This window comes from Microcebus murinus, chromosome 11, assembly GCF_040939455.1.
Source record: "Microcebus murinus isolate Inina chromosome 11, M.murinus_Inina_mat1.0, whole genome shotgun sequence".
Classification (NCBI taxonomy): Eukaryota; Metazoa; Chordata; class Mammalia; order Primates; family Cheirogaleidae; genus Microcebus; species Microcebus murinus.
Window position 1 is genome coordinate 73096682 of NC_134114.1, and position 72089 is coordinate 73168770.

The 72089-nt window shown below is 35.9% G+C and overlaps 1 long non-coding RNA gene across 1 annotated transcript; it reads right to left on the bottom strand.

Moving 5' to 3' along the window:
- Positions 1-29525: 29525 nt before the first annotated feature.
- Positions 29526-51278, bottom strand: LOC142873685 (uncharacterized). The gene is made up of 3 exons (XR_012921641.1): positions 51142-51278; positions 38706-38823; positions 29526-30026 (listed from the first exon to the last, which is right to left on the bottom strand). It is a non-coding gene; the product is annotated as an uncharacterized LOC142873685 (long non-coding RNA).
- Between the last annotated feature and the right edge of the window lie 20811 nt (positions 51279-72089).

Below are 72089 nucleotides of genomic sequence, written 5' to 3' on the forward strand. Positions count from 1 at the left end.
CTAGAGCCACTCATCTACTCATTTATCCCAAGACTAGGGGACAGAAAAAAAGATACATATGAGAAAACATTCAAGAGCCAGATAGATCATGGAAGTAATTTTGGATCATGTTGAGTTTAGGCTTTATTCAGTGGGCAATAGGAAGTCACTGAAGCATTTTGATTAGAGGAGAATTATGATCATAATTAGTTCATAGATTCCATATGGTTTAGATTATAAACTCTGAAGAGTTTGTGATAATGTGTATGAATGCATTTTGCTGAAAACAAAAGGGATGTATACTAGGCATGTATTGATGTGATAAAATTATAATTTATTAATCAATTTATTAATTATAATATAATTATCCAAACATCAATATATTTCTTCCTAATCTAAAGCAAAGAAAAAAACCAGACTCTAGCCCTTCTCATTAGCCTTAAGAGTAAATTCCTAAGAATGATGTTCATTCAATAAATACTTATTGCATCCTCATGTTATGTTAGGCACTGTGCTAGGTGCCAGGGGCAAAACAGGGAGGGTCTCCACTCTCCAGGTGTTTACAGTCTGCAGAGACAGACATTGAACAAATAATCAAACAAGCTGTGGGTTTTCCACATGGGTCTTTGCTATTCCTGCTATTTCTAGCAATGCTGTGCTTTGATTTCTTTCAAAATGTGAGTCCTTTCTTTATTCCACCTTTAAATACTCCTAAGCAATCAGCAGAGGTCTCAAACCAACCGCCTGCAGACCTATTTTGTTTGGCCCACACAATGCTGAGGTCCACTATTTTGTTAAAATTTTAATTCATTGCCAACATAAAATATAAACTTCCAGTTTCTCTTGAATATTTGGCCACACTGGGCCTCAATTTTCACAAGGCAACAAATGGCTGGAGCTACATAGCAGCTGCCCTCTTCAGAAGTAATGTGTTTCCTCCAGTTGGCCACATTTAAACCCAGTCCCAATCACTTTGCTGGTCTGTGGGTACTGATCATCTTCCTTGAGTCACTATTTTTCCTATACCTGGCTCAGTTCACTTACTGACATTACTTGCCAGACCCTCTTAGACAGACAGTTTAGTTTGCAACTCCCACACTACAGAGAAAGACTAGGCAATCCTTTTACCAAATCCTCTTCAGCATGTTCCCTCCCCTTGTTCCACTGCTCCTCCAGTTTCTAGACTAAGTAATCAATTCATTTATTGAAATATCTCCTTAACTTCCCCTTCCAACTGTGCCTTTTCTTACGTCCTTTTGGCTCAAGCAAACCAGATTACCCATTGTTCAGCCTCAAATATGACCTGCCACTTTCCATGCCATTGTCTTCAATCTTGCTAGACTCTCTCCAACTAGAATTCACACCAGCTCCCCAAACCCTGATCATCCAGTTCCATCTATCCTCAGGTCCAGCTTGAATTCCACATCTGTTTCACCAAGCCATTCCTAACTTTCCTAGCTGGATGTGACATAACCTTCTCCCACCACTTTATCTGAACCTCCAGAACCTCACAGCATGGCTCTCTACATTTGCGCTCCTGGAAGGTTGAATTCTGTCTAATTTAGCTTTCATGTCCCATTAGTACAGTGCCTAACAGAGAATACTGAGCATTTGCACAATAAATCAAGAGAGATTCTACTTAAAACTAATTGTAAAGAGAATAGAAGGTGCTGAATGTATTTAACCTCCTCTAGGATACCATTAGCTGTTTTCATGCCCAAGCCACACCAATGTGCACTTATTTTGGGGATTGCTTTGTGTTTGCTTGAACTATTCCTTCATTTGCTATTCCCATGCATGTGTCTATGGGAACTTGCTCACTCATTCCATGTGTTTTGACAATTCCTCACTTATAGTCTAGTCTGAGATATTTTCTCTTCTCTCCTATTCAGAATGTTGCACCAAACAACTTTAATTCTTGTTCCTAGACTCTAGAGCTACAACAAGGTTTGGGGTCTATCTTATTTTTACTTGACTGCAAACCCTTGAGGGCAGGAACTCTTAACCATCATGCCTTATACTACAAAATGAATGTTCTATTAACAAATGTCTTTGGTTTATAATGAGAGTTTATTTGAACATTGATTTCTAGAGCTAGAATGTATTCCTGTGATTTCTGGTATGGACATGTTCATTTCTACCCATTATAAAGGCAATGTGATTTTCTCTAAAATGAGAAAAGAAAAGCAAAAGGATATGCAGAGAAGTCAAATTTCTTATCTAATTTCACATAGCTAGTTACTGAAATCATCTGCAATATTTAAGTTGTGAATGGAATGAGCAGAAAATATAAGTACATTTTGAAAAATGATCATGTATCCCCACCCATTGCTTCTAGGCAAGAGTGTGCTGAAGTCATCAGTCATCCATTCAGATGCTTAATTATCACTTCTTGAGAGCTATGTGCTGAACCACCTGAGGCACACACACAGAATTTCCCTGTTCAAGACTTATCAGTGTCACTCACAAGGTCAAAAAAGATTTTTTTCTTCCTTTTTATAAGGCAATCTTTCAACCATAGTCTCACCTCCATGCACCTGCTCCTTACCTTCTTCTGCGTCAGCCACCAATTAAGATAAAATAAAATAAGGTAAAATAAAAACAGTTCTCTTCTAGAAAGTAAAAGATTTCAAAGCCTGATGTGTGCACAGTGGATCACTTAAAACCACCCAGCTTAGTCACAGAGTCCAACTTGGCAAATTACAGCACACAGCCTGTTTTTTAGTTCCAACTTGTTTCATGCTCAGGCTAGCCCAGCCATTTCCCTTATTTCCAATTCCTTGCTGATGCCAGATCCCTTCTGGCTAAATTCCAGACACAATGCCCTAAACTTAAGGAACAGCTTCACTCCTTGGTATCCACCTGAAGCCCCTAAGCTGGTGGTTTCTCTTGTCCTTGCATCTGTCGCTAGACCTCCTGATTGCCTGTCTTACACACCCAGACTCGGTCTGTTTCCACGAGTCCTATTCCCTTCTGCTCTTAATTCAAGTCTCATTTCTTCTCTCTTTGCTGTTTCCAGGCAGATCCACCAGTTCTCTTTCTCTCCTAAACCTAGACAATCACACTGTGTCCTGGTCCCATTTCCTGATATCAGTCAACTCCAACTCTTAATCTTCTGCTGATGAATGGTAAGTTCGTTTTATAATTGGCAGCCAAACCATTATGTTTCTAAACTAAAGAATAAAGAAGTCTAAAATGTCTCCCATTAATATACTATTAGTGAGGAAAGTTAGCACAAGTGGAAAAAAGTCACTGAGTTCAAAATATTAGTTATTCAGTACATATAAATAAAAAGTAGATGCTAAAGTAGTGTTTCTCCAAGTGTGGGTTAAGAGCCTGCCTGCCCCACAATCAACTGTGAGAAGGTGGGTGGGAGCCAGCGTGGGAGCTTCTAAATCAAATGCAAACCTCTGGGTTATACCAGAATTGACAGCCAAAACCTCTGAAGATCTAAGTAACTGAGTTTCTGACAAACCCCCAGTTTTTATTCATGTGCATTCAAATTTAAGAACCGTTGTACAAGTGTCTCTATTGTCCTTCGAAAGAAGTTATTCTTTATCCCATGCTTATTGAGTGTCTAAAATCTAGGTTTTCTCCATATTTGATACAGTATTGAATATATGTTCTTGTATGCCCTGGAAAGATAGCACAAATGATTAGACACGTTCCTTACTTGTGAATCTTACATTCTGATAAGGGAAAGAGATATGTGGTCATCATAACCAGAAAATAAAGTGAAAATTCATGAAGCGTCCTAGCCACTTCTTGGAGAGCAAAGATTCATACACACATGCACCTGTGCATTTACATATATACATATACATATATATATATATATATATTCTGAGTGTATTTCAACATTCACATTAAAAAACATGAAAAAGTAATAACTAAACATTAGATTTTTGTTCTTTTAATTTCCAGAAATCACTTTAGAATATTATTTTATATTCTTCTATTAATGGAATCTTCTTAGGATATTACTTTAAAGACTTATACCTAGACTATTAAAATATATCTGTTCTTCCTGAGACAAAAATTTTAAATACTGAGAGTGAGAGTTAAATTTTTAGTAAAGAATGCAAATCTTAACCCACCCTATCAAAAAGGGGTAGTACCAAGAGGAAGCATGTGAGTCAGTGAACAGGCAGCGGGGCATGTACCCTGAATATACACAGGCTGATGTGTGCACATCCCTGCTCCCCTGGCCTTCAAGCCAAAGAGTCACTACCAAGTTTCCTCCAAATTCCCTCAAAATTGCTGGGTCCACACTCAGCCTTTCACTACCAATATGTAGGGAGAGTTGCTAGACTTAAATCAAAGTTAAAGGGGTGGGGGGAGGGATGAAAAACATAAAAGCATCTGTGAGCCAAGCTGCCAGCTCCATTCACCCTCTCTGCTCTTGCACAAAGACATATTTCATTTGAGAGTGTGAATAGATGTGTGACCAACAGGAAAGCTGAGGATTTTAAAATCAGCCAGCAATCCCGGGCCATTCCAGCTGTGTTTCTACCCCGCAGGGCCTCTTGGGGATGGCTGGGAGCAGGTGTGAAGTTCCAGTTTATTAACAAGTTAAGTCAGTGTTGCTGTGCATTTTGAGAGGCCTAATAGACTGGCCAATCTCCATGAATATAGAGTAGCACTGCACAGGGAAGACACAGAGAAAATAAAAAAGCTACCATTATTACTATTAGAAACAGCACCTTATTGGGTGTGCACTATATTCCAGGCATTGTGCTAAGTAATTCAGATGCATTATGATATTCATTGAAATTTTGAGATAAATTTATAAAGCTTTTTTTTCTGGATAAAGAACATTGAAGTTACAACTGACACTAAGAATCCAACCTGTATCGAAGAGAAGCACTAGCTTGTCTTCTCCACATATTGACTTTAAATTTCTTGCTTTGCCTCACCAAGAGAACTTAAAATTTGGGCCATGACTGTCTACTGAGTACAGTGTGAACCACAAGGTTTGATTATCCATCCACAAAAAGATTTCAGAAGGCTATAATTTCTGCCATGGCAGGTGAAATGTTAACATTTATGTTTAATAGGCTTTGAGAGGGCACATAAAGGAAGAAAATAAAATATAATGTGTTAGTGCCATACAAAATTTTAAGAAACCATTTAGTCCAGCATCCATTTTTAACTTAAAAAAAAGTGAGGACCAAAGACATAGACTGATTTTGTATGATCAGGAGATCATATATTTCCTTTTGTATTCAGGCTTTTGCTCCAACCACTGGGCTTTCAGCACATGGTTCTCAATCCAAATAAAGTTCATCTGATGTTCCTTTTTGGGATTTTTTACCTACATATCCAGTCTATCGGACTGGGAGGCCAGTCAGGCCAGAGCAGCCACCACCAGCCTTTTTGTAATTGACAGTCATTAGGGATCACATCAGTATACTCAGAACCACGAGTAATCCCAACTGTGGCTAGCTGGGATTGGTTTTATAAGTTGGAGGTGTTAAAGATTAATTCCCCAAAAGTTGCATTATGGCACTAGGATATGATAAAGGATTATTGGCGAAAAGGCTTCCCATTATCCTGGCTCATGTTTGTTTCAAACTCACATGACCAAGTCAAAATTAAAGCTTCTTCACAATTGTTATTGGGGGGAGTGAGGGAGGAAATGCAGGCAGCTCACATATGGATATCTGATTTTTTAGCCCACTATCGGAAAATGTATAAAGTCCTTTCTTAACCTTTATTCATTCCTTACATAAACCAGTGAAGCGGTGCAAACATAAATGTACAAGGAGAGTCACAAAAGCTAGCTGGCCTCCACCAGACGAGACTATGAAAACCATTCTGAGAGGACTCAGAGGAAACCTTTGAACTACCTTCAAATATCTGAAGGCCTATCAACACTTGTTCTTTTGTTCCCAAGGAGCAGTAGTGATAAGAGTTCTATTTGTTATTGAGTACCCAGTAATATCAGGCACCATGCAAGTTTTATCTTTAGTTCTTATATCAAATACAAAGTAAACAAGTTTATCCCATTTCATAAGTGAATAAAAAGGGTACACAGAGTGGTTAAGCTGCTTACCCAAAGTCACACTCTTAGTAAATGACAGACAGGGATCCAGTCCAGGTCTTTCTCCACCTCGGTAAGCAACAATTCCATCTTGCATTTGCTCACATCACCTTTGAGTCCTTTCACAGCCTGCATCTAATCCTTCAGATGATTACATCTACTCTACCTTCAAAATATATTCAAAATCTGAATAATCCTTGCAACCTCTGCTGTCGCTAGCCTGCTCTAAACCTATCTGTGTTACTTATTTATTGCACAGCAAATCCCATCCATGTTATCTATTACATAGCTTCCTCCCAATTGCCTGCCAGCTTCTGCCTCCAGCCCCTGGTGGTCTAAATTTAACACAGCAGCTAGAGTCATCCTTGAAAAGGCCAGTTAGACTTTGTCTCCTCTGTTCAAAAGTATCCAATGACATCCTAGCTTAATATGAATAAAAACCAAAGCTATTGTTACAGTTGCCTATCCAAGACCCTACCCAATCTGGTGATTGTTATTTACCACTACTTCCTTGCTGCTCCTCAAATACTCTGGCTCAGGGTCTTTGCACTTGCTGCACCCTCTTTCTAGAATCCTCTTCCCTGAAATATTCACATAGCTTACCTCACTTCCACCTCCTTCCAGACATTACTGAAGTGTCACCATCTCAGCGAAGCATTCCAGATCACCCGATTTTAAGGTGCAACCTGCCTACCCAGCGCTAATTTTTTTTCCATAACACTTATTACAATCTAACAGACCATACTTTTGTTTTTCAATTTTTGCTTTTTAGCTGTCTTTTCTTCCCCTAGTACAGTATAACTTCTATGAAAGCAGAGGGTTTTTTTTCTATTTTTTTACTTTTGTCTGTATAGCACCTAAAGCAGTGTCTTGTACTCACTTGACATTCTATAAATGTCTGTTAAATAAATGACTATGTCCCAAGACTGTAGGGTTCCACTGGCTTGAAGAGATACCACTAAGCTAGGACACTCAGTATTATGGAAACACAGAATACCAAAGCTAAAAAGCACCTCAGGATCATCTACTTCTCCAAATAGGACCAATAGGGAGTCACTCAAGGTAGACACAGAGATTTTTTTTTTATAGTGGCTTAAAAAATCTAACAGAGCTATGTGAAGTCAAAATAGACTGCACAACTGCACAGAGAAAGTAAGGTAGGGGAGAGGGGAAATGTTAAATTCCTAAATTTAAAAGAAATTCCCAATCTGGGAATTCTGTGATTCTCAGACCTATTCTACCTTGGGCTGGCCTCACATCCAAAGACCATGAAGCCTTCTTTGGCTGGATGCTCTGAGCTATGCTCCAGCAGATATAGGGTGTAGCACCATCTGTTTATAAGGAACAGGGAGCAACTTCTCCTAGCATCAGACCTAAGGCTGGAGAATGAATGGATAAATATCCCATTGTGCCCTGGGTCCCAAGGAGTGGGGAAAGGCAGAAGCCAAAGGAGTCTTTTGGGAGGGTCTTAAGCAAGAAATCCAGGTCAGTGAAATTGCTTTTAATGACAGACATGACTGCATTTCCTCATCTCTGCAGGAACATGAGCAGACCTTCCTAGGAGACACTTAAGGGACCTATGCAATCTCTAGAAATTTCTAGAAGATTTTATGACTGAGACCTCTTCCCCATATCTAGTACCCTATAAATGATCTCAAATTTTCTGTACATGTTTAATATAATCAAGTAAAATGGTACTTTAATCTATAATATATTTTCTTTTACCCAAGGTTTAGAAATCACTGAAATTTTTCTTAATTAAGAAGGAAGAATTCAGGAGATCACAACCTTTGCCCAAGAAACTCTATACAGTTTCTACTGCCAATTAAACTTTCTCATTTTTAACAGTCATGGCTATCTAAATTCAAAGACTTTTTCCAATGCAGAGAATATTAAGTACAACTGCCCTCTGGTCCTGAACTGAAACAGAATTAAAATTCTTAAAATTATATTTCATCCCACACTGCAGAAGTTTCCTTTTGAAGCCAACATAACTCACACATCAAAACCTCCACCAAAAGACTTTATTGGCTGTGAGATACAACTAATTGATTTCAGAAGCCTTACCAGGATGGCATTTTTATTTTTATAGACTTGAGAAAAATTGTTCTTAAAACAACTGCAGGGTTTTTAGAGTCACCAATTTAATTACACTGTTTATTGCACCCAAAGGATTCACGAAGCTGCAAAGTGTTTCCTATTTTCTTTTTCTTGTCTTTAAACCAAAGATAAATTATCTCAAAGGCATTTGGAACCTTGGGTGAAAGATAAAGAATACACGCAGAACTTAATTTCACAAGGAGCTATAGGAATCACTGGATTATTATTACAAAATTATGCAATATCATAAGCTTGTTGTCATAAATAAACAAGCATTAAAATATGAACGAAATAAACATTCAAAAAGCCTATAGTAAGCTGAAACATAGAAACATTTTGGATCCTCCACTATCTTATTGTTTAAATTTGTTAAAGGTTAAATTGAAGGCCCAGCCTACAGGGGCAAAAACATTCTTCCATCTTTATTTATAGACTTAATTGTTCTAAAGAGTCGTGATCTGTAAATAAGACAATTGGTAGAAAATAGATTCCATATTTGATTGTTTAACAGAGCTATTCCTGCAAGATACCTAGTAAATATTTAGTATTTGTAGATTATGAAATGATGTTATCTATACTATTTCGTTTATAAGATGCTATTTTCTCTCAACTCTCCACATTGATAAACCTTATGTGTCCAGAAAGTTCATCATAGAAAATTCTCAATATGTTTTTTTTTTTGAGACAGAGTCTCACTCTGTTGCCCAAGCTAGAGTGCCATGCTAGCCTAGCTCACAGCAACCTCAAACTCCTGAACTCAAGCAATCCTCCTGCCTCGGCATCCTAAGTAGCTAGGACTATAGGCACGCACCACCACATCTGGATAATTTTTCTAATTTTAGTTGCCAGACTAATTTTGTTTTCTATTTTTTAGTAGGGCCAGGGTCTTGCTCTTGCTCAGGTTGGTCTTGAACTACTGACCTCAAGAGATCTTCCTGCCTCAGCCTCTCAGAGTACTAGGATTACAGGTTTGAGCCACCACACCCAGCCTGAATATGTTACCATTGCACATATTTCTAGAAACAAGAAACTCATTTCAGAACTCCAGAATGGACATGAGAATACGAGCAGAGATGAACAATGTCAGCATGGCTTGGGTTTGAAGTCAATACAACAGGAGGAGCTCAGGAACAAAGATCCTAGGAAAAGTGCATATGGTCCAAGCTGATGGCATTTGCTATTGAAATCTTATCTTGTCCAGAATTTTATGTGACTTTTAAGGAAGTAGTACCTGGCTCTCCAGCAAAGCAGGTAGGATGGAAGGAGGACTCTATCCTTCACATTATTAAATCCACCATACAAACATTCTTCAGATAATCAGAGCATGAAAATGAAAGACATTGCAATTCCCTTTAGCTGAGACTTGTACAGAGGAATGGTTGGTGACATCTGAGAGATGAATCTAAAACATCTGCTAGAAGTTCAACTACTTGGACCTACACAGTTAAAACCTATGACTCTTAACTGTCACCAGCAACCTCACCAAAGTAATCTGGCACTTAACTCTTACTTCAACCTGAGGTAACAGGAAATGGTTTCTAAATTTCCAGTACGAGATTTTTGTTTTGTTTTATCTTGTTTTTCTCAAATAAACTCCAGGAAAGAGAAAAAATGCTGCCGACATTCATATAAATCATTTTCCTTATGTTTACATTTAACTGCTTTGCTACATTCATCTAATGACTTTAGTCTGTTTTCTTTTTGCAAGCTCAGCATGGTTAAAAATACAATAAAGAACAGCATTTCTTCCATCATCAGTCTCAAAATAGCAAGCTAAACACATTGCAAAGATTATATCCCCCTTAAAGCTGTCTTACTATCCCCACATATACGTACTTTTTTTTTACTCTTTCTATTAATAAAAATTAGTGGCCATCCTTCCTCAGTCTGGGTTGGCTTTATTAAGCAATCTTAGAATGACGCTGCAAACAGTGTGCATCTTCTCTTTTGTCAGGACTTCATTTGCTGGGAGTGTCTTCCTTGAATGCTTTATCCAGAAATTGCAAGAAGAAAATCTGAGGCCTTGAGTTTTTTAGAAGTGTAATAACCTGTTCCCTGATAATGATTTTTTTTTTTTGGTCTTCAGTTCACTGGTTCTTGACAGTTTATTACTGTCATGTGCATACATTTTCAGAACGATGATGGTAGACAATTGACCCACTTTGAATCTGTAAAAATCAATGTGTCTTTAATAATAATTCCAATAATAAATCCACAGAGAAAGCTAGAATATCTTATTTGTTAACATGTGAGATGGCACTGACTTTGAATACTGGTAACTGATGGCAAAGGTAGAGCTTTCCAGTAGAAAACAAATCTTAAGGTGACCAAGTAGCCTCAGAGGTGAGCAAACACTCTAATTTTCAAAAGAATGTCAGCTGATATATGTAGAGGGAATGACAAAATCAGTAAATTATCACTTTGTAAACCTTAATAAAATTATTGATTTAGGCAAGAATTATCAGCCGTATATTAAACCATAGGCAAAAAGTTATGGAGGACCAGACATTTGTGTAAGTGCCAAGATAAAACCACACAGATTACTTTCTGGTAGCAAAGGGAAAATGTAACATTGTAGTGGACAATCAGGAATTCATTATCATCTGCAGGTCATAATGACATGAATGGTGGGAAACCCAGATTTTAATGTGTTCCCTCCTGATATAATGCAGCATGGATTACATGAGATCACCTGGCATGTACTCTTACCAAAATATGTATCATAATATAATCAAGATTTTTCACAAGGAACATGACAAATCCAGAAAATAAGATATTCTACAGGATGGCCCTCTATTTTTAACAAGTCAGAATTATTCTAAACTAAAAATGGTGTAAATGACACAACATCCAAATGCAACTGGTTGTTGTGGATTAAATCCTGGTATGGACAAGCCAGCTGAAAGGGATATTTTAGGGAAGATTTTTAAAAATGTAAACATGGAATTAGTATTAGATGATATTAAGTATTAATAGTTATTGTTAATTTTGTTAGGTATAACAATTCTATTCTAGTCAGAGGAAAATATTCTCATTTTTTACAGATATATACTAAGATATTTATGAGGTAGAATATCATTGTTTATCATTTTCCTTAAAATACATTAGTATAGTAAAAAATGAGTTGAAAAGAAGAAAAATAAAAATGAAACACTTTCTTCAAAATAAGTAAATGCAAACAACAGATTTCATCCTCAGATGAAATAGTTCTGGCCTATGACTCGCTGCTAAAACTTCTAAGTCTCCTCTGCACTGTTAATATTGCCTTAAAAGGGTGAGAAATTCTTTTCATAAATTGGACATTTAATCTCTCTTATTTATTCACTTTTTTCTGGAAAGAAGTCAGGAGAACACTCCAGTATGAAAGCATTGTTTCCATTTTCTTTCTTTCTGTATATCAAGAGTGGTTCTCAAAGTGTAGTCCCTGGAGAAGCAGTGTTAGCATTGCCTGGGAACTTGCAAATTATGGGTCCTATTCCAGGCCCAATGAATCAGAAGTTCTGGGGGAGAGTCCATTGGGCTTGTTGTGTCCCAACCACCAGGTGATGCTGACGCACACTGAAGTTTGGCCATTGCTCTAGAGTTCCCATTTCTCCTGTGTAATTCACTTTGTCACTGCTAAGTTGCCTCCACTCTAGTGATAACATGAAGCAAAACCCAGACCTGTAGAATTGATGTGTAGTTTTTATTCTTCTCTGTCAATGCCTTTAACCATGAAATGAGTGAGACAACAATATTTGTTATATGGAGTGTTGCATTATGTTTACAGCACAACACTTTAGAGCATTTATTAAAAATAAGGAACTTGTTCTGTATAGTCAATAGTGTACTTCCCAGACTCCAAGAAAGCCCTTTACTACAAGATGAAATGGAATCTATTTTATGGGCTAGAGTTTGTGACACAGTATGAATGATGTCTGCTCACAAAAACTTCACAGGATCCCAACTAATGGGAACTTCTAGAATGCCTAATTACAGTGTTCCAATTCTCTAGTGGTTTGCCTTATCTCCCCACTAAACAGTAGTGTTTGAAGACTAGTGACCGCGTCTAAAGACTGTAAAACCCACTGCATCCCGTATATGGCTCTGGGCACTCAGTAAATGTGAGATTCTGCAGTGCTGATGCTTTCTTATTTTAGTGGGAAGTCGGAGTCCTAAGAGATTCCATAACACCATAATTTTCTAGGCACCAAGCTAGAAACATAAACCTGATGTTCCATACGACGCTTTGGCCCCTGAACTTACCACCAACTAAAGAGAATGTGGTATACAGAATTAGAATCCCATCTTCATGCCAGAGTTTTAAGGCCACATTTGGCTATTTGAAGTTCATGTACGAGGCGTCCGAGACTAACTGGAGTCAGATACTATTCATCATTCCAAATGGTGTTATATAAGGTTTGTGTTAAAGCATGACCAGGCAGGCTCCCTATTCTGCTCTTCCAGGAATGAGGGTCTCTCAGGCTGCCTGTAAACCACAGGCACCAGTCCTCACTGCCTGGGAGTTTTGTGATACTCTGCACAAACTCTTCCTGAGAACACCTATGAAACAATGTTCAGTTTCCTGCCCATGTCCTTCTGTTTGAGCACAATCCACTGATGCCATGTTGTACTAGTTAATGATTAGGACATTTAACTTTGAAAGCAGATGTCAAGAGAACCAAAAGGAAAAGGGAAAGTAGAGTGCTGAGGTCTCCAACTATAATCATAGTGGGGTCAATCTCTCTCTTTAGCTCTGATAATGTTTGTTTGCTTTATATATCTGGGTGCTCCAGTGTCAGGTGCATATATATTTAGAATTGTTATATCTTCTTGTTGAATTTACCCCTTTATAATTATATAATGACCTCCTTTGTCTGTTTTTACAGTTTTTGTCTTGAAATGTATTTTGTATGAAAAATTTATAGCTCTACATTTCTGCTTTTTATTGCTCCCCATCTGCATGGAATATTTTTTTTTCTATCCCTTTATTTTTCAGGCTCTGCGTGTTTTTATAGGTGAAGTGTGTTTCTTGCAGACAACATATGGTTGGATCTTGTTTTTTATCAATTTAGCCACTCTGTTTTTTTATTGGAGAGATTTTCCCATTCACATTCGATATTATTATTGACAGATAAGGACTTACTACTGCCATGTTGTTATTTGGTTTCTGGTTGTTCTGTGGTTCTTTCTTTCTTTCTTCCTTTCTTCCTTTGTTGAAAGTAATTTTCTCTGTTACTGTGTTTTAATTTCCTGCTTTTTATTTTTTGTGTATCTGTTGTAGGTTTTTTTATTTAAAGTTACAAAATTTGAGGCTTGCAAAAAACATTTTATAACCAATTATTTTAAACATATGACAACTCTACTTACAAACAAAATAAACAAGCAAATAAAAATCTAAAAGAAAGTCAACCCTTTAACTCTATCCCCCTAGCTTTTTAACTTTTTGATCTTTCCATTCATATCTTTTTATACTATATCTTTTAAAAAGTTGTTGTAGTTATTTTTGATAGGTTTGCTTTTTAATCCTCCTACTTAAGAGATAGTGTTTTATGCTACCTCTTGCTGCAATTACAGCAATAGAGTATTCTGTATTTGTGTACTTACTGTTACCAGCTTATTGTACACCTTCAGATGATTTCTTATTGTTCATTAACATCCTTTTCTTTCAGATTGAAGAACTCCTTTTAGCATTTCTTTTAAGACAGATCCAGTGTTCATGAGATCTCTCAGCTTTTGTTTGTCTGGGAAAGTCTTTACTTCTTCATGTTTGAAGGCTATTTTTACAGGGTATAATATTCCGGTGTTAAGATTTCTTTCCTTCAGACTTTGAATACATCATATAACTCTCTCCTGTAAGGTTTCCACTGAGAAATCTACTGTCAGATTTATCAGAGCTTCTTTATGTGTTATTCTTTCTTTTTCTTTCTTCCCTTATGACCTTTTCTTTATTCAAGCCATTTGGGAGTTTGATTATTAAAATGCGTTGGGGTAGTCTTATTTGGATTAAATCTGCTTGGTGTTCCATGACCTTCTCATACCTGAACATTGATATTTTTCTCTAGGTTTGGAAAATTCTCTGTTATTATTTCTTTGAATAAACTTTCTACCCTAATCTCTCTCTCTCTATTGGCCTCTCCTCTTTAAGGCCAATAACTCTTAGATTTGTTTTTTTGAGGCTATTTTATAGATCTTTTAGGCAGGCTTCATTTTTTTTTTATTCTTTTTTCTTTTTGACTGTGTATTTTCAAATAGCCTGTCTTCAAACTCATTGTTTGCTTGAAAACTGATTGTTTTGCTTGGTCAATTCTTCTACTGAGAAACTCTGATGCATTTCTGAGTTTGTCAATTGAATTTTTAAGCTCCAGAATTTCTGGTTGATTTTTACTATTATTATTTCAATCTCTTTGTGAAATTTCTCAGATAAGCTTCTGAATTCCTTCTCTGTGTTGTCTTAAAGTTCATTGAGCTTCTTCAGGACAGATATTTTGAATTCTTTGTCTGAATGGTCACATATCTTCATCATTCTAGGATTGGTCACTGGTAACTTATTTGGTTAATTTGGTGAGGTCATGTTTTCCTGGGTGTTCTTGATGCTTGTGGATGTTCCTCAACCTCTGGGCATTGAAGAGTTAAGTATTTGTTCTAATATTTGTAGTCTGGCTTGTTTGAACCTGTCCTTCTTAAAAAGGCTTTCCAGGTATTCAAAGGGAATTGAGTGTTGTGATCTAAGTCTTTGGTCACTGCAACCATATCAGCACTGGGAGCACCCCAAGCCCAGTTATGACTCGTTCAGACTCCTGGTGGTACCACCTTGGTGGACTTGGGTAAGATATGGGAGAATTCCCTGGATTACCAGGCAAAGTCTATTACTCTCTCCTTTCACTCTCTATACTGGGCTGCTGGTATTGGAGGAAGAGAGATGTGGGCACTCTCTCATGGCCACCAGTGCCAGGTCACATCTGAAGCCAGCCCAGTCTCACCCAAAGCCTATGGTGGCTGTTTCCTGCCTACTTCTGATGTTTGTTCAAACCCAAAGGGCTCTTTAGTCAGCATTTCCAGGGCTGGGTCCTTCCCTTTAAGGCAGCATATTTCCTTTGGCCCAGAGTGCATCTAAGAACTAAGACCTGGACTGAGGAGCTCCAGGAGTCTGCTTTATTTATTGGTACTTTATTTTACTATAGCTTAGCTGGTACCCAAGTTGCAAAAAAAAGTTCTCTGAACTTTTCCCTTTCTGTTCCCAAAGTGGATGAAGACTCTCTGAGCCACATTGTCTATAGTTTGGAGTTAGGGGACGTGGCAAAGGCCACCACCACTGCTGTCTCACTGGTCATGTGCACCCCAAGTCCTCTGGTTCTGAGCCAGCTTAGCCCAAGGAACAGCCCAAGGACAGTGGCTTTTGTAGTCTAACTGCCTCACAAATGTAGGCCAAGCCCCCCAGTGCTTTTTGTTAGCCTGTAATGGAGCTATCCAGAACTTGGGTTTCAGGACAGAGTATTTCTCTCTGGCTGGGTGCCCTAAATGTCCCCTCCATGGACAATTGGTAGAATTATGCCCTGTGCTGTGCTCCCTTGTGCCAGGGTGGCCTGGGTTTCAATGCAAAGTCCCATAATTACTTTATTCTCCCTTCCCTGGGCACACAGATTCTCTCTCCACTCTGTGTACTGGGCTGGCACTGCTAGGGGATGGGGGAGGGGTGGCATAGACAATGCAGGATTGTCTTTTCTGCCCTCTTCAGAGCCTCTTTTCTTGATATAATGTTAAAACTAGGTAGTATGATCATTCACTTGATGTTTGGTTCTCCTGAGGTGCTTGCTTGCATAGATAGTTGTTGAATTTATTGTATATATGGAGGGACGATTGCCGGAGGTTTCTATTTGGCCATCTCGCTCTAAACAAGTTTCTATTTTTACTCTTTAGTCTTGTATTTTTTCCAATCTTCAAATACACAGTTATGTGACTAATTGTACCATGGCCATCTACCCAGGCTATAAATCCTTGACAAAAGATGTCCTCACCTCCTAAATATTTTCCCCTTATCTGAAATCACAAACTATGTATGGAGGCAATTTCTATGTATATCTGTATATACATAAACATGTATGTGTGTAATATACATATATACACACATGTGTATTTATCACAAGTTTAGTGGATAGCATTAGATCAGGTAGTGACAGAACTGAATCCCAGTTGTGCAATGTATAAATTCTGTGAAAGATGATAGGCAGATGCTTAATTGACATAAACCTCAGGTCCTCCATGTATAAATGGAGATAACAATATCTCTATCAGTATTGGTGCAAGGGTTAACTTAGATGGTGTATACTTAAAGTTTTTCATAATTTCTAGCAGAAAGTCAGAACCTAATAGTCATTAATGTTAATAATATTATTAATGTTTTATAATCCTCTGTCCATCAAAATTTCTCACTTGCTTTCCTTGTTTTCCACATCAAAAACATTAAATCCTTATTTTACTTTACTAGTATCAAGATTTTTATTACTTCTAAGGCATAGAAAACCAAATTCTTGGTCATATTGCACATGCTTTTCCCAAGGTATCACTAAAGATGAAACTATAAAAAATACATAATTATAAATGCCATGTCTACCCATCTTGCCAAATCTCAGCTTCATTTGGTAATCTGACACTATTATTCGGACAACGGCATGTCCGTGGATGAAAGATCGGGAAATCATTTGCCTGCACTCACCAGTGCAAAATGAATTGGGTACATTTGTTAGCTTCAAATGTAAATGTAAACCAGAGGAGAACTGTGTGTGTATGTGTGTGTGTGTGTGTGTGTGTGTGTGTGTGTGTGTGTGTGTGTTTGCATGCGCACACGTGAGAAAGAGACAGAGAGAGAGATGTTAGGAAAAAGAATCAGCATCATAAATCCCTCAAACTTTGGTAGATTCAATGAACGCATCAATTATAAAATGGGTAAATATAAATTGTATTTACTTCATTTCTATAATGATGCTTAAAATTGTTTTTCTTTATATGTATCTTCAAAGTGCTTCAAATGTGACAGCAGAAGAAGAAAAAGAAAGAAAAAATTAGTACTTGAATGTCACTAGCCTTTCTTCCTTTCTCTTCCCCAAGAGGGCCCTCATTTTGCCTGCACAGTTTCTCACCCCCTCTGTCCTCTGAGGACTGGAGACAATGGAGATGATTGGTGCTGTACAGAATCTGGAGGGTGGGTAGAGAGAGACTAAAGAATAGAAGCTACAGACAAGTGGGAGGAAAGAAGACTTGAAGGGCCAGAGAAAGGATTGGAGTGGAGTTTTTCCAGAGTGAGGAGGAGAGAGCCCTGTTGATTACAGGGAAAGAAGAGCAAAGGAAACAGTGATAAGAGGTTAAGTAAATGGGGATAAGAAGAAATGATTCTTTAATATCACTAAGGATTACTTGACTTCCTCACAGTATTTTTAAAGAAACCCAATTCTTTAAAAAAAAAGTTTTGGTTTCAGTCTGCCTAAGTTGTTGGAATGTGTTTCTTTGGCCAAAACATCTCTCTAAAATTGGCAATGGCTTCAATGTGGTTACACAAACCATTTTCATAACTTCCTTTATACTCATTTGAGTGATACACAACTCCCTCTAATTAGCTATCTCTGTTCACTGAATTTCCCCAAATGTTTTCTCTGAATTCGTCATCACTTCACCATCCAATATCTGAACAAACAGTTCTCCTTTTCTATTTTCTTGAAATCTAGGATTAGATAAGTTGTAATCAGTTTCTCACTGAATTGAACAAGAAATCTAACATGCACATGTGTGTGCACACTTGTGCATTTGTGCTTGTGGGTAGGTATCTATGGACAGAAAAGTAGATTGGCACATAGTCAAAAGAAGTCCCAGTCAAATGTGTAAAACTATTAAGTCTCATTCATAATCAAGAGAGTTCTCAGCATCTTTCAAAGTAGAAAAATTGCAAATATAATTACTTGATGGAAACAAACAGCAAAAACAATGAGCCCTATAAAATGTAGGCAGTGGGGTACTGAGCTTTCATGAACCTAGCCTTGATGACAGGAAGAAAAAGGCAGCAGAAGTAGTGAACACTATTCACTATTAAAATGAGCTTCAATATATAGATTTATTTAGGCTACTAGTAGAACACAGAACACACCTTTTAGAATAAACCACTTACATCCTGAGAAAGTGTGCATGAGTGTGTGTGTGTGTGTGTATCAGGGGTGGTGACAGTACATGTGGATTAAAAGAATTGGGCTTGAATCCTGGCTCAATTAATTAGGCAAATTACACCATATTATTAAAGATATTAATAAAATTAACTTCAGAGGATTGATATGATGCTTAAATGTGATACTATTTATAAAAACCTTAACACAATAATTTCACATACAAAACAAACAAAAAATCAACAGCAAGTATGTAACAACAATTTCATGGCACTAACTGCATATCACACAAGGATCTATGAGCTTTATATATATTAACACATGTCATCTTCACAATAAACATCTAAGGTGGGTACCATTATTACCTCTATTTAACAGAAGATAGAACAGCAGAACAGAGGTTAAGCATTAATAACTACTCCAAATCTATACAGTTACAATGTGTTATACTCATTGGTTTTAAAATCTGTATGCTAGATTATCTTCTCTATGATAATAATTTGTTATTTGTTTTTATTATTATTATTATTAATGTATGAAAAAAGGTATACACTAACATGGAATCTGATTTCATAAATTATGCAGCTTCATACATATATATTGAAGAATTAGATCTTGGACCAAATTGCCTATAAATAACCTCACCTATTTTTTTTATGATGGCCTCATAAACTACTAGTATGGAGTGCCCAAGAAAATGTAGATTTGAAGCAGTAAAGTGCAAGACAAACAAAACAAGAAACCCAACCAAAGTTTTAAAGTCTCTCTTGAGACACATAAATAACTGTAACTTCTTGTGTGTCTCCAAAATAAAAGTTTGGTCACACACACGAAACTTTTTCATTTTAAGTTGTAGTTAATAGTATTTGAATCATTTTCACCCAAAATACTTCTGTTAAAATAGTGTTAGAGAGTAGGTTTGCTAGATTTCAAAGACAAAAATATAGAACTTGAGGCGTACTTATAGCAAAAAATATTCCACATATGTATAAAATTCAAATTTAACTGGACATTCGGTATTTTATCTGACAACCTTAGAGTCAAAATAAATGTATTAATAATTTAAACTTTAAAGATAGGTATATACAGTGTTTATGAACTCTACCAGTTATTAAAAGTTTGAGAAAAAATTCTACAAGTCTGTCCTTAAATTAAAAGTTTTATATCATATGCCCTTTAATAAAAGACATGCTCTCCATATTTTTAAAGTAGAAATCAGAAATAATGAACAAAATCGGCATGGTAAATAAAACTTTGCACTTTTTTATGCTTCTTCAAAAAAGATCTCAACACACTAGATTTAAAGATAGCTTTTGACACTCCTTTCCATGAAGTTATCTCAACTAGACTAGGTCTTTCTGGACATTAAATTAAATCCCCTCGATTCCATAAAGCTTCACATAGAAATATCTCTGTAAAGCAGTACTGTAGATCATGTGGCAATATAAACCACTGAGAAAAGAAACAAATGTATCACTGGAAGAAAAGGAGGCGAGGGAATAGCAGGATGGAAAATCTCAATCTGGTCAATAAAAACAGAACTGCCTTGAGTGTCATGTTTTCCACTGAAGCCGAAATAAAAACTAGGGAAGATGTCAACCTACGCATCTCAAACACAGTTTTCTGAGTTTGTGACACAGAGCAGGTTGCGTAGATCCATTTTTCACAAGTGAATATCTGTCATTTAGCCAGAGCGACTCCCAGCCAAAACTCCCATTACTGTGCGCCTGCCCTTTCAGTGGAGATGACGCTTCTTTCAAAACACAAGGAAGCTATATTTTGGGCTGCGTGTCAAGCAGCTGTTCCATGAAGAGGGGATCTCATGCTGATAAACAACACAAAACCTTTGCTGTGCCATTGCAGGTGCATATGTGCTAGCAGAGAAAAATTTCTTATCTTTAATGTGTGCAATAATGGGCTTAATGTTCATCTTGCAAAGCACCACGAGGTTTTACACATCGACCATAAAAGGCAACAACCATGTCTTCACAACTCAGTTAGTTTTGCATTCTCACCCTTAGTAGTGACATTCATAATATATAGTTTATTTTGCGATTGTTTCAGCCTTTTTCCTTTTTTGAATCTTACTGGAACATGTCTGACAGCATAACCACACATGAATCATGCTGAGCATTTTGTGCAATGATTGGGCATTGCAATATCAGTAGCCAAATATATATGATGCCATACTGGGAAAACCTTCATTTATTTTAATTTTATCCAAGTAATCGACCTGGAAAAAAAAATCAAGCTCTCTTCCACAAAGGCAAATGTAATGAAAGAAGCATTTGAAATTCAGGCTTTTTTCTTATTTTCCCTCAATTAACAACTAACAATGTTACAGACTTAACCACTTCCTTACATAATGTCAGTCTAGCTAGTCAATTGTCCTCTCCTTTTTTTGTCACCTTGCATCTGGGACAAATTTCACCCCATTCTAATCTGTCATACAAAAAATTAGCACCTGGATGTATTTTGCACTAAAGAGTATCATGTTGTTGGGAGTGAGTGTATTTACTTATAATAAGAGTGCTGTTATAGTTTCACTGTCTAAACCAAACCTTTATATAAATCCAAAAACAAATCAACAAAAAGAAAATTCCATTCATCCACCTACCAGTTAGAGAAAGCAGGTAACAAAATAAATTAAAACAGTACTTACACAGCATCCTGAAGATTCTCTTCATAGCTAGTACTCTCTATTTGATCCCTAACCAGAGATGTTGCCAATTTCTTTTTTATTTATGTTATTTATTTTCAAATTGACAAATTATAATTGTGTAACATTTATGGAATATAATATGATGTTTGGTACACACATACAAAATATGGACTAATTAGATCAAGTCAATTAACATATCCATCACCTCACTCACTTGACATTTTTTGTGGTGGTATATTTGAAATTTACTCTCTTAGTTATTTTGAAATATACAGCACATTATCATTGACTATAGTCACCCCACTGTGCAAGAGATAGTGCCAATTTCTACCCCCAATATTTCTGTCTAGTGAAAGAAATGTTCTATCTGTTCCACAAGCATCTAAGAAGACAACATGCAAAGGAGTGCTGACAGAAAATAATCAACTTACTCCTGCAAGGAGAAGGGGTTAAAGTAGTTTGGCTGGTAAGAGTAAAACTCAACATAAAATACTGTAGAGGAGAAATACACAGAAAAGGCCTTTTTCTCCCGAGTATAAAGAATAATTTCGGCTGCACATTATTTGTATTTGGGTTCATCCAAAATTATTATTGGATATAGTAATTACTGTAAAAATTAGTGCTATGGTTTTCAGTTAAAGAAGGCAGATTGAACACACATATTTACCTTGCCTACCTACAAAATCTTTAACAAAATGATAATAAATATATATTTTAGTGCATGAATCCAGTCAGCAGGAATGAAGTTTTGAAAGCTGGAAAGCAGAAGGATGAGCTGAATCTGATTTGGCATGCCTGAAAAAGCTGAAATCAAGCAACAGAGAGAAGGTAATCTGTTTCTTTGCACTGAGGAATAGGTAGCACTAGGAACCTGGGAAAGAGGGGCAAAAAGTTGCAAGAGGTAGGGGGGAGGAGACGACCAAAAACTGCAGGAATGATTGAAACTTTTGTAAGAATTTAGGCTGCAAGGCCTGGCGCTGTGGCTCACGCCTGTAATCCTAGCTCTTGGGAGGCCGAGGCGGGCGGATTGCTCAAGGTCAGGAGTTCAAAACCAGCCTGAGCAAGAGCGAGACCCCGTCTCTACTATAAATAGAAAGAAATTAATTGGCCAACTGATATATATATAAAAAATTAGCCGGGCATGGTGGCACATGCCTGTAGTCCCAGCTACTCGGGAGGCTGAGGCAGGAGGATCGCTTGAGCCCAGAAGTTTGAGGTTGCTGTGAGCTAGGCTGACGCCATGGCACTCACTCTAGCCTGGGCAACAAAGTGAGACTCTGTCTCAAAAAAAAAAAAAAAAAAAAAAAAAGAATTTAGGCTGCAGATGTCCTCTACTGCCCCAGACATCCATCCTAGTAGAAGGCTAGAGATTTCTCCTCAGGAGAGACTGAGCCACAGGAACTCTGGATTAGGAAAACCAGGAAGGCTGAGGAATGAGAGTAAAATAATGAAAATTGGATCAACATGGCATCAAACTTCTCAATGATAACACGGAAGCTAAAAAATCAATGAAGGGATGCTTTTAAAACTCTGAGTGGTAACACTTTCCAAACTGGAACTCTATCCAACCAAACTCTCATTGCAGGATTGATCTCAGGAAATTTACCTCCCACACACAATTTCCCAGGAAGCTAATGGAAGAAGCGCTCTACCAAAATAAAAAGGTAGAGTCCAGGAAATTAGAAACCCAATACCTGATAGAAGAAAAAGGAATTCTAAGTATGATGGTAAAAAAAAAATCTCAGGAGGACAGCTATGCAGGAGATCTAGAGAGCAACCAGCTCAGATTGGAACAACAGAGCAGATGGCTCCAAAGGATAACTCCATAAAGATGAATTTAATGTGTGTGAATGAACTCAAAGGAGATTTATACCTCCATGGGGTCGGCACGTAGAGAACTAAGCAAATGAGAAGGAGAGAGAGGATATTATTAAGATTTATAAAACAATCATTCTAATTATAAAAAAATAACTAATTATAGAGTATAATACCATTAGTGTATTATATTTATATAAACATGGAAATATAAATTATACATTAAATTTTACATGAATATTTAATGTAACCAAAATTCGTTCAGAAAGTTTGTGTCAGGAAGTAAATGGATAAAATTTTTCAATCCTCATATTCCAAAGTAAAATAAAAATCAATGGATATCTGAAATGAAGAAAGTAGTATGAGGATATTACTTATAAATATGGAAATTAAGAACAAAGTAAACTGAAACAATTGAAAATAGCTGCTTAAGGGCAGCAGAAATGGTGGGGATCAAAGAAGGGAAAGATAGGGGAATATTTTTCATAATAAGCCATGCATATATAAAACTATGATAAAAGCAAAATTTTTAAAAAGAGAGGACTTAGCTACTTAACAAAGCATGCTTAGCTGCTAGTGGCCCACATTTACTGCTTACTAGAAGTCATTCCAGAAATCCTAGTACTCTGCTCATAGTAAAAGCCTTTGTGAGTTTGAATTCACAAATATTTTCTTGTATTTAACACTAGAGAATTCTACAAGAGAGTACACAAAGCTGAGGGTATGGGTATAAAATTCTTCTGACAGACAACATTTCCTATTTCTCAATGTATATTATAAATGTGAATTGTGACTTTGATGAGGAATAGAGCTGTGTCTATCTTATTTCTTATTATATCTCCAGCACCAAACACAGCATGGCACATAAATATTATCTGAGTTAATTAATTAACACAGATTGGTTTAGCACAGTATAGGAGATAGCAAATAAAATAGCCATTTTACTGGACAAAGGATGATAATATCATTATAGCTATATGAAATAATCCAGCTCACCATTTGGCATCACCAAATAAATGTGGACATAATTATTTAGCATAAGCAGCTTTGTTTAAGAATATATCAGATGGACAAATACCACATGATCCCATTCATATGTGGAATCTAAAAAAGTCAATCTCATAGAAACAGAGAGTAGATATTGATTACTAGAAGTGGGGAATGGGGAAGGGGCAATATTGATCAAAGCATATATAGTTTGAGTTAAACAGGAGGAATCAGTTTTCGTTGACTTATTGCAAAGCATGGATAGATACTATGTGTAATATTGGGGCAATTGGAATATTCTTCACCTCAAACAATTATTTCTTTGTGTTGGGAATATTCCAAAGCTTCTCTTCTAGCTATTTTGAAATATACAATAAATTATTGTTAACTATAGTCACCCAACTGGGCTATCACACACTAGAATTTATTCTATCTAACTGTATGTTTGTACCCATTAACCAACTTCTCTTCTTCCCCCCTGACACCCATACACCCTTCCCAGGCTCTGGTAACCAGCATTCTACTCTCTTCCTCTACGAGAGCAGTAGAAAGGCAGAGAGTAATTGGTCACTTGTTTAGCGGCCGCATATGAGTAAGAACATGTGATACTTATCTTTTTGTGCCTGGCTTATTTTCTTAACATAATGACCTCCAGTTCTACCCATGTTGCTGCAAATGACAAGACAGTAAAAGTTAATATTAAATTTTTTGCTGAAAACGTGGTAACAGTATTCTACTTTATGGTCAGTTTTATGTAACAAGTAATTCTTAAATCAGATATAATAATATTGTTTCACACATAAATTGTTTAAATCTCTTTGGCATAACTTTAAGAAAATACATTTTTAAATGCTTTGTGATGCAAATAAAAAAGAGTTCATTTGTTGCTCAGTGAAAATGGTGGTAATTCAACATGTACACTTGAATTTATTCTCCCATTTGACAATGAAGATATATTTTAGAAGCTATCTGTATAAAATGTGGATAGTTACTAAAACAGAATAACTGCTCTCTGAGGGAAGACTTACAATGATATGCCCCTATTTAGGCAAAGAATTGAAACAACTATCTGTTTAATCCAAGGCCTCAATTTCCACTTGCTGTGGCATTTTTATTTTTTCAGCTCCTTCCCTTGAAATGTAACCAAAAACATTGATGACATTTAAATATAAGAATGAACACAATGTCACGACATCAACAGCCTTGAAGCTGATTATGCTGTTTTAAAGCAAACTTTTAATTGAAGTGAAATGTACTTTTTAAAATATATACAAATTCTGAATGTACAAATTGAATTTTCACAAAGGGAACACATCCAGACCTAAATCAAGAAGTAGAATGTCACCAGCACACCAGCAGTTGCCATATAATTCCTTCCAAACACCCCCTTCTCCCTCTATCCCAGGAAAGAATCATTCTGAATTCTAACATCAGAGATTAGTTTAGCTTGTTTATGAACTTCTGCCTTATTCTAAATGAAATCACACAGCGTACTATGTGTATGTCTGCCTTCTTTTGATCAACATAATGCTTGTGAGATTCACCAATGTTCTTTCATGGAATTACAATTTGTTATGAAACGTTGAACCTTAGTTATCATTTACTTTGAAATGTTTTCTACTTCCCTTTTTTTTTTTTTTTTTTTTTTTTACTTTTGGAATATTTATTAGTATATAGCTTAAATGTAAAGCACTTTGGGATTTTTCTAGTTTATTTTTTTGTGCTGATATCTGTCTGGTTAATTCCACGGAGGCAAAATAACACATTCTAATTATTTCAATCTTTTGAAATTTGTTGAAATTTGCTTTATAACTCACCAAATGGTCAGCTTTTATAGATGTTATATTTTTATTTGAAAAGGATTTTTATCCTGTTCTTATTAGATACAGTTTTCTATGTATGTCAGGGAGGTCAGTTTTACTCTTTGGCTTTTCAGAACTTTTACAAGTGTATTGATTTTATTTTTGCTTGTTTTATTAAATATTTAGAGACTTGCTTTAGTCTTCCAATATGATTGTGGATTTTTCTATTTCTCCCTTTAGTTCTATCAATGTGTGCTGTGATAGTGAGAACATAAATATTTAGGGTTTTATGGTTTTCTGATTATTTGACCCCTTTTTGCCAATAGTAAATTTCCCACTTCATCTCTAAAAATGTAATCCTAGTAATGCTTACTTTATCTTATATTAGTAGAGCTATGTCATATTTTATCAATGATTATGATTATAAAATACATCTATTTCCATTGTTTTAGTTTTAAATTAATCTACCCCTTATATTTATGGTTTTATCTATTATAAGAAGCATATATAGTACTTACATTTCATTTTTTAAACTAGTTTGATAATCTTAGTTTTTTACTTGGAGTATGAGTCCATTTACATGTAATGAAATCACTATGTGGTTGTGTTTACATACACCATCTAATTTCATTTGCAATTAATAAAACTATTTTATATACCACTTTCTTTTTGTATACTTTTTGTATACCACTTTTGGGTTAATCAAATATTTTAATTATTATATTTTCCTTATATTAAGTTAGTTGTACATTATTTATTATATATTATTTTTAAATTTTTGGAGTAATTACACTCTAAAATACTTCATGTATCATTGACTGATTTCTTGCTAATATAATTTTTTTCTACCTCTTTCCTGATAATGCTAGTTTTTTTATAAGACTTTAATTACAGTTATTCCTCCGATCTTTTATGTTGTTACTCTCATGCATTTTAACTGCATAACATTTTTAATCCCAAAGACAATGCTATCATTTTATATAATCAATATTCAATTGTATTTATGTATCTACTTATTCTTTTCTTCCATGTTTTTATCTGGGATCACTTTCTTTCTGCATAAAGAACTTCTGTTAATATTTCTCACAAGGCATATTTGCTTATGAAGTTCTCTCAAGTTCTATTTTTCTAATATTTTAAGGATATTTTTCTTGAGATATAAATCTAAGTTGGAAGTTTGTTTCAGCACTTTAAAGCTGTCCATCCATTCTCCTCTGTTTCTCTACTTGCTCCTTTGAAAGTCTGGTACCTTTTGTCTTAGGCTGCTTTTCTTCTTCTCTTTCATTTTCACCAGCTTTTTTACTATGTATATAGTTAATTTTTTAACCTATTTGAGGTTCACAATTCTTCTTGAATCTGTAAATTAATGGTTTTCATAAATTTTGGAATAAATATTTGCCAATATGTCTTTTGATATTATTTCTATCTCTTTTCTCTCTTCTCTTTTTGTTACTCCAAATAAATAAATGTATTTTAGAACTTTCCACTGTGGTCCACATGGATCTTATGCTCATTTTTGTACTTTGTTTCTTCTTTTTCTCTTTTGGTTTATGTATTTTCTAATGATCTATCTTCTAGTTAGTTCTTCAATCCTATCTCCCACTCTTCTAATCTGCTACCAAATTCATCTATTGAATTCTTTATTCTCCTTATTGTACTTTTTAGTTTGACAATTTCCATTTGATTCCTTTTGCAAATTCTAATTGTCTGGAGAGGTTCTTATCTTTTCATCTGTTTTGTCTCTTTTTATCTATTTCCTCAACCATGAGTCATAGTTACTGTAACATCGTTTACTAATTACAACATCTGGGTCTGTTTCCATTTTCTGTTGTTTCTCTTGATTTTGATTCACAATATTCAAGTTTTCATTGACTTTGAACCACCTTGCGGCTGAATTTCAGCTTTGGAAAGGCTCAATCTAACTTGTTCTTGGGACATAGTTCTTCAAGGCTTTCATCGGAGAGGATGGTACATTTGCTGTGACTCCTTCTCCCTGGAAAATCTCAAACTCTAATCATTGTCTCCTCAACACTGTAAGACAAACAATAATTCTGCTCTACTTTTCAGAGTTCTTTGCTTGTATTTTTAGCCTCTATCATTGCACAGTTTCAAAATGTGGCAAATAACATGAGAGTGGAGCAGCCCTGTGCTTCTTTAATCTCCAATTTTGTCACTCTGTTTTCTTGAGTCCATCAGAAGCCCTGCTGGATTTTCTGACATCAATTTTCTGTTTAGTATATAATCAGTGTATTCCTCTTCTTGCCTACACCAAGAATTATCATATTCACCCAGGAAAAATACAACAGGAGCATGTCAGACTACCTCTTTGTGATTTTCCCTTTTCTGGAATATTAACTCTTTCAGTTCTTATTGCTTCAGCATTTCTCTGATGCCTTTAATAAACTGTTTTTATATTTGATTTGTTCATTCTAGTTGTAGTTTTATATTTTATCCATACATTCCAGCATTGGTCTGCCATAGCCACTCCATCCTACCTAGAAGCTTTTAATTTTATTTGTTTGGTTACTTAACAACAGTTTTTAGTCTGCTTTGATTAAGGGAATAATTTTTCTTGAAGAAAAAAGTATACCTTCAGTTACTTCTAGGAATAAGGGGATCAAAACAGTGTTTCTATATTTTTATATTTTGAATCTTCTTGTTCATTGGCATTTTCTCAAGAATGGATTCTATTTTTAAGTATACCAAAAGAATGAGAAGTATCTGACAATATTTACCATCAAAATTTTACTTGTTTTTTGCAGGAAGCTTTTTTATAATAACATGTAGCTAAAGATATTGACTTGGTAGATGTAGTTTATTTTCCAAATCTAGTCAATGAGACCATAATAAAATATAATTAATTCATAATAAAAACATGTCAATCAAAAAATTCAACAAAAATAATGATAAATTAATTGTCACTTAAGGTAGATGGAGATAAAAATGAGCAAATTGCTAATAATTTTTTTTCTGAACTAGCAGTACAGAGCTACTCCTCTCAGAACAGGCAAAGCAAATAGCATTATTCTAGACACCTAGAAGTTTCTAGGTTAATGAATCACTGCTATGTGCATGTTTTCCATCAAGAAAAAGGCAAAATTTTAATATAACTTTTTGCCTTATGACCTATTGGAACATGTCATACCTTATTCCAAAAAAAGATTCAAGATGACTTATATAAATAGAAATTAAAAATTGCATTATAAAGAGTAGAAGCTATTAGGGCAAAGAAAAATAAAAAAGAAGATAATTAGATAAATCTATGGATAAGGTGATTCCCACTATTAGAGTCAATATAGGTAGGTAACCCATACAACATATTAATTATCAGGTTTCATTCAGACAAATAAAGATTTTACTCTTTTTCTCTTCATTCTTTATTAAGGTATTGCTAACCTATCAATTGAAGTATTGGTGCAATACTTCATTGAAGTATTGAAGCAAAAGATGGTTCATTTTGTAGGGCTTGAAAAAAAGAGATTCTGAAATAAACAGGGAGGTGGTCTTTACAATTACCTTCAAGTTTATGATTTTATTATTCAGGCCAATTCTGAAGGCAAGAGAAATAATCGCCTATAAAATACGCTATGAAAGATTTTCTGTTCCATAAAGTTTTCTTCTACTCCAAAATGTCCTCCTCCCCAGACCTGTTCTACATTGTATGATACAATCTATTAGACCAGGAGTTGGCAAACATCTCTTGTAAAGGCCCAAGAGTGGATATTTTGGACTTTGGGGCACATGGTCTTATCAGAACTACTCAACTCTGCCACTGTATCAGTGGTACATAAAGGAATGAGTGGGCACTGTATTCCAATAAAATTTTACTTACAAAATCAGGAATAGGCTGGATTTGGTCCACAGGCATAGTTTCCCAACCCCAGCTTTAGGCCAAGACAGTGATTCACAGAACTTTCCATGGTACTCCCAGTAGAGATTCCCCAAGAGCCTACATCAAAATATCTTCCATATTTTGTATTTTATTTTTCAAAACCATTATAATTGTGCATTCTACTTTGCAATAATAAAATTGAATAATAATATATAACTATTTCAAAATCACATTAGAAAACGAAAATGGTGTAGTAAAATTTTCGGTCTTGCCCAAAGAGAGGTCTGGCCTTTGATCTCATCTTCTGAGAGTTAGTCTATATCATACATCATTAGGAGTCTTTGCTTGGGTGAGGACTGTCCAAGCCAGAAGGACTAACCATGTGATTTAAGGTGGGGGCTTTGGGTCACACATTATCAGACAACCTGTTTAACTATGTGGGCAATAAATCAACGAATCATACCTACCTGGGGAAGCCCCAATAAAAACTCTAAACATCAAAGTCAGGTGAGCTTCCCTGTTTGGCAATATGCCATGCATACTGCTGCACTGCATGCTAGGAAGATAATTCATCCAAACTCTATGGGAAAAGACAACAGAAGCTTCACATTTGGAATCCTCTCAGACTCTGCACTATGTGCATCTTCCTTAGGTTGATTTTAATCTGTGTCCTTTCCTGTAATAAACAATAAACATGATTATAATAACTTTTAGTGAGTTCTGTAAGTCCTTCTTGTGAATTAAGAAACCTGGGGTAGTTCCAGGAAACCTCCCAAATTTGCTGCTAGGTGTCAGAACTAAGGGCCATTTTGTGGAGGGCAGTGCCCTCTAAATTTGCAGTTGGGCTAACTCCAGGCACTACTATATGATTCTATGTTTTATTCTGCCTCTGGATTATCCTGTTTTATATTTGGCAGCTCACAAGCCTAATTGAGAAGTAGAGGATCAAGGGAATTAAGATCCCTGGTACACATATACCTGTGGTTTAGAAAGATAATGCCTATTACCCATTTAGCACTTCCATTTATTAACCTTAACTCAAATCACACCACCAAAAAGCTCTATGAGATGTTTCCTGCCTCTTCTCTAACAATTTCAGTTGCTTCAATGAATCAGTGACAAGACCAGGGCAAAGGGTCACAAATTACCTTACCAGTCATTCACTTCCAGCCAGTTGAAACATCTTAATAATCTGATTAAACATTTCAATATGCACCAATATTTTGATGAAGCTATTTAAAATGCTAACAGTTTAGCATGCATGCATGCATGACTCTACACAAAAGTTAGTAACAGCCTCAATGTACTCTGACTTGTCAAATCCATGTGAATATATTATATTCAATTCATGACACACATATTAAGGGGGTTATGACTTGAACTAAGGTGTACACTGAGGAAAATGGAGAGAAGAGTGAGTAAACAAAAAAGATGCTTATAAAACAATTGAAGAGATTGGGAATCACAATGATGAAACATTGGTAAATAATAATAGTGGTCAGCAAACAAAGGATGATTTTGTGAAAGAGGACATTTTTTCTCCATTCTTCTGTAGACAAATGGAAGAATAAAAATGTATAAGTAAAAATATAAGACGTATTCATTTTAGATCAATTTTCAAACATTTTTTAAGCCTCTAGAATCTTGCAATAATAGAATGGGTTGCTTTAGAAAGCTATGCTTTTTGAAGGTGTTCAAGCAGAGTCTGAATTATCACTCATTCCATGATTCATTCATTCAATAAATATTTGTGGAGAGCAGATTATGGGCAAGGCGCTGTGCTAAGACTATGGGAGTGGCAAAGATGAATCAAACTGAATTCTTCCCAGATGATAGACCTAAGATTTGAACGAAATAATCAGAATACAAAGTAGGAACAAAAAGTGTCCTTAGGAAGGTACAGATAAAGTTGTACCGGAATGCAGAGGAGGGAGGCATGACTTTTCAGTTCGTCAATGTTGAGAAGTTTTCTTCTCCTCTCCCCTGCAGTTCATTCTCCACAGAGCACCAGGAAATCTGGTCATATCACACCCCTGATCAAAACACTTCAGCAATTTTCCATGACACATAGAATAAATGCAAAATTGCATATACTGGCTTCTAAAGTCAGATAGAACCCGGCTTTTCCCTACTTCCCCAGCCTCGTGCTCCTCCTGCACCAGCCACAGTAATCTTTCTGTTTCTGGAACGCACCAAGCTCATTCATTCTGAGACCTTGCCATTTATCAGTTCATCTGCTAAATGCTCCGCTCCAAGATATTGATGTGCTTGAGGATCTCTCGTTTTCCATTTCTCAGCTTCTATGCCATTTCCTCCTTGAGACCATCCTCAACCACCTTCTAGATTAGCAGAAGGTGACATCCTTTATCCCCCATCTCTGCATAGCTATCACCATTTTCTTTTCTTCCCAGCACTACCAACATCTGAAATTATCTCTTCTCTTGTAAACTGCCTGTTTCCTGTGTCTCCCAACTATGACTTCCCAAGAGTAAAAATTTGTCTGTTTTATATGCTGCTGTTTTTCCAGCATCTAGATTAGGACAACGCCTAACATATCATAGGCATGCAATAAATACTTGTTGAAGCTGGACTGAAGGAGGTTTTTGCACCGGATAGGAGTGTAGACAAAAATATGAGAATCTTTAACTCTTTCTAATTCCTATTTTGTAATATCAGTTATCAATGATAATTCCCCTCAGCTAGGTCACCCCATTTTACCAGCCCTGAAATTGGGGTCATTGCTTTTCTCCTATTCTCCAGACACATTCTCCAACATTCAGGCCCAAATGAAGAGGTACCCTTAGGTAATTCTTTCTGAATCATAATTAACTTTTCTTTTTATAAATTCCTAAAATCTCTACTAACTTTTTGTACATATTATTTTGATATTGCTTTGACCTCGTTTTTTGTTTGATAGATGTAAGGCTGCCTATGCCAGTGCCAGTCAGTTGAAACACAATGCAAGCCGCATATGTAATTTTCTAGCAGCTGCATTAAAAAGAGGTAAAAAGAAACAGGTGAAATTAATTTTAATGTTTTGGGGGGCGTGGTGGCTCATGCCTATAATCCTAGCACTCTGTGAGGCCGAGGCGGGCAGATCACTCAAGGTCAGGAGTTAGAAACCAGCCTGAGCAAGAGCAAGACCCCCATCTCTACTAAAAAGAGAAATAAATTTATTGGCCAACTAAAAATATATAGAAAAAATTAGCCTGGCATGGTGGTGCTTGCCTGTAGTTCCAGCTTCCTGGGAGGCTGAGGCAAGAGGATTGCTTGAGTCCAGGAATTTGAGGTTGCTGTGAGCTAGGCTGACGCCATGGCACTCTAGCCTGGGCAACAGAGTGAGACTCTTGTCTCAAAAAAAAAAAAATGTTTTAATATAATCTCCTATGTCTAAAATATTATCATTTCAACATGTATTCTACGAGATATTTTATATACACTTGTTTAATGAGAAAATTATTTTACGTTGCTTCAGTGTTAATATTTAAAGTAGTTAAATTAAATAAAATTAAAATTCAATTTCTCAGTCACACTAGCCACATTTTAAGTGCTCAATTACCCACGTATGACTAGTAGGTACCTATACTATACAATTAATTGTAGAAAAACTGGTGCAGGAAATGTGCCTTTGAGTACTTCAAAGCATTCAGTACTTAATTTGTTAGATAGGTAAATTAATGAATAGAACATTATTTAAATTTTAATAAACAAATGATAAAATATAAATGAATGACTTACATTGTTTACCTAAATGTGTGTTTTAATTGCTGGCGTTGCTAGGAAGTAGCATTAATAACAGCAAAAATGGCACTAGAAAGTAAAAATACTGATAAGATTAAGGAATGTCATGAGACCATACTGTTGTGGTAAATAGTATTTCATATTTTAATCAGGGAGAGAATCATCTCAGGGCTGTCCTAAGCCTCTCAAGATTTTGCTCCCTTCATTCCACATGCTAGAAGTTCTGTTAAGCGTAGTTGGATGGGAGCTGGAGAAAAGGCTGCCACCTCCCCTTAGTGACGAGAGCAAACTATCACCACTCTTGCAGCCTTGCTTTCACGTGAGCCTCTATTGAAAAATAAAACAAAATCACAAAATAAATAAATTCACGCATTCATATGTACATACATAAATATTAATAGAAGAGGAAATGAAGGGAAATGAAATTAAAGTAGAATAATAAATGGAAGACAAAATTTCAAAGGAAATTAATAAAATATTCTAAGACCTAATTAAATAACCACAAGAATTTAAAAACAAAAGAGCTTAAATACAATTGACTTTTTTAAAAGTCACAAAGAACTTGAGTTACCAAGATAAAAAAAAAAAAAAAATTAAAGCTTTTTTAAAACTTCAGAGGAATAGAGTATAAAACTTAAGACCATTGGAGAAAAACTAAAAAGTTAACCAATAAAAATAGACTATTTCTATCATAATAATAAGTTCCATTTATTTAGCACCTGCCATGCACCTGGCACCATATTGAGTCATCTTTTTACAATAAATAGTGAGTAGTGTCTTTATCTTAGAGACGAGGAAATCAGGACTCAGGAGTCATCAGCAATTCGCACTGCCAGAAAGAAGAACTAAAATTGAAAGATGAAAATATTGAGTATGCTTCCTTTTTCAAATATTTGGGAAATGTAGGAAAGAAATGTATGTTTTGTTAAATGGTGATGCTGTAGTTTCAAAGTATGTGTCCCTCCAAAATACATTTGTTGAAACTTAAACTCTAATGGGACAACATTTATTAAAATGTAGGGCCTTTGAAAAGTGATTAAGTCATGAGGATAGAGCCCTCATGAATGGGATTAGCAACCTTATAAAAAGGACTAGAGGGAACTAGCGAGGCCCCTTTTTACCTTTCCATCACTTCTGTTGTGTGAGGACCACAGCATTCAAGGAACCATCTTAGAAATAGAAACCAGGCACTCAGCAGGCACTGAACCTGCCCACACCTTGATATTGGACTTCCAGCTTCCAGAATTGTGAGGAACAAATTTCCGGTTTTTATAAATTATCCAGTCTAAGGTATTTTGTTATAACCACACAAATGGACTAAGACGGATAGCTATACTCTTACGTAGAAACAAAAACTTATTTTATGAAAAAATACATTCTACCCTCATAGCCCCTTCCACATGCTGGAACTGTGCTGAGTTGATAGCAGCCCTGGCAAAGCGGTAAGCCCTAGTCAGAGATCCTTGATCTTCTCTGGGGTTCCTGGAACATAAAGATGCATGGGTGCAGAGTTCATGTGCGATTATTCGTGGAGGAAAGACCTAAGACATCAGCTTAGTGGCCCTTAACATACAACCTGAATCCAATGAAATGGCAATACCATGCGTTTCTACCAGTATCACTGGGACAGAACCTACCCAGTACCAATGTGCAACACAAGCTGAACTCTCCTTGGGGGAATTATTTTTTGCTATCTCAAAATGTGCAAGCCATAGCCTCTCAGGAAAAGAGCAAAGTGTTAACTATTTGTAGGGAAAACAGATAACTAGGCAAAACTGACCTCAGACACAAAATCCACAACAAAAAAAAAAAGAGAGAGAGAGAGAGAGAGAGAAAACTTCTAAAACAACCACAATAATATTTAGTCAAAGTAAAATTTGGCCACAAATTATCACTTATGGGAGATTTACTTTCTCATGGAATGTTTTCTAAGACTATTTTTTTTAAATCTCAGTTCTTTTCTGTTATTCCACAGCATAACTTTTTTTATTCCTTTGTGAGCTTTTATTTTTCTATATATCTTTCTGGGATCTTCTCCCCTTAACCTACCCTCCCTCATACACTTATTAAAGTTGTGTCTTATGTTTTCTAGATAAGCATCAAATTAATCTTGAAATCTCTATTCCTAGAAATGGCATGGATAGAGGCCTAACAGCTCTGCTCCAGAGATGAATGGGCCTGGCTTTTACCAACCCAGATGTCATCAGGAAAGGATTCCTATCGAAAGAAGACCTCAGTTTTCCTCTAACATATCTGCCATTTTAAAAATTCTGTAAATGTATAGAAAATGGTTCCTCAAATTTGTACTTTATTCTGCATTGCTTTATCTGTCTTCCAAAACATTAAATGTCTATGGCTTAGAATAAAGAACAATGTTTTAAGGGAGAGGATGTAGATTTTAGTCTCAGTTCCATAAGAATCTTGATGAGACCCCTCTAGTTACATAAGGGACTCTGAAGGATTTTCCACTCAACCTTCACTATCAAGTCAGTTTGAAATATAATCCTCAAATTGGCTTTTGGAAACAGACAAGATATAAATTATAAATGAATTCAAAATAAATAACTCATGAAAAATAAGTTGTACTCTTAGAATTTATAAAGTGAAATTCTTAAGTACTAACACAGCCTTTGCTGATTGGTAAGAAAAAACTAAAAAAAGCAATGGACTAGTCTAGTTTCTATACTTTGAGTCTGTGCAGGGAGAAAAAAAAAAAAAAAAAAAGCCCTAAAAAGTCAGCTTAGAAGGAGCACACTTTAGTAGCTAAGGCTGCATCATAGATTGATGAAACTATGCTTTAGAACAATCTAATTCCCTTTACTGAACCTTGGGGTTTCTCACACTTGCCTGATCATAACAATTATTTTGGCTTCTTTGGAGGTCCTTCATTGATGGGTCTGGGCTGAGACACAGAGATCTATACTTGTGAGAAGCACCCTGGAAATAGCCAGGATTAGGTTAGTTTGAGCAACCCTGCTTTACAGTGCTAAGACCATCTTCTAATGTTAATTTGGTTTCTGAGATTCTTTCCTTCTCAAAAGAATAAAGGCTTTTCAGCTGTCACAAGGATTCTAGTCTGTTTGGTAATCATATTTCTCAGTGGGAAAAAATCCTGTCTGTAAATGATTTCTAACTTGTCTTGTATAAATAAGCACCCGAACCCCAGCTAGTTGCCCCTGTATAAACTGAGAAAATGTTGCTACAGTACCACTGCATTACATCAGACTAGAGCTAATTCTACCAAGAAATTAATTTTTTTAATGGTCCCAGCTCTGAGACAAGGACAATCACTTTTAAGGCTTTCCCTGAAATAGGCTTCCACCTTTGGATTGAAACACCTTAAATTTCTGATGTAAAAACTGAACAGCAGTTAAAGAGTGCTTTGGTATAAACACCCATCCTCTATGTACACAATCTTCATAGACCAGAAGGGAAGCAAAGAGTAAGATATGGAAGGTAGCTCTGGTTCCTCTCTCCATTCCTCCTGCCGCCTCCCAAATACAGCGTGACAGCTTTACCCTCACCCATGTCACCCTTTACCCTCCCATCCAAATTTCCACAAAAGATTCTGTTAGTATTCTTCAGCTTCCTACGCTTTCTAAATTTCTTCCACCTATTTGCGAAGCCTTTTGCAGGGTGGTTTAGCCATTTGCCCTCCAAGCGTCTTGTCCCTGACAGTGTTGTTCTGTTCCTCTAACGCTGGCCCTACCCTATGTTCTGCCATATTAAAGTGATTCCTAACAAGTAGTGTAAGCAGTAGATAAGAGCCAAATATGATCAGAGGGAGTATTATTACACTTTGTATTTGAAATCATAAAATCTTATCTTTGCTTTCTCACAAGAGTGCCATTATCTCCACTTCCCACATGGGGAAACAGACCCAGAAAAATCAAGTGACTGGCTGCCCTCAAATCAGTAGCAAGCCCGGGACTGGTGCTTAGACACTTCTACTGCATTGTGTTCTCCAGTTGGCCCATGTGCCTGTCATTAAATTATTATTTCATTCAAGAACTATTTACTCTTTCTTCCAGATTGTTAATAAAGACATTCAACAAAACCAGACCTCACGCTGACCCTGCAGTCAACACATTGCCCTGCGTCATTAGGATTTGTCCTCCAGCCAGTTCTCAGTCCATGTGACAGAGCACACAGCAAAACCAATGCTAATTAGGTTGGCAAATAAGATTTATTGAGATACTGTATCAAATGGATTACAAAAATATAAATATATGTGTGTTAAGGTACATCCATTGTGCTCAGTAAGTTTTTAATTCTATTGAAAAAGCTATCAAGATCGTCTGGCACGATTTGTCTTTTATAAATCTGTTCTTTTATAGCAGAGCTCTTTTAGCTCTTTTGATTCCATTATCCTCTCAGTGTTTCAATCTTAACAGTGGCCCTGTTATTTAAAAAAGGAATGATTTCACAACAGGAATTCAAATGCAGATTCTTTATTCCAAGACGATTAATAGTAAAATTAACAACAATTAAAGAATACCAACCTAAAGAGAATTTTCGGCATCTTATTAAGCATCTTGGGACCAAAATGAGGATTCCTGATTTTCAGTTCTCCTCCCTAGCACTAAACAGTATCCTTTAGTGCCAAAATTATGATTCCTGAGAAAAGGCTCATAGAACTGTGCTTGTAATTGTGTCCTCCAAATGGAGCAATTCCCATTCATGTGCCTGATTTTTAGACTTGTTTTTCTATGGATTCCAGCCTACTATGTTTATTTTCTTGCCCTAAAATTCCATACTTAACTGCTGGATATGAACCTTTGTTGATACAGTATAAAACTTTACCTACACATTTTTTTTTACCTGTTTAAGCCATATGTTTTATACAGTTCAAAAGAATTATTCTATCTTTTAGTGAAAATTTGAAATGTCATAAAAGGCAAGGAAATTCCATTTAAACTTAAGTTGAAGTGGTCTCCTGATGACTGCTCCAAAACACATTTTATATGAATGAAAATTGGGTCAGCTAGGAATTAAATTAACAACCACCATATTTCCTTAACCACAATTGCATAACCTTATGTCCAAGATATTCACAGCTGAGGACTTTACCACTGACTTACCAAAAATATTCTACGCACATACTGTTTTTTCCCTGTCTTTTAAAAAGTTCCCTTCTGGGCGGGCTTTTTATTTTTACTGTAGATCTGATGCATTTCACTAGGACCATACACTGTACATATGTTCCAAGTAACATGAGCTTTAAAATTGCAGTATTCATTAACTAGAATGGCCATTCTGGAAAATAATATCTAATTTAAAATTTTAGTATCATAGAAAGCTCTGTGTTAATTAATGGCACTCTTCATTGTGACAGCAATCACGTCTTTAAGTATTTTGATTTTTTTAACAAAAGTATAATATATGATATTTCAAAGGGTTTGAAATTTGCATGGGAGGGAAAGAACTACATTTTAGCACTGGGTTAGGAGACTATATGTTAACTATATGTTTGTAATACATATATTCACACGGATATGGATCATTTTATATGTGTAATACTATAAACTTATCTCTTTATAATAATTGAAAATATAGCAGCAATTATGAGTGCATATTTAATAGTATCAATTAATATGAAATTATATTTACCTACAAGAAAAATGAAGGGTGTTCAGATTTTAAGAGTTCCTTGTGGAGTCCTGCTCTGTCACTTGAGCTTGCTTTTTTACCTCAAGGACATTCTGCACAGGCAAGTTTACAGCTGTCCTAGACTGAGAAAGACCAGAGTACTTTATTATTAGCAACAAATGTGTCTATGTGTTTTCATTTAAGGGTATCAGCTGCTACAAGAACAAACTTGCAAATCTCTTTCTGAGTTTACTCCATGTGACAACAAAATGGTTTTCTCAGAGAAAATTCTTTTGAGTTTGTATCATGTCATCATTTTTATTAACTGTTGAAGTATCCAAATTAAATATTCATACTACTTTAAATGCAAACACAAAAGGAATTTAATAGAAATTGATAATATCAAGACCTGATTCAGAATGCAATTTAAATTCTTATGTAACATAGTTTCACTATTTATTAATGTTTATTTACAAGTTTCATAAGTGCATGGTATGGAAAGTGACTTACATTTCACGTTCTGTGAGCAGAAGTATCTTATGAAAGAACAAGTTGAGTTGTTTCCTAGGTTTTGCTCTGTGTTAAGTACATTACATGTATATGGTGTATCTTTGCATCCTCGCAACAAATCTCTGAGGCAAAGTCTATTGATATCCTCATTTCACAGATGAGGAATATGCGGCACAGAAAGGTTGAGTAATTTATTCAAAGTACATAGCTAGAAAGCAGGATTTGGACACAAGTAATGCTGCACAGCTCTCGCCCTTGAAATCATGCTGAAAAATAGTGTAGATCACTGATTCCCAGACTTGAGCAGGATTCAGAATTATATGGAGGGCTTTCTAAAACACACACTGCTGGGCCTCATCCCCAGAGTTTTCAATACAGCAGGTCTGGTCTGAGACCTGAGAATTTGCATTTCTAACAAATGCCCAGGTGATATGATGCTGCTAGTCTGGGGACCACACTTTGAGATGTAGATGACTCTCTGGAAGAGAGATGTAGATGACTTCAGGGATGTAGATGACTCTCTGGAAGCCAGGACAATTGAGCTATACCATGGAGATTTTAGGAACTGGAGATGGAAAGGGGGCAATCAGACACTAAGGCAGAAAGTGAAGCAAGATGTTCGGGAAAAAGGGAGTCTCTCAGGAAGAGGAAAGCAGGAGCTAGAAGCTCATATCAATGGGAAAGTCTACAGCTGAGAGGAAAAGGACAAGTGGAAAATCTAGCAAGAAAAATAGATGTCAAACCAAGGAAGGAACTTTAAAGAAGGGATGTTGAAGTGTCACAGTCATTTCTAAATCCTGGGAAGATATTTGACTTTTCTAAAGCATAAAGACATTGCAACAGCAGACAGTAGTGGCAAAAGCCTCAATCTGGCAGACAGGATAAAACACGCAGCCCAGAACTTCTGGTGATCCTGTGGCAGTCACCTTAATGCTGTGGCCCTCAGTCTCCTAGATTGTCATCATGTTGACTCTAGTTCATCTTTATGCTTTAATGATCCAAGGTTCAATTGATGGGGATGGGGTGACGACCCTCTGGTATATTTGCTTTGCAAATCTGCTTTCATCTAACTTGCTTATAAATTGATCATCCTGCTGCACGGCCTGAGTTAGAATGTAGACATATGAACTCATTAATGATTTCTTATTAAAAGAGGTAACATTTACATTTGCCTCTGGTTTTGGTTTGAGTCTGTAGGCAACACTACAGTCAAACTGTGATTTATTTTTAGCAGCCAAGAAAGAGAAGATCGCCTAATGTTTGTTGCTTCTTGGGCCTGCCTTCTATGTGGATATCTGTGAAAGCTGTCAATACAGTCAATGGAAGAAGTGAGGTGCGCCAAGCTTGTTTTCTTGGTTATAATTGATGGAGGCCACTCAGGGCCATGTTCCACATACCCTCAAAATTAAGATGGCATACAATGTCTCCTGTTCGCCCAATTCTTTTTATTAAAGCATCAAGGCACTTTTTAAATCAAGAAGAAAGGGAGGTGGGTTTAGTCCTCTGTCTGGGATGCAGGAAAATTTAAGAGGGAGACATTCCAGGCCAGGGGACCAACAGAGGAACACTGGAGGGTTAGTGCTCATCTTGACATCACCATCATAGACGTTCTCTTCTCACCCAGGGTAGGACCAGTAATCTTTCCAGTCTCCATTTCCATATATTTTAACAGTAACCCAATCCGTGTGTGACAAGGGGACTTGAGCCTGTCTTTGAGTTTCTCTCTTAGCCTCCTGTTTCTAGCTCTACATTCAGCTTCTACTACATAGTTAGGCAGACTGAGTAGAATCATGCCTGCTTTTGCAGCACTTTTTTTTTGCAAAGTGCATAAAGTTTGTGGTACTTTTCACATCCTCATTTTTCAAATATAAAGACGGATCCAAAAAAACAAAGCAGCTTGTTCTAAGGTGGTAGCAGAAGCAGGACTAGAGCCCAGGCCACTCGTCCTGCAGTCAAAGATCCTTCTGGGCCTCCGCTTCCCTCGGACTTTGCAGCCAGTGAAGGTTTCCTTGTCATATTTACTCCCCACTTGCACGCACGCTCATAGTTGCTCATGCACACTCTAACACACCCATAATCACACACACTCACCCTCTTACACACTTTCATGCTCACACACACTCACACTCATTTGCTTTCAGGAGCACCAGAGCAGCAGCTTCCCAACATGGCCTGCAGATGGAGGCCCCGCTCATCCCCTCAGAGTCCTTTTGTTGGATCAAAGTGATTCATGCAGGGTTTCAAATCTGACGTCAACACCCAGCCAAGGGTTCAGACCAGATCTCAGCCTGCATGAGAGTTCCCGTTGGAGGCACCGACCCCAGTTTTTTGAGTGCTATAGTAGGTGGCAGACAGCGAGGAACAAAACTTTCAAGAGAAAGTAGTCAGAAAGGGACCCAGTGGTGGAATTCTAAGATGAAGTCTAGTGGCCAGATGGGAACCGATGCCAGAGGATCAATGACTTCAAGAGTGAGTTTTCAAGGCAAGAATCCATTATTTGAGCAGGACCAGATTCCAAAACAAAATCCAGGCACCTCAGAGTGGGGTAGGCATGAGGAAGTGGATGGCATTGAGGTTTATGAGGTATCAGAGGATAACTGGTGCAATGAGGGCTGTCCCCAGGCATGACTTTAACAGTGAGGGAAGGTAGTTTGGCTGTAGCTGGGCTTTACTGGCCTCTTTATCACAAGTGACACTCTTTGCTCTATTCTGTGGCAGCTTCTGACACCTAAGGTCTTTGCCTCTTCCTTGGACAAAGAAGGCAAAGGTTACTACAACTAAGTCACACCAGTGGCAAGGTTTAATGAACACTCCAGTTTTATAATTACTTCTTTGGGGGTGGCAATTATAGATCTATCCCTCTCCCCCAACCCCAGTTTGTAGTCTGGCAACTATTGCTGGTGAGATGGGGTTTCCAGAAGGCGCCTAGAAATATGCTGGGTCAACGAAGAAGCCTCTGAGGGAAGCACCCACCGTTTCATGTGAGAGAGATCTAGAACATGTTCTCACAGCCGCCCAGAAGCTGCATATCAAGTTTATCCAGACTTGGATCGCCATGATCCCTGAACACAGCTTTTAATTAATCAACAATTAGTCAACAATATGCAGATAGGTAAGATAATTATTTGAAATATCCATTACCTTCTCTGTTTATATAGCCTGTTTTATGTCTAGGCAAAGTGGGTGGCCACAGCAAAGCAAGATTTGATCTGTACAGAGCAAGAAAGGACACTGTCTCAACTATAAATCCTCCTCTTGTCAAAGGCACAGAGATAATCAACTATATTCAAGGCATAACTATTCCCTTGGATATTTACCAATAATAAAGCCAAAAATATTTCACCCTACAAAGGATGTGTTTACATTTTATCTTGCAATATGCTCACCTAAAAAACATTTTTATAAAGAAGTTGCATAAGAAGAAAAATAGAACTATCAAGTTTCAAGCCTGCTCCATACACCAGCAGCAAGTTTGCAGATATGAAGATCTCACATTTTGTCAAGAGAAGGTAACAGACCTGTTAGAAATTAAAAACAAGCCAGGTACGGTGGCTCCCAACTATAATCTCAGACTCAGGAGGCTGAGGTACGAGGATTGCTTGAGGCTAAGAGTTTGAGTCCAGCCTGGGCAACATAGTGAGACCCCCATCTCCTAGAAAGGAAAAAAGAAATTAAATGCAAATACCATTTCCTAATGGAATTTGGCTTTTATTCTAAGCTGACATCTGGACTAATTTGCCAATGAAGGCTCTTTCTACTTAAAACCTTGAAAGGGAAAAATAGACTAAATAAGTTATATTTTAGGACTGACCTGATGTCCTAATTTTATCTCCACACAAAACTTCACTTAAGGTTAAATTATGATATGGGTCTTCTTTGATCTTTCTACATCACTTGGATGGTGAGTCAGTTCTCAATGTTTACTTTGTGGTATCATGGCAATAAAAATATTGTAACAGCTTTGTTTTACTGTTCAGACTTTCTCAAAGAAGTAATCCTAATGCCAAAAAAGTAATGAAGAACACCAAGGCGTTTCTCAGTTGTTAACATACCAATCACAAGAAAATCTATCTCTAGCAGTATTGCCTTACTACAAGTGAATAAAATAGCAATCAATTGTAGAATAATTTTTAATATTGGCATGTTAAATCTGTATAAAAATAAAAAAAATATAAGCATCATTTTTCTACATAATATTTACCGGGTATAATTCTTTCTACAGTTACTGATAAGTTATTATTCCAGCTCATATTCACTGTTTCGTTTTATTTTTTCACATTGCCAAAACATACACTATTGACCATATAAGGTAAAATGGCCCTGTGTGTAGACCACATGGCGAACGCTTGCATTTCAATTAAAACCAGATCTCTTGACATCTTTATGCATCTGAGCCCCAGCCATATGAGGTTAACTCTGTCAGCCTCCTCCCCTCGGCGTAAGCACATCTATTCTCAGACTGTGAAATATGGGCCTTAGGTGTCAGGGGAAGAATTGCTGGCTGGTCACAGCTGCGGCCTGGTGGGGAGTACTTTGTGTGGTCTGTTAGCAGAACTTTTCTGCCTTCCTTCCCAGCTGTGCGCTGCTGAGTGGGAGAAGGTGTACCCCAGGCTCATCAATCCTCTTTGTGCTCCTGACACTAAACCGGGAGGGCTAGAGAGAGGCAGGACAGGGGGAGAGGTTCAGAGGCCAGTTTGTTCCCACTGAGCAAAAGAATAGCATGGAAAAGAGACCAAACAATTGTTCCTCTTAGGTTGCCTAGAAAGAAGACAGAGGCTGCTAAATGAATGAATCATTCTTTGGGAGCTTCTGTACCAGGCTGATAGCTACATTTGAGTCAAAACTGAATAAGGGGGAAAAAATCTGAAAAATGTTAGGTGGAAGCTAGCTGGGGGAAAAAAACCCTCAAAATTTCACTTTGTTTTATTCACTGATGATTAACTTTAAATATGGTCATTTAATGATCAGCAAGGCTGTTTAAGTGATTAAAAGACATTTTCCCAGTATTTTCAAAACAAAAAACAAATAGATTTTTATATTTCTGTAGCAGATTTCATTTAATTAATTCTAACTAAAACGTTACTCTTATTCAAGTCCATTACTGCTAGAACTAACTAGAAGTAAAAGAATAGATGTGAAAGTATGGTGTGAGAATTTTCATTTGGATTAAAAATAAAAGAATAAGCTGAATTCTTAGTTGCAGGAACCTCTGCTGACATGTTCCTTCCCATCTGACACCTGAAAATCACACTATTGCTTGTCCAAACTTGGGTTTTGAGTACATCTTAGAGATCATCACAAAAAATCCCAATGTCTCCTGTTTCCAGTTACTTCAAGGATATGGCTATTATTCATTCTGTTCATTAAAGAGTCTAAAAGTAAAAAGTCTAAAATACAGTTTCTGCAAGATTGAAAAAAGATAAAAATGACTTCCAGTGTTTCTTAACTCTTTCCTGCAGCTTATGTTTGGGAAAAGATGTTACAAACCAGTTTACTCATCATTAGTATAGAGGAATCAAAATATAACAGATTACTATAATGATAATCAAAGTATCCTTAGACTTAAATAATAATCTTTGAAGAAAGATTATTATTCCAACTCAATTAGTTGATTAAGTTCTCTCTGGTAACTCAAAGCTAAGTTTATTTTTGTTGGAATACCACAATTTTTTAGCAGTAGAAAATTTTGTTTGCTTTTATTATTAGGTGAAGTAGTGTACTTTACATTCAAGCTGTTCCTTTGAAGACCACTGTTGTCATCCTTTAAGAGTAAAAATTTTTCCAGATCCCCTGCACCTGTTTTCACAACCATGACACAGTCAGCAAGTTTTCTTCTCTTTAACATTTGTTGCTAAGCAAAATATATTTCAGTATGCCTGCTATAAAATTGTCAATCAAGCAAACATTGCAAGTGTTTGGTAATCTGATAACACCTTACCCTAATAGCCATTCTCTGATACCTTAACAATCAATGCTAGGATATTTTAGAACAGAGCCATGCTTTTTATTGTGTGAAATCAGAGATGTGATGAAAAGAAGTCTAAAATCTCATTTCCCACTGTTTCATTGGAGTTCTTATTTTACTCTCTTCATTTCTTTATTGGAGCATTATGTCATGACTGGCTATTTTCACAATAAAAGATGCTTTATCAACAGTAGCAAAGGATTTCTCTCAGATAGCAAAAAAAATCAAAATAAAAATTGTCTTGTAAAAACTTACTTTCATTTCATATTACATAAGTAAATGTGATGTCAGACCCAAACTCTTAAAATTATTTTGTGATTTTTTTTGCATTAAATGGGTTGAATTTAATTTGTTTATTCTTGCCAACTATAAGACAACATGCAGAAAATAAATGCCATTTGAAAACTCTGATTTTTAAGGACTGTTTGTTAAGGGGTGGGGAGCAGAGATTTGTCAGAGACTATTCATCCTCATAGCCAGCATGGGAGAACATGGAGAGCTTTTGTGTGTTAGTATTCCTTTGAATACTTATTTTCAGTCTGTCTTAAAAAAAAAAATCCCTGAGCAATAAAATAGAAAGTATACTGTAGGAAGCTATTTCCCTTACATTGATTGTAAAGAGATACCAATACAGGGCTATGCATTGGAGCAATACTTATGATAATGGAGTTTGGTGCTGTGTTTGTTATTGCCTGTACATTTTCCAATGGATTGCATGTGACTGTGATAAAGAAACAGTCTATGATAGCTAAACAAAGGGGCAGTCTTTTCAGTTTATGTTTGAACTTCCACTCTTCTGTACAAATCAAACAAAGTGGTATCCAGCTGCTCACTTGCTCCAACCATAAAACATTACTTTATCGTATACTTCTGTGCATATCTATAAGTACATTATGTAAACCATTGTATTATGAGAAAGTTGAGGTCTCAATTGCATCAGAATCAGGAAATACAAGGTTAGGATTGCCAGTTTAAACTCAGACCCCTCTCAACATTATCGGCAATATAATAGCGCCTTTCATTTCATGAATTCATTGTTTGTGACCGTTTATGTTATGTGTGAGCATCTGGTAATGACTGACAGACAAGATTGCAAACCTGCAGAGGACCATTCTTCCTTAGTATTGTAGCATATTCTCGTCCATTATTTTACATGCATAATCCCCGAACAGTGCAAGCCTGAGACAGCTGTGAGCATCTGTTCACTGAATACACCTATCCCCGTGCCCACAGCATATCACATGGAGCACAACATCTGAGTTTAACCACATCACTGGGCTCCTACACAGAGAGCTTTTCCATATTAATGAGTCTTTTGTTACTAGCATTTATGGGATTACATCTAATCACATAAGAGAGCACTCAAGAAAAAATCTTGGGAAATATAAAAAAGCATGAAAAGAAAAATAATATTTTACATTTTGCTATGTGTCTTTCCTTACCCTTACTAATATTTCTACATTTCTATTTTACAAAATTGACATGTTAGTCAAACAATTGTGTAGGCTACTTCCTTCAGCGTTAATATTTTATGACCATTCTTCCACCACAATAAATATTCTTTTATGACATGGTTGATTAAGGCTATGTATTTTCATTCTATGAATGTGAAAATCATTTTCATAACTGTCTCCTGTTTTATGGACCAAAAAAAATTTTTCATATTATAAAATGCCTACCTTGCACCAACCTTAATTTTCCTTAGGATAATTTTTTTCAGAAATAGAATTGTGTCCAGGACAAAAAGAAATTGTAAGATTTTTGATACCTATAGTAATATTATCTCTCAGAATGTTTATTATGTATCAATTTGTACTCTCTGGGCAATATTCCTTTAAGTAGAACTGTTTATGGAAACTTCTATGCTCACATTTTGCTAAGAAACTTGTTCAATAAATGCAACTGCTATATCCAGTCCTATATTGTAAATTTAAATAATAAAAATGATGGAAAAACACATCTAGACCTAGTCTTTCATGCTTACACTGAATGAGGAGAAACTGTTTAATTACAGAGTAAGAATGTATTTATTCCCTCCATCCTGACCTGATTTTACTCTCCTCATCAATATCCTGAATTTTACACACTCAAAAAAGTCTCCTTGTATTCGTACAGGTTTCATTGCTGCTGTGCAATTTCTCATTTTCCACACTGAAGGCTGCATACAAAGAGGATCTCTTTCTGACTCAGGCCATCTAAGCCATAGGATTGAACCACAAACATGCAATTTGGCAAAACTCTCCAATGCTCAGTTGGCACATGCTTATAAACACAGGACTGACACAGACTCGTGAGTTTTGGCTGTGGTTAGTGGAGTGTGCCTTCTCCATGCACATGCCCACCAGCTTGTAAATGACGTGAGCGTGCTGGGGCCTCGATGGTGCGTTCTTTTGCACACACTCTCTTTCATGCTCTCTCTCTCCCTCTCCCCTTCTCTCCTTCTCTCTGTTTCTTTTAGGAGGAAAGAGTTAAAAAAAAAAAAAAAAGGAATGCAATCAATGAGCAAACACTCAAGTGGAGGTGGATGACAAACAGCTGCTGCCTGTTGCCCCAAAATGCACAGATCAGACCCAGCCTCATTTTGCCATAAGCTCGGATCACAGCCTTTGGCATAATCACTTTGGGATAATGTTTATTTTTTCAAACTTTTGAATCTCTGAGCAAGTGAACAGATAAAGAAGGAAAATTGGTAGCATAATATTGCAGGGAGGCTGAGTCTGTGCATCCACCAAAACATGCATTATCTCTATCCATTTTTGTGGAGTTACCTTAAACTGATCAAACATGAAATAAAATAGTCAAGAATACAGAACATAGAAAATACAGTGCTGTATCTGAGATATTTTTATGACCATGATCTCATCATCCCATTGGAGATAAATACTATATTTTCTTGCTGCATCTCTTTGGTATAAAGTGACACAGCCAACTTGATATAACCTAAATCTCCTGATTTTTAAACCAATGATCCATATTTCTGATTGAGCATCTGCATTGGTATCCCTATACATCACTTTTTGAAAAATAGAATATTTTTGTATCTTGCATTTCAGACAAGTTCCTATATCTTACTCTTTTTATCAACTGTAGATGTATTCCAACCTATTTACCCTAGCAAAAGAGGCAAATTTTTCAAGCTTATAACAACTGTTTATCTAATTGCATTTTAATGGAGTGCACATTGTTTTGGTTTTTTTGCCTAAGTAGCATTTTAACCCCTACAATCAGTTGATCTTGAATTGATGTGCTGTTGTTATCTGCAAACACCCGAGGCCTATGCACATGCACACATACACATACACTTCACACACACACACACAACCACTTCACTCACATACACTTGTGCACACTTACACCAGGACCTGGGAATCCAAGGCAGTTCAGAGCCTGATGTATCATTCCCTAGTGTATGAAATGAAAAATTGTTCCTTAAAAAACACTCATATTCACATAGTGCATTTTAGTTTTGTTTTCTCAGTGATGGTGGTGGTTGGTTTCTATTGGACCCCAGGTGCAGAGAGTTAATTATATTCAGTTGAGATATGTTGATACCAGTGAGTGGAGAAAGGCCCCTCTCATTTATGTATTTATTCCCTTTCGGACCCATTTTTCCTCCCCCACATGGGTAGCCATTCTAACGTGCTTAATACATGCTGTGTTTCCCCGAAAATAAGACAGGGTCTTATATCTATTTTTCCTCAAGAAGACACCCTAGGGCTTATTTTCAGGGGATGTGTTATTTTTTTTAAATACGGTACAACAATCTACATTTATTCAAATATAGTTAAGTCATCTTCTTCTGGAACATCATCATAACTCTCCAAACCCCAAATTCCATCCTGAATTTCTTGGGATTCCATTTCATTTAGAACCATTGGCCCCAATCTCTCATGTGGAGCAATAGAGCTCTCATGGGACAGATGAGAAGGGCTGCTCGTCTTCTTTACCGCTCCGCCAGGAAATGCATGGGTTGTGCAGATACACTGCGTAGCCACGCCCATCACTAGGTCTTATTTTCAGGGTAGGGGCTTATATTGTGCAAATGCTTAGAAATCCTGCTAGGACTTATGGGTAGGTCTTGGTTTCGTGGAAACACGGTAGCTTTCATTTGTAAGGGTGCTGTAAAAGACAACTTGATAAGTTTTGGTATTGTTCTGTTAAATTTTAAAAGAATCAAAACATCTACTTCTTTCAGTTTTTAAATGTTTCAAAGTACAACTTAATTTAAAAAGGGGGGGTGCTTTTCTTCCAATACCATCACTTATTTACTAGAAATGAATTAATACTCCCCTCCGTCACTTCTTTCTCCAGTCCTTCTAATCAGCCCATTTCTCTCTCAGACTGAGTCCCCATCATGCTTTGCTCCTTTGCTTTCATTTCTCTTCCAAATGAGAGCAAAATCCAGAACTTTACCAAAATGCAGTGAAAATTATGCCAATTATTTACAGAAATGTTAATACATGGATGAAATCAAGAAGTTTCAAAACAATTTTCTTAATAAGCCATATTTGTCATGACTTTTTTATTCATATGGTCTTCCATACTCATCCCCTAAATAGCTTGGTTTGAAGAAATGCACAAACTAAGACTTAAAAGTGTACTCTGGGCTGGGGACTTGGAAAACAGAGAGAAGATGCATGCTGCTGAATCTTTTCATTCTAGTCAGCATGTTAAGATTTAGGGGGAAAAAATCTGTTAGAGAACAATTAAGGCAGTGTTCAGTTGAAAGCCAAATTTCCTAGAGCTTATTTTTTTTTAATTTTAGCAAAATCATTGGGGTTGATGTGGTCAAACAAGCTTTTGCAATAGACCTCCTTCCTCTTCTCTGTTAAGCTACTGTTAACCCTAATTTATGGATGAGGAAATTAAGACTTAAGGGGGTAATTTACTCATGACCATACAGTTGTCAGAACTGGAATCCAAGGATTTTTTTTTTAAACCCCAAAGTCTATGCACTAAAACAGGTACTCTAACTGTTTATTATTATGGTCAAAACTTTATTTGACATTATAAAGATGTCTCCATTATTCTGTAGTCCTCATTTATTCAACAATCTTGGTCCATCCTGTGTGCCAAGTGCTATGCTAATCATTGGAGACAGAGGGATTAGATAGCACAGTGTCTTCTGTAGTGGGTTGAAGTCTTGAGCAAAGCAAATAAGATGCTTACCTGTTGAACCCCAGACATTCTTATTCAGGTGCAGTTTTGTAAATTGTACATCAAGGGCATTTTCAAAGGGAAAAAATATGATAAAGAAGCATAAATAACAATAAGCACAAAATAGAACCTTTTTGGTTTACTGCAGCTCCAACTGGTTTTCTTGCCAAATGAGTTTCCCATTTCTGACTACAGACTCTCCCCTGATTGGTATCTCTCATATCGGACTCAATCTCCTAACTTTAGATCAAATGTGACGTATTAGTACACATTTACTATCATGATTATCCAAAATGATTATTTGGATTTTAGCACCCAGCTCCTAATTTTATAGACCAAAAAAAACATGACATGGAATCTGCTTCTGATTAAAAAATGAAGATTTCCTAAGATCCATATAACAATCTATTTGTTCCACTCTTTAAAAAGCTACTTGTTAAGTCCATAAAGCAGCAATGAATGAAAATCAGAAAAATGCCACTTTGAAAGGTGTTTCCTAGAATTTTATGTACACATTCTGGAACTTCGAGCTAACAAAGCCGTAGTTGGGACTCTTGGCCTGTCTCATGCCACCAATCAGATCATACAATATTGTAAGCAGCATCATAATAAAAATAGACATAATATAGAAACAAATACTGGTCAAGAGGCTCACAGGGGTCAGCTCCAGGTCACTCATGCACATGAACAACATTTTATGATTTGGGTCACTGCTAGCCTAAGGTACACATTAACTTTAACTGAAGCAAATTTCTGAAGATTTCCTCAGAAATGAGTCCAAGCAATTTCCCTCTTTCTTCATTTGTAATGTGTTGACATTAATTAGTACCTAATTCCTGGAGTGTGTTCAGGCTTCCATGACAGACAGAAAGGAGCGATTTCTGGGCAGATTAGGCACACAGCTTCTTGGCACAGTTCCAGGGGACGGAGGAACCACCTGCTGCTCTCAAAAGCGGGTCCTCCTCAGGCTGGGAGATCTGTAAAGAGAACAGGAAATGGTTCTCCTTAGTAGTAATAATCACTTTTCCTTAAGAAACTCAAGATACCCTGGGTTATTGTCTAAGATCCATGAGGAAAAAATGGTAGTCATTTAATGACCAAGCATGATGACTGAGCAAGCCAGTGCCCAAAACAGGTCTGACTCCAGGACTTTCTGGCTCTGTTATTTAAAATTTATTTAAAATGTCTATATTTATTCACACATCCTTGATCCAACATATGCACAAACAGCTTCTATGTTTCGATGAAAATAAATTTTATGAAAGATAGCTTCATCACATCAGTTAGGCTATAGTTAGATTCAAAGTATGGGGAGACTGAAAGAGTAGAAGGAAATATCCATGTATATATGACTGCACCTAATAAGGGAAGTCTTCTCCTTGGTCAGAGAGCTGTGATATTCCTGTGCCATTTTAGAACTTCACTTAGAAATGCTGTTAAAGGCCACTGCTTGCCCTCAACCTGGTATGTTAGGATCTTCATTGACAAAACACATTTGATTATTAGAAAGATGAGGCTAGAGAATGAACAAAATAATAATGAGGGAAAACAACGAAATTGTCTTTTTCAAAAGAGAATGTGAATGCTACATAGATTCTAATAAACAATACTTCAATAAGAAGCCTGGAATAGTAGACATATGCACAACAACATAAATAGTACCTGAGTAAAACAAGAAAAAACAGACCGAGAATTATAACCTAGTCTCATCTGTGAAAATAAAAAATGCAAGTACACAAAACAGCAATACACATTTCATAAGAGCACACACAGACACGAAGATACATAACAAACACATTAAGTTATATTTTGGAGGAAAGAAGGAAATAGACATGGGAATGGAATAAAATAGGATAAAGAAATGAGAAAAAGGCCTTTCCCAGGACCAGCAATGACAATGAGCCATGGGCATAAAAATATGATTAGCTCAACTCTGCACCTGAAATTTAAAAAAAAAAAAAAAAAATTAAGTGCCACACTAATGCTCAGAGCTGGATAGACAGCATGGAACTCTGGCTCCCAATCTTATCCTACTCTGGTTTCTAACAATATTATGAAACCTATTAACAAGCACATTGCAAGCAAACTCCTCGCTACATATGCTCGTGACTGTTATTACAAGAAATCTACAGGAGAGGAGACCATGTTTCTGGTGTGCACACTGCCTTCTCAGATGTAAGCAAGGAAAAGCATAAACTTTCCTACAGTAATGGAAGGAAACAAGTCTTTGAGAACATGTGATTTATTGTATTTCTTTCAGCCATTTTAGTTTGTTATCATCTGTTAGGGAATAGTATCCACTAACCCTGATCCATATAAAAGCAAAGGCAAAATTACCTATTACAGACTAATCACTTCCCAGTCAAGGTACTCAGATTGGTCAGAATACAGACATTAAAGAAGCACACCAATATTTTCAGCAAGACAGTAAATGAACAAATATTCTCTTGTTGTTTTCCTCATAGCCCATACTCCAAGGTGTGAGTGCCCATATCCTTAGCTTGTAAGAATAGTCTAACATTATGAATAACTTGCCAAGGGAGGAGAAATAGTGATACTATAAAAGCAACACCTCACAGCAATTATGAAAATAGAATCTTCTACACATTAATTTCTAAAACAACTAATGGGTATTTTAAACACCAGTTTTGTTGTTGGTTTTTATTTTTTGCATGCTTTACGTGAAAGCTTTAATATTAATACTTTAGAAGCCTTCTGATTTTATAAACCAATACATAATGCTTATGAATACATACCCATGGAGACCTCCAGCACAAAATTCCCTCTCAGAGAAAAGCCTGAATATTAAAAATGTAGCAGATCAGGTTTTTAAATAGTTGAGTTTTTCAAGGGGATGGGTAATCTATCATAATGAAACATTAACTTCACTTAAAGTATACATTTATGGTTCTGTTTTTATGACACCATTATGATCTTTACTCCTAGTCTTGTTATTCTGTGATCAAGGTGTGAAAACACTGCAGAGATAAGTGACAAAGAGCTTAGTTGCCAGTTAGTTGGGATTTTAAAGTTATTTGCTATTAGGTTTTTCAATACAACATAAAAAGAGGCCCATTATCTGTCATTGTCAAAGAAATGTAGGCTGTGGTTCATACAATTAAAATCACTTCTAATTACATGAGATTAGGTTTGTTTTCTCCATAGTCTATTTCAAATGGAATAAATTAAAGGATTCATCCGCTTCTTTTTTTAAAATCCTTAGACTTATGACTTCTTCCTGAACAAAAGACATGACATAACTTGGATGATGTGTGAATCAACCTGGTGTCCTGCACTAAGTGAAAGAAAAATAGTCCCAACCTTCCCTCCTCCCAGAAAGTGGAAGTTATTTTAGAGTGAATGGCTAAAATGCTGAGCCTTTCTCTTCTTCTTAATGCAATTCAGCATATACAAATTCTTTTTCTTCTAAATTACTGATTTGTTCTTTTAAATCTTTATTCATAAGAGAAGCATAATTGTATAGTCAATCAAAAAAATATTTAGTAAGCACTTAAAATAGAGTCTGGAGACTCTAGTCTCCAGAGTTGTGTTTCTTTAAGTGTGGCCTCCAAATCACCTACAACTGAGTCACTAGAAGTAATGCCAACACCTGGATTACTACTCCTCATTCCACATCAACTGCATTGGAATCTCAGAGAGTAGGACCCAGGGATCTGATTTGTTAAAAGTGCCCCCAAATTATTTTGAAAACCCCAATAAAAATATAGTCCTTCCCATCAAGGCCTAATAAAAAGATGAAAATGAAGACAGGGGACAACAGATCCAAACTTAGGATCAATAAAACCTGAGCAATGATTTGTGTCACTTCTGGGATAAACCATTTAGTTGACAATTCTCTATTGTTTATTCTTATCTTCTTCTGACATGGAAAACCCTGACACCTCATGTTGAGTTGGTGATAGCATAAAATGTTAGCATCTCTACTGTGAGTAGAACTATTTTACCAATCCACACTGGACATGTAGCATGAGTAAAAACTACACCTTTGTTGTTTTAAGCCACAGATATTTGAGGGACTGTTTGTTACCGCAGCATAGCCAGTTTATCTTGACTGATGCAGACATATTTGCCATCTTTTCCCTCATAGAGAGGATTATTAACATTCATCTTTTACCTCAAAAACAGGCAAAAGTGAGGAAATCAAGAACAATAAGGCATTCTAAGAACAAGAGAATTTCTAAAGAATGATATTATAAATAATAACACTTATTGACTCTTTACATTAGACACTTTGCTAAAATTTTCTATGTGAAGCTCTACAGATAGAGTTTGCCAAACAGAGGCAACAGCAAGAACAAAAACGCTAAGACCACAACAAGTTTGGTAAGTTTATGGAACAGAAAAAAAAGCCCGTGTAACTAAAACATATTGGAGGATAGGGGAGAGTGACCGTGATGTAGGATGAAGAGTAAGAGTTCAGATCAGAGAATGTATTAGGGACAAGATTGCTTAGGCCTTGAGAGACATGGAAAACATTCTAAATTTTATCCTTTGTGCAACAGAAGCCATTCGAAAGCTTTAAGCAAGAGACTACATGATATGATTCACATTTCCAAAATATTACCCTGACTACCTGAGGGTAGTGAAGAGAAGGACAAATCATGAACTACAAAAAGAAAAACTGGATTTCCCATTGAATACCTTTGTGCCTAACTTTCATCTTTTGTCCATTTTATTTCTGTGTTCTATGTACTTAGTAATATTTAATCTAGGCTTTATGAAAATACTATTTCTCCAAGATTGATATTAATAGAAAATGCTTATCTTTGTGGTAGACTCTCTTCTGTCGATTAAACTGCTTTTTGCTTCATTTAACAAACACTGACAAGGTCTTCTTAAGTGACTAACACTGCAGTGCAAAGATAATTGGGATAGAATCTCAAGACACAGTCTTCTCAACTCCTTTTTCCTAAAACCATATAATCCTCTTTCCAGTAAGACCTCCCTCTGTCCTCAGCCACCATCAATCCTCTTTGTTTATAGACTCAGCTACAAATTCCCAAACTTTCTTGGCTTCTTACCCCTCCACCCCCACTCTCTGTCTAACACCATTGACCTGACTTTAACTTCAAAGACTGATCCTTCCAGAACTACCACGAAGACTTGGCTTTCTAGGACATCAGCTTCTTCTTGTCACTACCCATGATGTGGGGGATGGAGACGGAAAGTTGTAACTTCTGGCTTTCATGTATTTTGCCTTAAATACTTTTTTAAATTGTCTTATGTTGTTTTCTAATGCTTAGTGATTTCAAATGCAATCATTTTTGTAGGGATTACCTTGCCAGAATAGAAAGCTTGGATATCATGCTCACCTAATCCCTTTCAAACTTTTCCTTTTTAGCTAGCTGACTTGTTATCAGTCATTTCTTAACAATAGCAATAAGATGGAAAACACAATAGCTACAAAGAAAATAAAATACCTAGGAATATATCTAACCAAGGAGGTGAAAAATCTCTACAAAGAGAACTATGAATCACTGAGGAAGGAAATCACTCAGATTTCTGAGCAAATGGAAAAACATATCATGTCATGGATTAGCAGAATTGACATTGTTAAAATGTCCACAGTACCCAAGTGATTTACAAAGTTAATGCAATCCCCATTAAAATACCAATGCCAATTTTTACAGATCTATAAAAAATAATTCTATGCTTCATTTGGAACCAAAAAATACCCCAAATAGCCAAAACAATCTTAAGCAAAAGGAATGAATCTGGAGGTATCACTTTACCAGACTTTAAACTATACTACAAGTCTATAGTAACCAAAAGAGCATGGTACTGGCACAAAAATAGAGATTTAGACTATTGGAACAGAATAGAGAACCCAGATATAGCACCACCCATCTGATTTTTGACAAAATAGATAGCAATACACACCACGGTAAAGAATTTCTATTCAATAAATGGCACTGGGGAAATTGGATAGCCACACGTAGAAGATTGATATAGGATCCGTGTCTCTCAGCACTCACAGAAACTATTTTAACATGAATAACAGACTTAAATCTAAGACATGAAACTACAAGAATTCTAGAAGGAAATGTTGTAAAAACTCTTCTAGATATCAGCATAGGCAAAGAACTTATGAAGAAGACCTTAAGGACAATCACAGAAAAAAATAACAGTAAATAAATGGGACCTGATTAAATTTAAAAGCTTTTGAACACCCAAGGGAAAAATCAACAGAGCAAAGAGACAACCTACAGAATGGCAGAAAATATTTGCATGCTATACATCCAATAAAGGGCTAATAACCAGAATCTACAAAGAACTCAAACAAATCAGCAAGAAAAAAATCAACCTCATCAGAAAGTGGGCAAAAGGCATGAACAGAAACTTTTCAAAAGAAGATAGATCAATGGTCAATAAACATAGGAAAAAATGCTCAACATCACTAATCTTCAGAGAAATGCAAACCAAAACCACAATGAAATATCACCTAATCCCAATGAGAATGGCTTTTATCAAAAAGTTCCAGAATAATGCATGCTTGTGTGGATGTGGAAAGAAAAGTACACTTATACACTGCTGGTGAAACTGCAAACTAGTGCAACCTCTATGGAAAATAGTATGGAGATACCTCAAAGAATTAAAGGAGAACTGCTATTTGATCCAGCAATTCCACTACTGGGTATCTAACCAAAGGGGAAAAAAAAACATTCTATAAAAAAGACATCTGCACTCAAATGTTTATGGCAACACAATTTGCAATCACGAAGATGTGGAATCAACCCAAATGCCCATTAATTAATCAGTGGTTTAATAAAATGTGGTATATGTATACCATGGAGTACGACTCAGCCATAAAAAAATAATACATACCTTTTGCAACAATCTGGATAGAACTGGAGACCATTCTCCTTAGTGAAGTATCACAAGAATGGAAAAACAAGCACCACATGTACTCACTATTAAATTGGAACTAACGGATCAGCACTCATGTGCACAGACAGAAGTAAAACTCAACAGAAATCAAGCAGGTTGGTGGGGAGGAGGGAATGAGTGAAACCATACCTAACAGGTACAATATACACTATCTGGGTGATGGGCACATTTACAACTTTGAATCAAGCAGTACAAAAGCAATCCATGTAACCAAAACATTTGTAGCCTTGGGATTTTCAGAAATAAAAAAGAAAACAAACTAGCTCTCAAAAATTAGGGGATGAAAAGGATAAATAACATTTTATTTTTGCATTGGATTGCTTCCATCTTTAAAAGAGTCTTGTAAAAGAACATTAAAATGATGTAAAAGATTTTTAGGAATACCTCACTAGGTAGAAAAAACAGGTTACAACACCCTGTGCAATGCGATTCCATTTTTGTAAAATATACATATATGTATAGTTCATACATATAAAGTAGATGTATGTACATATGTACAAAAGTAATCAGAATGAAAGCTATAATCAAAATGTCAAAGGTAGTTATCTTTGGGTGAAAGGATTATGGAAAAAAATTCTGTTCTCTGTGTTTTCTGAATTGTCTACAATGAGTATGTAACACTTTTGTATGAAAGCTATTTCAAAAACAATCTTCTCTCTTAACTTTATGTTTATTTAATGTTCTGGTCATAAAAATAAACATTGGAGCAGGTATTAAATTGTGAGTTTTGACTCTCTAAAGCTTTCTACTTGTATTCTTTTTTATCACAGCCTCAGAACATTTCCTAATGAGTCAGGCAGTCTTGATGATACTATCTAAGAAAAATATATTTTGAAAGGTAAACTTTTCTAGCACCAGAACTGAGGCAGATAGAAGTTTAGAAGCACTCTAAAAGACTAAAAATGCAAAAGCTCAGATTTCCTTGCCTCTAACTTTTAGCATTGCCCAGTCCCAGGGGATGCCCCACCCAGGCATTGCTGATGAATCGAAGAAACCATCTGTGCAGGGTAAATGACATTGCCTGTGTCTTATTAGTTGAAAATAGCTGACAAAATCCACGTGGTTAAATAAATCAGGAAAATGGTAACCAAAGCACAGATGTTTACAATCTTCCTGCACAGTCATATAAACATCTGTCAGAAAAACAATGCCTGCTACATTGTCTCTCACATTCACACACAAAGAAAAAGGTTTTAAAACACTGTTTGTTGAGCATTTACTATGTACCAAGTCCTATGCTTATCACTTAATCTATTTTCTCGCTTAATCCTTACAAGAACCCTCTAAGCAGATTACCATTATTTTCATTTTATAAATTAGAAAATTGCAACTCAGATATGTTGATTAACTCATCTAAGGTCAGACACCAAGACCAAAACATTAACCACTTAATGAGAAAGAATATATAGTTGTATTTCAAGCTAAAATGTTTATGTATTCAGAACTATAGCTGGGTTGAAAAACAAAACAAAACCAATAAAAACCTTTCATCTGCAAACAGCCAAAAAAACATGACATGAAAACTAGTAGTAAAACAAACAAGTGACTCTGTATGAAGGTATTCTAAAAAACCCCACATGTGTATTTATTTCATTAAATTCTTACACAATTGCCAATTGTTTACAAGAAGGCAACATATTTTGTTTAAAGTGTGAAATTTTAGCACTGTTTTTAAAAGCAGCTTTGGATAATAGTTGGCAAAAATAATGAGAAACACTAAGTTTTAGCTTTACTAAATAAGGAAAAATGTTTTGATGAGCCAAAAAATTATTTTAACTAGAAATCATATGAGAAAAGCAAAATTAACAAACTGCATTCCTTTTAGACAATTCAGAGTAGCTCCCACCTCCTCAAATAGACAAAAATCTGCCATGGTTGATGCTTCTTACTAAAGACATTACACTTAAACTTCCATAACTGTCATTCTTGCTCTGAATTGGTGTTTCTCACTACAGAAGCTCAAAGCCTTTTTTTTTTTTAATCCACCTTGGCCTTCCATCTCTGACCTTTCAAGTCTTCCTGAAATCAAATTGCCAAATTCTGTTTTCTCCTTGCAGAGCATCTCCTAATCCTCCTAATGTAATTTAGACTGACAGGACTGAGCTACAGTTTTCAATAATATATCTGTAGATGAAAAGAAAGTTGGCCGGAGGGGCACTCCAAGCATGTTTCCAATTGGGAAAACCAGACTTCATAGGGCCCTTCCCCATCACCGGGTATTGGCGCCACAATTTCTACCCATTTGCCACCGCTACAGCTCCTGGCTGTAGGTGCTCTGCTTCTGACCATATGGAGGCAGATTATTTTTATTAATAATAATAGCTAGTATTTATAGAGTGCTTATGATGTGCTAGGCTCCTTGCCAAGTGATTTTATATGACTTTATAGGACTTAACTAATTAAATTACATATCTATGTGCTTTCTGCATGCGGCGAGATTAGTGTGGACTTATTCAGAGGCCTAAATAGTGATTAAGAACAAAAACAGTACTTCGTTCTCATCTATTCCTCATTTTCTCATCAATAAACTTTTATTAAACACCTACTCCGAGCTAGAAATTGGACTAAACACAGATCTCATCTTTGTGGAGTAACAATCTCTTGGGGCAGAACAATACAAATAAATACTATAGTATAAATATATTAAGAAATATGTAGAAAGTACTCACATTTGAGGAATGCAAGCTATTTTAATCTGCCTAAGTAAATTAGTTAAAAGAAGCTTCCACCTTCTCTAGCATGACTCATTATTAGAGTTCTGTAATAAGATGGTCTGGAGAATTTCTATCGTCCTGAGTCTCCTTGCTACAGTATCATCTAGAAAGTTTCAAATCACATCCAAGTATTTAATCACTCCTGTGTTCAGTCCAGTATTTGAGACCCTTCTCCTAGGCTCTTCCTTTGTCCAGGTCAGCTCTCACTCACATAGATAAATTATGTTTCTGAAGAATGTTTATGAATATGTATAAATGATTGAAATATGTATAATATTGAATTGAAATATGTATAAATGATGAAATGTATAAGTTATATGTATAAATGATATAAAACCAAGCAAAAAATTGTATATGTGTTGTGATCCCATTTTGGACAAAAAAGATAAAAAACACCTAACTAGATAAACACATATTTGCAAAGAAAAATATTAACATTAGGAAAAATGTGAAACAGTGTTGTAGTAATTGGAGATTTTATTTTCTTCTATATACCAATCTATATTTTGCAATTCTATAAATATAACAGTTTAGAAATTTTATAATCAGAAAAAGTAAACATTATTTGATATAAATTAAAACCAAAAGGATGATGATTGTAAAAAGTCTGCTTTGTACATCTCTAATAATTGTTTCATTGAGTTTAAGAACATATCTGTGTATGAGTTCGCAGTATGGTCATATTATTTTCAAGTAATTCCTTTCTGTTGAGGATCCAAAATAAAACAAAGAGAAACAGATTTTATTTAAATAGAAGTGCCTAAATCCAAACAAATCCCATTCACTATCTGTCATCAGACTTGAGTTCACAGAACAATGGCCTCTCACCAACTACCTATTGAGAGGAAAAGAAGAGAAAGACACTGTTGCTCAGATTGATGGTCTCACACAGAGCTCTTCTGAGGACTATCATTCTCTTCAAGATCCTTCTTCTAACTTCCTTAAAGGGAAACCTAGAATTCCCCCCCATACATACAAATCTAAAATATTCATGTAGAAAAATATATTTAAAATAGAAAAATTTATGGGGCTGATGATAGAGACAGAGAGTGACTACAAATGGATCCATGAGATTTTTTTGAGGCCATGAACATGTTCTAGAACACAATTCTGGTGCACAGCTCTGTACATTTACGAAAAACCACTGAAACCTTAAAATGAACAAATTTTGTACTTCGATAAAGCTTACAAAATAAAAAATAAAAAGATTAATTTCATTAAATACAGGAATTACCATAGTAGATGAAAATGTTTAAGTAATTCTGAAAGCTATTATGGAATTAAGATTCATTGAAAGAGATATCAGACTTAGAGGACCAGCTACACGATTTGCAAGGACCAGTACAAAATGAAAATCTAGCATCCTTGTTCAAAAATCATTAAGAATTTATTTTCCTTTTTTTTTTCCAAACATGCTTGGGAACAAGTCATTAAGAATTTTCAGAGGGCCACAGGAGAACATTAAACCGAGTGCAGGATCCTTTTGAGTACAAAAGCCTGTGGGATTGCACAGGTCACATGCCCCTGAAACCAGCCATGCAGATGAGGAAAGCTTAGTCCAAAATATGGAAAAGAGAAGAATTCTATGAAGTTTGGAGGATGCACCAAACTAAGAGTAAAGAGGTCCAAGAAGTAGATAGGTCTTGGGGGTGATCATGAGGGAAACTGGGGAATACACAAGTGGCTACACGGCAGGTCAGCACCTCCCTCCCTTCTGCTTATGCTGAAATTAGTCGACATCTGGACTAAAGCAACATATGCAGGATATGGGATTGCAGAGACAGCAGAATGTTCCAGGCTGGTAGTATTTACCAAGAGGATGAAATGTCCACAGACTGAATAGACACACCACCTGCACGCCCACTCCAGTAGCACAAACCAACCCTCCCTCACAATGTAACTGAAGGAAAATTCTTCTCATCAGAAGTTTCTCTAATTCTCAAATGGGAAAACAGAAGTTTAAATACCAGCATGAAAGGGACTCACAAGCAACAATCATCAAATATTTGAAGAATACTAACAAAGTGAAAGGAAGAAACAAACTCTGCAAACAGAAGAAATAAAACCCAAGAAAAAACAGAAGCCATTTTAAAACTAGTATAAGTAACACTGGCAGATAAACATAAGAGAACATCTCATCTAAAAATATAAATAAAATAGTGTTTATGGAATTAAAACAACAACCGATCTTGAGTTTTAAAAACATAGGCAATGAGCCGGGCGCGGTGGCTTACGCCTGTAATCCTAGCACTCTGGGAGGCTGAGGCGGGCGGATTGCTCGAGGTTGGGAGTTCGAAACCATCCTGAGCGAGACCCCGTCTCTACTAAAAATAGAAAGAAATTAATTGACCAACTAAAAATATATATATAAAAAATTAGCCGGGCATGGTGGCACATGCCTGTAGTCCCAGCTACTTGGGAGGCTGAGGCAGGAGGATTGCTTGAGCCCAGGAGTTTGAGGTTGCTGTGAGCTAGGCTGACGCCACGGCACTCACTCTAGCCTGGGCAACAAAAGTGAGACTCTGTCTCAAAAAAAAAAAAAAAAAAAAAAAAAAAAACATAGGCAATGGCTTGCTTTTTCGGTTAAGAGAATATTTTGATAGGTATTTCTAGTTTTAATGTATTATAATTTATCAATCTTTCCATTTATGGTTAGTGATTTGCACATTGTGTTTTAACAAATCTTTTCTTATACTTAAGGTCATAAAGATACTTGTATATGTTATCTTGTAGATGCCTTATTCTTCACCTTTCACATTTATAACTATAGTCCACCTGAAATTGCTTTTGTGTGTTGAGTAGGCTGGGGGTGAGGGTCCAGGGTTTTTTTATTTTCTCCCATACAGATATTAAATTGACCCAGCACCATTTATTGAAAGGATTGTTCTGCCCCCACTGCTCCGAAGTGCTCCTGTGTTGCATGTCCTTCATACATGAGTCTATTCTGGGCTTTTTGTTTATACTTTGGAAAATATCAATATCTTAATTGTTCTAACTACATATTAAGCCTTGATATTCAGTAAAGTAAGTCTACCAACTTTGTTCTCCTTTAAAATTATTGTGGTTATTTTTAGCCCTCTGAGTCTCCATATAAATTTTAGGATCAGTTTTTTGATTTCCAGTAGTTCTACTAGAACTACTGAGAACAAAGTAGAACGAAGTGATACTACTGAGATTTTGATTAGCATTGCATTGAATCTATAGATCAAGTTAAGGGAAATTTAAATCTTTAAAATGCTGATTTTTTCCATCAATGAATATGTACATCCTTCCCTTTATTTAAATTATCTATAATTCTCTCATAAATGCTTTGTACTTTTCACCCCTGAGGATTTCTCAAAGTATTTGATACTTTTTAATGCTATTTATAAATAGCATTTTTTAATATTTTTAATTTTTAAATTTTATGTTCTTTGTTATTGGTATATAGAAATAAAATTGATTTTTATATTAACCATTTTTATAGATGTTTAGGGTTTTCTATATACAGAAATATATCACCTGTTGATAATGACAGTTTTATTTTTCTTTTCTAATCATATTTTTTAATTTTTTATTTTTTAAACTTATTGCCCTGGCCAGAACTGCAGTACAATGTTGAAGAGAAGTGGTGAGTACAAACATTCTTGTCTCATTCCTTATCCCAAACATTTCATGTTACATGCCTAAGTCAACTATAGTAAATTATGTTATATAGTTTTTCAAAACAGCTACATAATTTTACATTTCCAACAGCAGCATGGGAGTTCCAGTGGGAATACTAAACATCTACATCTAGACTCCTAATAGTCTGTTTTCATATTTTATTCCTTCTCCCTTTCATTTCAGAATTCAACCGCTAAAAGTAAAAAAGCCAAAACTACTACACATGGTTGCTTTTCTGAGAATTAAATGACAATGGAGAGGTTTGAGGAGAGGAGTGAGGTTGGACAGAAAGTGAGATTCAGGAGGAGGTATTTGGTTTACTCCATCAATTTTTGCATTTTTAATTTCTTTATATTGCTTTTATATTCTTGTGTATTATTTCTGTTTAAATTTTCCTAGGATAAGAAATAGTGGGGAAAGATATAAAGATAAAAATAGTATTTAAAGTGAACAAATATGAAAACATTAAAATTATTTAAATATATATGAACAAAAATGTATTTTTATTTTTGACTGGACATTAGCTGTCAGCTAATGACACAGAAAGGCTAAGTGCAGGGGATTTACCAAGCAAATTTGGTTATTATCTCATCCTTCAAACATCTTCACAGTCTCTGAGGCTTTCCTTCACACTCCAGAGAGACTTGTGCCAAGATATATTAGTATGAAGGGGATCAGATCTTCACAAAGTTAGACTTCATTTGAAGTGTTTCTGTTACCTTAGCCTTTCCACAAAATGTTTAAATATCAAAATATGGGATTTATAACATTAAATAAATCTCTGGATCTGAATGTTCATTTAAAAAAATTTGTTTATTTTCTTCCTAACTAAAATTTCATAGTGACTCCATTGAGAAAAACCTAAATCTTATATTTCTTTTCCTACCTATTTTGAAGAATGAAAATAATGAGCATCTGAAAAATGAAGAGTATTTAATCATAAAACTGTATTTAAAGAAAATGTTATGCAGGTCTCCTGCAAATTTCACCAGCTCTGAAGCACTATTCCATAACACAAAGATTTTACTCAGGTATATTAGAGAGCTTATCTGCTGACAAGCCATTAATTCTGTCTTATCAGTATTGCTTTCTTTGGTGCAACAAAAAGAAAATTGCATGATATTTCCCTTTTTAAGTTCAATTCTTCTTACAAGTTTTGTTTGCTTCTCTCTTCCATGGCAACAGTTCTCTTTTAAAGAATGCCAAGCTCTTCGCGCACTCACCACCAAGCTAAATGCAATGGTGCAAAAACAGTGTTTGAGTTGTATTCTCTGCCTCCTCATCTGGATGAATTGGGTTGAGGACTCACCTTCTAGTTCAGGAGAACACCTGGCTGTGCCCTCTTAGTGAAATTCTATTTTAAGCCATCTCTTCCCACACTGGTGAGCTCTTGCCCTATTTTTAAATAACTTCATGTTGCATTACGATAGACCATGCCATTTCACACATGGATTGAAGAAAGAGAGCACAACTGGGTTGCAGAAGATCTGGCTTCAATCCTGGTTACTTTCTACTAATCAAACTAAATGACAAAGGCTAAGATACAACTTCTTGAGGCCTCTGTTTTGTCACCTGTCAATGAGGCATTTGTAATTGATGGCTATTGAGGGCTTTTCCAGTTCTAATAAGCTATATAAAGCTTAAAAAGGGAACAATTCTATTCATTTCTTAATAGTTTGGCCAGAAATTGCATATGAGGGAGAAATAAAGTGGTTTTAAATTTTTTACTTACATTTGGAGCTGAATAAAATAGGTAGATGTGAACATTAATTCATATCAGTGATATATTTTGTGATATGTTTTGTTCAAAGTACCAGTCTGAATGGATGCCAACAGTTTGTTTTTTGGCCCTCACTCCTGGGCTTCCGACACCATTCTTAACCGCTAGAAATACGAGAAAGAACAAAGACATTACCAATTGATTTCAAACTGGGCTTGTAAAACCTAGAGTCCTACAAACCCCTTCAGAGGATCTGCAAAAGTTTTATTTGAATTTCACTTTTTAAAATATGTTGTATATTTTATATATACAATGTGTATATATCTTTATTCAGAGATATTATATGTAGTCATCCAACAAATATTCATGGGGTGCTTATTATGTGTGGAGAATAGGTCTAAGGACTCAGGATTCAGAAATGAACAAGAAGACAAAAATCCCTGCCCTCCCCCCATGAAATTTACATTCTAGCAGAGGTAGAAAAATGGACAAAATAAGTAAGTTATATAGTATATTTAAATTCTATAAAGGCAATGGAGGAAAATTAAGCAGGAGCTACAAAATAAATCAAACGGTTAAAATAGGTCTGTCTGAGAAGGTGGCAGTTTAGTGAGATTTAAAAGATGTCAGGAGCAAGACAAAGGGACAGCTAGATCAAAGCCCCCTGCATCAGGAGAGTGAGGGAGCAGCCAGACTAGAGCACCACTCAGGAAAGGGGGAGACAGAAACAGACGAACCCAGAGAAAGAATGGAGGCCTGCAGGTCATAGTAGATCTTTGGCTTTTAACACCTAGGAAATCTCTAATGCTTTGATTAGTGCTGCCTGGTACAGTAGTTTTATATGGAGCTTTCGTGTATCCTCTTTACTTTCACTTGAATACAGCACAGAACAAGGAGATTACATTTCTGCACTAGTCTTATTCAAAATCAGGGTCATTCAAGCAAAAACCATGCATTTTTATGACTACAAATGTGAGTTAAGTTAAATGACATGCCAGGCCAGGCTTAGGTATATCTGCTTATGTCACTTTTCCACCAACAAGCAAATTCATAATATATCATTGAGGTTATATTATAAGTAGCTCTAACCATCATTTTAGGTCATGGTTACTTCTAATCCTACTGACATTTATTGATAAGGAATGCAAGCTATTTTCAAAATAATTGTTATGCCATGAAACTTCAGATGGAAAATATCACTTATATCCCTTTCAAGTTTATAATGCAGTTCATTAAAAACATCCTGAGATTGCACAGTAAGCTGCTATCTTTTACAACTATTTATCTAAATCACTATTTTCTTCATAGTGAATAACCAAATAAAATTCAACTGTAAGTTGGCTGTTGGGATAGGTATAACACAAATTCCATCTAGGAACCCCATATGAAGTTCTTACCTTCATTAGAATAGGCTTGTGCTTACTGGTACTCCAAGTGATTCTGGAAAAAAAAAAAAAAAGCTTGTGGAACTCACAATTTGAATTAATAATAAGCAAGTGACATAAGTTTGAAATTAAAAAATAAATTTATATTAATGAAACTTTCACTTTATCTGATCAACCTACATGAATTTTGCAGAGTCAAAGATTTTTGCCTAGTAAAAAATCGACGGAAGAAATCATAATCGATGTAGAAATCATAAATGCAAGCAGGTAAAGAAGTCCATACTCTCCTTTTACTTTCTCATTTATTCACTCCCCCATATGAAGAGGTAAATGGGTTTTTTGTGGGAAAAAAAAAAACAATCTGTAAGTGTCCATTCTATTTCCAAAGTGGAAGAACACTCAATGTTCTATAACAAATGAGACTATAAGACTTTTCCTGACATATATCCTCACAACAAATACGTAAAAATATTTAGAATAGGAAATGTGCCTTCCCACAATAAGCCACCTGCTCCTATTCTTCTCCAACATCTAAGCCCAGATTTACCAAACTCAAATCATTTTTTTCACTGTAGCCTTTAATCTCTGCTTCCATGAAAATCTCCAGCAATTGTATTCCCATTCATTATTTTTTTCAATAAAGCCTATTTATCAATAATTTCCACATGTGTACAGTTAATAATCCCCAATCAATTTTGCAATATTATAATATACTTTTAATTAATTTATTTTTAAATCCAAGGCCTAAAAGCAGGGTCGGTAAACTTATTCTGTAAATGGCTAGATAGTAAATATTTTAGTCTTTACTGCCCAAATAAGGTCTCCGCCCAAACTCAACTCTGTTGTAGCACAAAATTAGCCATAGACAATTCATAAATGAATAGGTATGGTGGCAAAACTTTGTTTACACAGACACGTGGCAGCCTGGATCTGAATCCTGGACTATACCTTGCAAGCCCATGGTCTATAGTAAAAATGACTTATAATAACAACTAGACATTACATGTTTATAGAGGATGCTGTGCTGCCCACTTAGATTTTTCTTTTTTGGACTGAGGGAATCTTTCCTACAGCTGTTGCTATCAGCTGCCTTTGGGAACTGTCTTCAGCTGAAGGGAGATGCCTTGTCCAAGATCATGTTCCTTTCCCAAGGGTGGCCTACATCAAATGACTGGTTGTTGGGGTAAAGGGGAGAGCATGTTTGGAGCATATAAAGACATTGTTCCCCTGCCTCAACTACAGACAACTCTGAAGATTCAACCCAGCTTCCAAGCTCCCCATGGAATCAGCTGAAGGACTGTGGACCTGCACCCTTCTCCTTTGCTTCCCTCTCACCACAGGTGTTAATCCTGAGAGCACTGCCTACTAAACTTTCTGCATGCATTCGCATACTGGTCTCTGTGCTAGAGTCTCCTTCCTAGGAAACATGATCTGTACCAGATTTCTTGACTATTTCCGCTTTGTATGCTGCTAGACTTAAATCAATGTCTTCCGCTATATTCTAACAATGTCCATAACCACAAAATAGGGTGGCACATTTTTATTAACCATTCTAGTTAGCCAGAGAACTATTGAGACAGTAAGAAGCTTTGTGTCAATTGTTTTCTAGCATTGTCTGTGGAATAAGAAAAATTACAAACCTGATTCAAAGTCTACTCAAACATAAATTTGTTTTCAATATGCTGTAGCTTTACTCAAATGTTGACTTACACGCAGTCCTTAACATAAATATATGGTATGTGTTAGGGAAGAAGGGAGACAAATGGAAAGTAGAAATTATAATACATGCTCTGCTCACTGGCTTTTTAAAGAATGGGCCCCCAAATCATTATAAGGAGGAAGATTAAACTTCATTGAGTATTGAAAAAGAGTGGTTCTAATCATGGTCAACTTGATAAAGTAAAATTTGAGCAAGTCAATAGTAGAAGGGCAGGATGGGTACAAACTCCAAAACTTAGGCAATCCCTGCATTTCAGTGAGCTAATGGAAGACATAAAAGCTATAGTTAGACAATCAGCTGGCAATCAATAATACAGTAATTGATATAGATAAGGATCATCTATCAATGTTAAAATCATTGGTTGAAAGATTGTTGGGAAACAGGATACTCATCTTATTTCCATAATAAAAAATTCTCCCATAGAGTACTTACTAATTTATAAAAAAGAAACAGTACCTTTATTAAAGAGAAATCTGTCATAAACTACCTTAACCAAGTGATTAAGCTTAGTGTTATGTGCCTCTAGATATGACAAAATGGGAAGTATACAATACCACCTATGTAGTATTCTTGTCAAAAAAAATTTTATAATTGACTCATAAAGAAACAATCAAAATTCTAAACTGTGGGACAATTGGCAAGACAATTAACAAGAACTAGACAATTCACAATTGAACTAGACTCTTCCAAATGTTCTTGTCATTACAGGTAAAAAACCGGTTCTAAATTAAAGAAGACTAAAAAGATATCACAATCAAATGTAATATAAGAACCTTGATTGGGCTAAAAAAAAGCTCTCATTTGGGGGACAATTTATTATAATTTGAGGAACATTGGGGAATAATTGAAAAAATTTAATAGGCACTCTATATTAGATATTACTGCATATTGTATCACTTTTTAAATTCTTAGGAGTAAAAATAATATTGTGGTGATGTAAGAAAATGTCTTTATTCTTAAGAGGTAAGTATTAAAGTATTAAGAGGTGGAGTGACATGATGTTGCAGTTTACTTTCAAATGGCCCAAGAGAAAAAGGAAACTGGAGAGGATCTTTATTATGTATATAGAAAGATAATAGGAAGGTAGGTAGACAGCATACAAATGTAATAAAATGTTAACATTTGGTGAATCTAGGTGAAGGGTATGTGGGTGTTCATTGTGCTATTCTTTCAACATTTCCATAGGCTTGGAATTTTTCAAAACAAAGGCTGGGAAAAACAAAAGAGAGAGACTGGAGTCACTAAATGAAATAGCCTGAATATCCCTGACCTCAGAGTCACTTCCCACATCAGGGGGATGTTCCCCCATGCTTTTCACCAAATGAAGTCAAGTAACAGTGTTGGAGTTTCAAGAATGCCTAAGTCAGACTGTAGAATGGCTGTAGACTAATTAATTAGCCTCATCAAACCTCAGTCTAGTGAATTTTATTGTCTTAATTCACTTAAAAAAAAAATGCCTAAACAAAAACTGTTAGCTTCTCTACCCAAGCATAAGAAAGAGCTTTGGAGCACATGGAATTTAGCACCAAAAGAATTATGAACTGATACTTGCTCAGATATTTATTTACTCACCCAAAGAAAAACATTTGCCTTTTGTAACAAGATTCTTTGAATTCACCAAAGAGCCTAGTTGATCCCACAAATTTTGTTGTGGGGGTGTAGGGGTGAGACAAATATACATTTTGGAATCCTAAATCATGGCCTCCAGGAAATAGAGGCCCTTGACTTTCTACCTTGAGAGTTGAAGGAGAAGGTTTCAAATATTGTACAAGTCTCAACTTCTGAAAGTTCAGCACAAAAGGAAGATTGATATCTACAATAGGACTCTGGCATTCAATTCTAACCTTCCCTGCAGTGCCAGACCTATCCCTAAGTGTTCCTGGCTCACTGGTAGCATTTTAGTTAGACTGTGATTATTCATGGGGTCATGAACGAGAGCGATCAATACCAGAAACCAAATGGAACAGGCATTCGCCTCAACTGTCATATGTAAGGCTGAGATAACTAGTAAAACTATTGAACGATTGAAAAGGACTTGGCTCCTCTCACCAGTGAAACAAATTTTAAAATATGAAGATCAAGGACTGCCAAGGATAACAAACACCAAAGAACTGAAACGTCTTAACAGCAGGTGGTATCAGTGGGGCTTGTCTTTTGAAAAATGTGTCAGATCCTTTTAGGACTATGTATAACACTTCTGGTTCCTATGGTGATGCTGATAATACTTTGTCAATCATTGTGACATCTGGACCTACATTATATAGTTTTAAAAGTACCTTGAAATTTTTGAAGGTTAAATTTCTTTCTCCTCTAAATTGCTTAGTGTCAATTGTAGTTGTGATAATTGGAAGAGAAATACTCAGTCTGTGAGAAATACCACTGACCAACATTTCTTGCTTCTTCCAAGTCTCAGAGAAAGAGAAGAAGCCATAAACCGTAAGGCCCTTCGCAGATACCAATCAAAGTACGTGTCTTCAGAGTGGAAGAGACTAAGTAATTCATTAGACTTCAGGGCTGTGCCCAGACCTTCACTTAGGAAATGCCACTCACGGCAGTATTTTCCAATCTCAAGGATGGCAGTTTATTTGTCTGGTCATTCCTTAATTAATTTGTTTCTTAGGAAAGGGCATTTTCTAATAAAATTTTGTGGAAACATTTCCACAAGTCCAAGGCAGGCATAAACCACAAATCCTTCTACATGCCCCTTTACCAAAAGCTGTTTGTCATAGTGTTAGACCAACCATCAACCACAAATTTTATGATTGGCAGAGTGGAAAAGATGGACTTTCTGTTTTCTCTCTTTTATTGGCTTGTGAACTTTGTAATCTTACTAATAGTAAAGAGAATGTTGCTAAGTTATGAAATAAAACAACTGAATTTTTCCAGGTGCATAGGATTCCAGAAATGTTGTTAGACCATTTCTTTGAAAGTTTAGATTGGTCACTATACAGAAATTTATATACCACCACTCTGAAGCTTTGCAGGTTTGTCTTCTGCAGCAGGGTTACGTGCTATCGTACTGACAGAAGGAATCCTTCTTCCCCAATTCTAATCTCATTGCTCTTTAAGGCAACATCACTGTTGATTAGAAAGGAGATCTTCTCACGTGCTTCAACATTTATGAACTTACTGTGTGATTTCAGTGCCACTCTCAAGAAGTTATTTTCAATGAATTTGTAAAGAATATTCTGTTGTAAGAGCAGTTATTCTTCAGAATAAGAAATACATTAAGTATTTAACACTCTACAAGGCCTATGTTGAAAAAATCATTTTAGTACACTATAAAAAAAAAAAAGAATTTTAGAAAAATGAAGTATCTCTACCACTGACACAATTCCAAAATAAAAAGGAAGACTAGTTTTCATTTGCACTATTCAATCAGAAAATTATCAAATCATTTATTAAAATTAGCCTATGTGGTTTCAGTTTATAAGAGGCCATAAGCATGTTTGTTTGATTTTCTTTACATGAGGCTGGCACTATGTTTTGGCTGTTTTCAGGTCATAATAATAATAGTAATAGCACATGTTAATTGAGCACTTAAGGGCCTGCCATATCTCTATTATCTTCACATAATCCTTATAACAACCTTCACCAGTAAGATCCATTACTATTCCAATTTTGCAAATGAGGAAACTAAATTGTCATCTAGAATTTAGTGAGGTAACCAAACAAGGATGGTAG